The sequence below is a fragment of the Hyperolius riggenbachi genome, chromosome 10, assembly GCF_040937935.1.
Source record: "Hyperolius riggenbachi isolate aHypRig1 chromosome 10, aHypRig1.pri, whole genome shotgun sequence".
Classification (NCBI taxonomy): domain Eukaryota; kingdom Metazoa; phylum Chordata; class Amphibia; order Anura; family Hyperoliidae; genus Hyperolius; species Hyperolius riggenbachi.
Window position 1 is genome coordinate 257,211,207 of NC_090655.1, and position 72,089 is coordinate 257,283,295.

The following is a 72,089-nucleotide window of genomic DNA, read 5'->3' on the forward strand; positions in this document are numbered from 1 at the left end:
GCAGTGGGGGGATTAGTACAGACATGGGTATGGGTGAGCAGTGGGGGGATTAGTACAGACATGGGTATGGGTGAGCAGTGGGGGGATTAGTACAGACATGGGTATGGGGGAGCAGTGGGGAGATTAGTACAGACATGGGTATGGGAGAGCAGTAGGGAGATTAGTACAGACATGGGTATGGGGGAGCAGTGGGGAGATTAGTACAGACATGGGTATGGGGGAGCAGTGGGGAGATTAGTACAGACATGGGTATGGGGGAGCAGTGGGGAGATTAGTACAGACATGGGTATGGGGGAGCAGTGGGGGATTAGTACAGACATGGGTATGGTGAGCAGTGGGGAGATTAGTACAGACATGGGTATGGGGGAGCAGTGGGGAGATTAGTACAGACATGGGTATGGGGGAGCAGTGAGGGATTAGTACAGACATGGGTATGGTGAGCAGTGGGGAGATTAGTACAGACATAAGTATGGGTAACCAGTGGGAAGGTTAGTAGATGCATGGGTATGGGGGAGCAGTGGGGGGATTAGTACAGACATGGGTATGGGGGATTAGTACAGACATGGGTGTGGGGGAGCAGTGGGGGGATTAGTACAGACATGGGTATGGGGAAGCAGTGGGGGGATTAGTACAGACATGGGTATGGGGGAGCAGTGGGGGGATTAGTACAGACATGGGTATGGGGGAGCAGTGGGGGGATTAGTACAGACATGGGTATGGGGAAGCAGTGGGGGGATTAGTACAGACATGGATATGGGTGAGCAGTGGGGGGATTAGTACAGACATGGGTATGGGGGAGCAGTGGGGGGATTAATACAGACATGGATATGGGAGAGCAGTGGAAGGATTAGTACAGACATGGATATGGGAGAGCAGTGGAAGGATTAGTACAGACATGGGTATGGGGGAGCAGTGGGGAGATTAGTACAGACATGGGTATGGGGGAGCAGTGGGGGGATTAGTACAGACATGGGGTATGGGGGAGCAGTGGGGGGATTAGTACAGACATGGGTATGGGGGAGCAGTGTGGAGGTTAGTACAGACATGGGTATGGGGGAGCAGTGGGGAGATTAGTACAGACATGGGTATGGGGGAGCAGTGGGGGGATTAGTACAGACATGGGTATGGGGAAGCAGTGGGGGGATTAGTACAGACATGGGTATGGGGGTGCAGTGGGGGATTAGTACAGACATGGGGTATGGGGGAGCAGTGGGGGGATTAGTACAGACATGGGTATGGGGGAGCAGTGGGGGGATTAGTACAGACATGGGTATGGGGGAGCAGTGGGAGGATTAGTATAGACATGGGTATGGGGGAGCAGTGGGGGGATTAGTACAGACATGGGGTATGGGGGAGCAGTGGGGGGATTAGTACAGACATGGGTATGGGGGAGCAGTGGGAGGATTAGTATAGACATGGGTATGGGGGAGCAGTGGGGGGATTAGTACAGACATGGGTATGGGTGAGCAGTGGGGGGATTAGTACAGACATGGGTATGGGTGAGCAGTGGGGGGATTAGTACAGACATGGGTATGGGGGAGCAGTGGGGAGATTAGTACAGACATGGGTATGGGTGAGCAGTGGGGGGATTAGTACAGACATGGGGTATGGGGGAGCAGTGGGGAGATTAGTACAGACATGGGTATGGGGGAGCAGTGGGGGGATTAGTACAGACATGGGTATGGGGGAGCAGTGGGAGGATTAGTATAGACATGGGTATGGGGGAGCAGTGGGGGGATTAGTACAGACATGGGTATGGGGGAGCAGTGGGGGGATTAGTACAGACATGGGTATGGGGGAGCAGTGGGGGGATTAGTACAGACATGGGTATGGGGGAGCAGTGGGGAGATTAGTACAGACATGGGTATGGGGGAGCAGTGGGGGGATTAGTACAGACATGGGTATGGGGGAGCAGTGGGAGGATTAGTATAGACATGGGTATGGGGGAGCAGTGGGGGGATTAGTACAGACATGGGTATGGGTGAGCAGTGGGGGGATTAGTACAGACATGGGTATGGGTGAGCAGTGGGGGGATTAGTACAGACATGGGTATGGGGGAGCAGTGGGGAGATTAGTACAGACATGGGTATGGGAGAGCAGTAGGGAGATTAGTACAGACATGGGTATGGGGGAGCAGTGGGGAGATTAGTACAGACATGGGTATGGGGGAGCAGTGGGGAGATTAGTACAGACATGGGTATGGGGGAGCAGTGGGGGGATTAGTACAGACATGGGTATGGGAGAGCAGTGGGGAGATTAGTACAGACATGGGTATGGGGGAGCAGTGGGGGGATTAGTACAGGCATGGGTATGGGGGAGCAGTGGGGGGATTAGTACAGACATGGGTATGGGGGAGCAGTGGGGGGATTAGTACAGACATGGGTATGGGGGAGCAGTGGGGAGATTAGTACAGACATGGGTATGGGGGAGCAGTGGGGAGATTAGTACAGACATGGGTATGGGGGAGCAGTGAGGGATTAGTACAGACATGGGTATGGTGAGCAGTGGGGAGATTAGTACAGACATGGGTATGGGGGAGCAGTGGAGGGATTAGTACAGACATCGGTATGGGGGAGCAGTGGGGGGATTAGTACAGACATGGGTATGGGGGAGCAGTAGTGGGATTAGTACAGACATGGGTATTGGTGAGCAGTGGTGGGCTTAGTACAGACAAGGGTATGGAGGGAGCAGTGGGGAGATTAGTACAGACATGGGTATGGGGGAGCAGTGGGGAGATTAGTACAGACATAAGTATGGGTAACCAGTGGGAAGGTTAGTAGATGCATGGGTATGGGGGAGCAGTGGGGGGATTAGTACAGACATGGGTATGGGGGATTAGTACAGACATGGGTATGGGGGAGCAGTGAGGAGATTAGTACAGACATGGGTATGGGGGAGCAGTGGGGAGATTAGTACAGACATGGGTATGGGGAAGCAGTGGGGGGATTAGTACAGACATGGGTATGGGGGTGCAGTGGGGGATTAGTACAGACATGGGGTATGGGGGAGCAGTGGGGGGATTAGTACAGACATGGGTATGGGGGAGCAGTGGGGGGATTAGTACAGACATGGGTATGGGGGAGCAGTAGTGGGATTAGTACAGACATGGGTATTGGTGAGCAGTGGTGGGCTTAGTACAGACAAGGGTATGGAGGGAGCAGTGGGAGATCAGTCTAGACATGGGTATGGGGAGAGCAGTGGGGCGATTAGTACAGACATGGGTATGGCGGAGCAGTGGGGGGGATTAGTACAGGCATGGGTATGGGCGAGCAGTGGAGGGATTAGTACAGACATAGGTAAGGGGAGCAGTGGAGGGATTAGTACAGACATGGGCATGGGCAAGCAGTGGGGGATTAGTACAGACATGGGTATGGGAGAGCAGTGGGGGGATTAGTACAGGCATGGGTATGGGAGAGCAGTGGGGAGATTAGTACAGACATGGGTATGGGGGAGCAGTGGGGGGATTAGTATAGACATGGGTATGGGGAAGCAGTGGGGGGATTAGTACAGACATGGGTATGGGGGAGCAGTGGGGGGATTAGTACAGACATAGGTATGAGTGTGCAGCGAGGGATTAGTACAGACATGGGTATGGGGGAGCAGTGGGGGGATTAGTACAGACATGGGTATGGGAGAGCAGTGGGGGGATTAGTACAGACATGGGTATGGGGGAGTAGTGGGGAGGTTAGTGCAGATATGGGTATGGGGGAGCAGTGGGGGGATTAGTACAGACATGGGTATGGGGGAGCAGTGGGGAGATTAGTACAGACATGGGTATGGGGGAGCAGTGGTGGGATTAGTACAGACATGGGTATGGGCAAGCAGTGGGGGGATTAGTACAGACATGGGTATGGGGGAGCAGTGGGGAGATTAGTACAGACATGGGTATGGGGGAGCAGTGGGGAGATTAGTACAGACGTGGGTATGGGGGTGCAGTGGGGGATTAGTACAGACATGGGGTATGGGGGAGCAGTGGAGGGATTAGTACAGACATGGGGTATGGGGGAGCAGTGGGGGGATTAGTACAGACATGGGTATGGGGGAGCAGTGTGGAGGTTAGTACAGACATGGGTATGGGGAGCAGTGGGGGGATTAGTACAGACATGGGTATGGAGGAGCAGTGGGGAGATTAGTACAGACATGGGTATGGGGAAGCAGTGTGGAGATTAGTACAGACATAGGTGTGAGAGAGCAGTGGGGAGATTAGTACAGACATGGGTATGGGGGAGCAGTAGGAGATTAGTACAGACATGGGTATGGGGGAGCAGTGGGGGGATTAGTACAGACATGGGTATGGGGAGCAGTGGGGGATTAGTACAGCCATGGGTATGGGGGAGCAGTGGGGAGATTAGTACAGACATGGGTATTGGGGAACAGTGGGGGATTAGTACAGACATGGGTATGGGGGAGCAGTGGGGAATTAGTACAGACATAGGTATGGGGGAGCAGTGGGGAGATTAGTACAGACATGGGTATGGGGAGCAGTGGTGGGATTAGTACAGACATGGGTATGGGGGAGCAGTGGGGAGATTAGTACAGACATGGGTATGGGGAGCAGTGGGGGGATTAGTACAGACATGGGCATGGAGGAGCAGTGGGGGGATTAGTACAGACATGGGTATGGGGAGTAGTGGGGGGATTAGTACAGACATGGGTATGGGGGAGCAGTGGGGGGATTAGTACAGAGATGGGTATGGGGAGCAGTGGTGGGATTAGTACAGACATGGGTATGGGGGAGCAGTGGGGGAATTAGTACAGAGATGGGTATGGGGAGCAGTGGGGGGATTAGTACAGACATGGGTATAGGGAGCAGTGGGGAGATTAGTACAGACATGGGTATGGGGGGAGCAGTGGGGAGATTAGTACCGACATGGGTATGGGGGAGCAGTGGGGGGATTAGTACAGACATGGGTATGGGGGAGCAGTGGGGGAATTAGTACAGACATGGGTAAGGGTGAGCAGTGGGGAGATTAGTACAGACATGGGTATGGGGTAGCAGTGGGGAGATTAGTACAGACATGGGTATGGGGGAGCAGTGGGGGGATTAGTACAGACATGGGTATGGGGAAGCAGTGGGGGGATTAGTACAGACATGGGTATGGGGGAGCAGTGGGAGGATTAGTACAGACATGGGTATGGGGAGCAGTGGGGGGATTAGTACAGACATGGGTATGGGGGAGCAGTGGGGGGATTAGTACAGACATGGGTATGGGGAGCAGTGGTGGGATTAGTACAGACATGGGTATGGGGGAGCAGGGGGGGATTAGTACAGACATGGGTATGGGGAGCAGTGGAGGGATTAGTACAGACATGGGTATGGGGGAGCAGTGGGGGGATTAGTACAGACATGGGTATGGGTGAGCAGTGGGGGGATTAGTACAGACATGGGTATGGGGGAGCAGTGAGGGATTAGTACAGACATGGGTATGGGGGAGCAGTGGGGGGATTAGTACAGACATGGGTATGGGTGAGCAGTGGGGAGATTAGTACAGACATGGGTATGGGGGAGCAGTGGGGGGATTAGTATAGACATGGGTATGGGGGAGCAGTGGGGGGATTAGTACAGACATGGGTATGGGTGAGCAGTGGGGGGATTAGTACAGACATGGGTATGGGGGAGCAGTGGGGAGATTAGTACAGACATGGGTATGGGTGAGCAGTGGGGGGATTAGTACAGACATGGGGTATGGGGGAGCAGTGGGGAGATTAGTACAGACATGGGTATGGGGGAGCAGTGGAGGGATTAGTACAGACATGGGTATGGGAGAGCAGTGGAAGGATTAGTACAGACATGGGCATGGGGAAGCAGTGGGGGGATTAGTACAGACATGGGTATGGGGGTGCAGTGGGGGATTAGTACAGACATGGGGTATGGGGGAGCAGTGGGGGGATTAGTACAGACATGGGTATGGGGGAGCAGTGGGGGGATTAGTACAGACATGGGTATGGGGGAGCAGTAGTGGGATTAGTACAGACATGGGTATTGGTGAGCAGTGGTGGGCTTAGTACAGACAAGGGTATGGAGGGAGCAGTGGGAGATCAGTCTAGACATGGGTATGGGGAGAGCAGTGGGGCGATTAGTACAGACATGGGTATGGCGGAGCAGTGGGGGGGATTAGTACAGGCATGGGTATGGGCGAGCAGTGGAGGGATTAGTACAGACATAGGTAAGGGGAGCAGTGGAGGGATTAGTACAGACATGGGCATGGGCAAGCAGTGGGGGATTAGTACAGACATGGGTATGGGAGAGCAGTGGGGGGATTAGTACAGGCATGGGTATGGGAGAGCAGTGGGGAGATTAGTACAGACATGGGTATGGGGGAGCAGTGGGGGGATTAGTATAGACATGGGTATGGGGAAGCAGTGGGGGGATTAGTACAGACATGGGTATGGGGGAGCAGTGGGGGGATTAGTACAGACATAGGTATGAGTGTGCAGCGAGGGATTAGTACAGACATGGGTATGGGGGAGCAGTGGGGGGATTAGTACAGACATGGGTATGGGAGAGCAGTGGGGGGATTAGTACAGACATGGGTATGGGGGAGTAGTGGGGAGGTTAGTGCAGATATGGGTATGGGGGAGCAGTGGGGGGATTAGTACAGACATGGGTATGGGGGAGCAGTGGGGAGATTAGTACAGACATGGGTATGGGGGAGCAGTGGTGGGATTAGTACAGACATGGGTATGGGCAAGCAGTGGGGGGATTAGTACAGACATGGGTATGGGGGAGCAGTGGGGAGATTAGTACAGACATGGGTATGGGGGAGCAGTGGGGAGATTAGTACAGACGTGGGTATGGGGGTGCAGTGGGGGATTAGTACAGACATGGGGTATGGGGGAGCAGTGGAGGGATTAGTACAGACATGGGGTATGGGGGAGCAGTGGGGGGATTAGTACAGACATGGGTATGGGGGAGCAGTGTGGAGGTTAGTACAGACATGGGTATGGGGAGCAGTGGGGGGATTAGTACAGACATGGGTATGGAGGAGCAGTGGGGAGATTAGTACAGACATGGGTATGGGGAAGCAGTGTGGAGATTAGTACAGACATGGGTGTGAGAGAGCAGTGGGGAGATTAGTACAGACATGGGTATGGGGGAGCAGTAGGAGATTAGTACAGACATGGGTATGGGGGAGCAGTGGGGGGATTAGTACAGACATGGGTATGGGGAGCAGTGCGGGATTAGTACAGCCATGGGTATGGGGGAGCAGTGGGGAGATTAGTACAGACATGGGTATTGGGGAACAGTGGGGGATTAGTACAGACATGGGTATGGGGGAGCAGTGGGGAATTAGTACAGACATAGGTATGGGGGAGCAGTGGGGAGATTAGTACAGACATGGGTATGGGGAGCAGTGGTGGGATTAGTACAGACATGGGTATGGGGGAGCAGTGGGGAGATTAGTACAGACATGGGTATGGGGAGCAGTGGGGGGATTAGTACAGACATGGGCATGGAGGAGCAGTGGGGGGATTAGTACAGACATGGGTATGGGGAGTAGTGGGGGGATTAGTACAGACATGGGTATGGGGGAGCAGTGGGGGGATTAGTACAGAGATGGGTATGGGGAGCAGTGGTGGGATTAGTACAGACATGGGTATGGGGGAGCAGTGGGGGAATTAGTACAGAGATGGGTATGGGGAGCAGTGGGGGGATTAGTACAGACATGGGTATAGGGAGCAGTGGGGAGATTAGTACAGACATGGGTATGGGGGGAGCAGTGGGGAGATTAGTACCGACATGGGTATGGGGGGAGCAGTGGGGGGATTAGTACAGACATGGGTATGGGGGAGCAGTGGGGGAATTAGTACAGACATGGGTATGGGTGAGCAGTGGGGAGATTAGTACAGACATGGGTATGGGGTAGCAGTGGGGAGATTAGTACAGACATGGGTATGGGGGAGCAGTGGGGGGATTAGTACAGACATGGGTATGGGGAAGCAGTGGGGGGATTAGTACAGACATGGGTATGGGGAGCAGTGGGGGGATTAGTACAGACATGGGTATGGGGGAGCAGTGGGGGGATTAGTACAGACATGGGTATGGGGAGCAGTGGTGGGATTAGTACAGACATGGGTATGGGGGAGCAGGGGGGGATTAGTACAGACATGGGTATGGGGAGCAGTGGAGGGATTAGTACAGACATGGGTATGGGGGAGCAGTGGGGGGATTAGTACAGACATGGGTATGGGTGAGCAGTGGGGGGATTAGTACAGACATGGGTATGGGGGAGCAGTGAGGGATTAGTACAGACATGGGTATGGGGGAGCAGTGGGGGGATTAGTACAGACATGGGTATGGGTGAGCAGTGGGGAGATTAGTACAGACATGGGTATGGGGGAGCAGTGGGGGGATTAGTACAGACATGGGTATGGGTGAGCAGTGGGGGGATTAGTATAGACATGGGTATGGGGAAGCAGTGGGGGGATTAGTACAGACATGGGTATGGGGGAGCAGTGGGAGGATTAGTACAGACATGGGTATGGGGGAGCAGTGAGGAGATTAGTACAGACATGGGTATGGGGGAGCAGTGAGGAGATTAGTACAGACATGGGTATGGGGGAGCAGTGGGGAGATTAGTACAGACATGGGTATGGGGGAGCAGTGGGGGGATTAGTACAGACATGGGTATGGGTGAGCAGTGGGGGGATTAGTACAGACATGGGTATGGGGGAGCAGTGAGGGATTAGTACAGACATGGGTATGGGGGAGCAGTGGGGGGATTAGTACAGACATGGGTATGGGTGAGCAGTGGGGAGATTAGTACAGACATGGGTATGGGGGAGCAGTGGGGGGATTAGTACAGACATGGGTATGGGGGAGCAGTGGGAGGATTAGTACAGACATGGGTATGGGGAGCAGTGGGGGATTAGTACAGACATGGGTATGGAGGAGCAGTGGGGGGATTAGTACAGACATGGGTATGGGGGAGCAGTGAGGAGATTAGTACAGACATGGGTATGGGGGAGCAGTGGGGGGATTAGTACAGACATGGGTATGGGGAGCAGTGGGGGGATTAGTACAGACATAGGTATGGGGGAGCAGTGGGGGGATTAGTACAGACATGGGTATGGGCAAACGAATTCCACCTGCAGTTGACTACATCTATAGGCGTTCCTCATATTCCTATGCCATGGAGGTGTAAAATGTTTTGGTTCACTGCCAGCTTCGTACTTTACGTGAAACATGCAGATATATCTAAGATGATGCAGAATTATGTAAATGCTACTGCAAATCTATGAAGTTTGAAAATGGAAAATCAAATGCTTTCACTGCGGCACTGGGGAGCTCTGCTTTCTGTGTTCACATTTTCTATTATCTCTCATTTTTGCACTTAAGGTGAAGAACTGATAAACGTACACACAGTTATTAAAGAGGAAGAAGAAGAGACGTATGTGAGGAGTGATCAGCGGTGTATGAAGGAGGGTGACATAATGAGGACAATTAAAAAGGAGGAAGAGGAGACGTATGTGAGGGTTGATTAGTAGTACATGAAAGAGCGTGGCATGATGGGGACAGTTAAAGAGGAAGAAGTAGAGACATATGTGAGGAGTGATCCGCAGTCTATGAAGGAGGGTGACGTGATGAGGACAAGTAAAAAGGAAGAAGAAGAGACGTATGTGAGGAGTGATCAGCAGTCTATGAAGGAGGGTGACATGATGAGGACAAGTAAAGAGGAAGAAGAAGAGATGTATGTGAAGAGTGATCAGCAGTCTATGGAGGAAGGTGGCATGATGGGGACAATTAAAGAGGAAGAGGCAAATGTGAGGGGTGATCAGCAGTCTATGGAGGAGGGTGACATGATGGGGACAATTAAAGATGAAGAAGAAGAGACATATGTGATGAATGATCAGCAGTCTGTGGAGAAGGGTGACATGATAAGGACTAATACAAAGGAAGAAGAAGAGTTGTATGTGAAGAGTGATCAGCAGTCTATGGAGGAAGGTGGCATAATGGGGACAATTAAAGAGGAAGAGACAAATGCGAGGAGTGATCAGCAGTCTATGGAGGAGGGTGATATGATGAGACCATATAAGGAGGAAGACATTAGTACAGGGATGAGTATTGGTGAGTGATAAACATTATATATTTAAAAGACATATTAGGATAAGAAGTATGTCCCTGCTGGACACAGTATAGATCACATGAAGCCAGTAATTGGGGGAGGGCCTGTAAGACTATGAGAGATGTTTGGGGGAAGGGGAGACTGAAGTTAAAAAGTCCCTTTAACAAACAAACTATGCCCAGTGTGATTATGCCTTCCTAATCAGAAGTTGACTGGGTATGTATTTGGCTGTTGTTGGCTCCACCGACTTTTTCTAACCCTAACACACAATTACTCAATTAGTCAATTACTTAGTCTGTAAGCTGTGGCATCAATAATTTGCATTGAATTTAAACAAATCTGATTGTCTGTGGCTTCACCCCCCTTTCTGAATTTTAACCTCAGTCACCTAATGACCAGCTGTACCAGGTTTGAGGCTTGTGCCATAAACATTGCAAGAATGGCAGCAATGAAATATTCCCCTTGAAAATCAATAAGTTGATTTTGATTGGCTTTTGTAGGCTCCACACACTTTTCTGAATATTAATCCCAGTCACCCAGTGACCAACTGTGCAAAGTTTGAGAACCCTGCCATTAACAGTATAAGAATAGCTGCAGTTTACATTTTCCCAGTGAAATTTGTATTTGTCTCTGTCCACTTTTTGGGGTTATGGGGACAAAAAGTACCCTATATGTTATTGCAGGTAATGTACTATGTGTGTGCCAAATTTCATACAAATCCGTTCAGCCATTGTTGCGTGATCGAGTACCAAACATCCAAACTTTCACATTTATAATATTAGTAAGATTTAATACAGGTGAATGACCACAAATGACCTGCGGTTATGAATGCAACACCAGACATAAGAGGTGAGAGCATACCCTGGTAGCATGGGAAAGGGGGTAAGTGATGGCTGGACATGAGGCTATGAGAAAGTACAGAGGGGAACAGAAGTTGGCACAGTGGGATAGGAGGAGTCATAGAGGGGCACAGGAGGGGCAAATAGGTATACAGGAGGCACAGGAGAACACAGGTGGCCAAAAGTAGGATGCTGGAGGCACAGGGGCACAGTGGAGTCATGGGAGACACTGAGGCACAGGGGCACAGAGGAGGCATGGGAGACACTGAGGCACAGGGGCACAGAGGAGTCATGGGAGACACTGAGGCACGGTGGAGTCATGGAAGACGCTGGAGGCACAGGGGCACAGAGGAGACACTGGAGGCAGAGTGAGCATGCTCTCCACCCCCAAAGCCAGGACATTGATACTTTGCCACCTCCAGTGGCAAAGTATAGACACGCCCCCTGACCATGACGTTGGACAGCATTGACCTAAGCTGTCATTACAGCTGGCTTGGTGTGCAGCTGTGATTGCTCTGCTTACTCTGTATCCTGATCCTCAGCTCTACAGATCATGGCTGGGACATTTTGGGTGAGTCACAGCACAGTGCCTTCCAACCCAAGAGAGACAGTCCCAGCGAAGCTGAGATGGTTGGGAGGCATGAGTAGTAGCTCCACAGTGGGCGGGGTTACACGTCTTGTCCTGCCCTTTTTTTGCTCATCCTTCTTTTGCATTTTGGAGGGAGAATCCACTGCACAGGAAATATAAGAATGAATTCATGCGTTGCAGATTTCTAGACAATTTAACACCAAACAGCAGTTTTCTACCATGAATTATTATATATTATATATTGTGCCATGACTTATAATATTTTATAACTAAGGATTGCCTGGCAGTACCCAGACCAAAGTAATACAGTATGCTCAGGTCCTGCTTGTTGCCAGTAAATTGGTGATATATTTTTCATAGTGATCAGACATATGATTTTACTCGAAAATAAGCTAATGTGACATTTACCTTTATTTTATTATGAACAGGCGCCATCTGCTGTGGTGCCATCCTGTCTGCAAGAAAAGCCCCTCCTCCCTCCCCTCCTGCTGCTTCTCTGCACTCCCAATTACAGAGATCCATAAGCTCTCTGTAATTGAGAGTGCAGGGATGCAGCCCTTAAAGCTCTTCACTTATACTGGTTAGTTTCCTAGCTTCTGGCTTGGGGAATTACTGCAATAAACAAGGGAGGAGGCACGCAACAGGCTTTTCAACTTGAGTTTATCTAAACTTTAGCAAATACACAACGCTTATGGATTTTAGGCAGTAAATATAATAATGGGGTTCTAGGGTGTTCAACACTCAAAAAATCTGCAGTGTTCCTCGTGATCAAACCATTCATTAATGCATCTTCAATCAATAAATCAACTTTCTTCTTAATCACAAACACTGGATCATAATCACACCGCTCTTAGTGTCCCTCAGTCTGCAGTTGCTTAAAAAGACAAAAAATGAGACCGAGAGCCCAATATGGTGTAGTATATAAAATAAAGGAGGTATTGCACACAAACAATAGTGTTATACTCACAAGCATGGGTCGCCGCAAAGGCAACCACTGAAAAGGCAGGTGGGGAGAATTGTGACCTGACCCCACTCAGGCATTAAAAAGTTGCTCTCTGTAGAAAGAAGGAAACACCCCTCCACCATGGGTGGACTAGATCAATAGTAAAACGGGTATCACAAAGGTGCCAACAAGGATAAAATAATTAAAATCCGCTTAAAAATCCGCTTAAAAGGGGGAAGTGGGTGGACTCACCTCCCTCAGGTAAACAATGACCAATGAGACGATACTATAGTATCAGTAACATTTATTGAAACATCTTCAAGGGTGCAACGCATTTCACGGGTCAGTATCCCGCTTCATCAGGCAACCAATTTTGGAGAACACGAAGGGAAACGCAAGAAAAACACAATGCCAGGGGACGCTCGGTACACAACCCAATAACAAGACATTTCTGTCATTGAAACATATAAGTCTTGTTGCATACTGGACAGGTGTCATACAGGTGCAAATGCTGTGAGCAGATCAATCAATCAATCAATCAATCAATCAATAAAGAACTATATAAATACAAAGTTTTATGCAAAAGAATTGTGAACTATGGTCAGTTGATAGAAACTAACAACAATCTAGTGCGATGTAATTCATTAACCCCCTTGGCGGTATGAAAAATACTGCCAGGGGGCAGCGCAGCAGTTTTTTTTTTAATTTTTTTTTTTTAAATCATCCCCCCAGCCCCACCGATCGCCTCCGGCGATAGGCGATCAGGAAATCCCGTTCAAAGAACGGGATTTCCTGGAGGGCTTCCCCCGTCGCCATGGCAAAGTGCTAGCTGTGTCCAGCAAAAAAAAAATTATTTAAATCGGCCCAGCAGGGCCTGAGTGGCACCCTCCGGCGGCTTACCCCGTGTCACACACGGGGTTACCGCTAAGGAGGTTAAAGAGAACCCGAGGTGGGTTTGAAGAATATTATCTGCATACAGAGGCTGGATCTGCCTATACAGCCCAGCCTCTGTTGCTATCCCAAACCCCCCTAAGGTCCCCCTGCACTGTGCAATCCCTCATAAATCACAGCCACGCTGCTGACAAACAGCTTGTCACAGCTGGCTGTGTTTATCTCTGTAGTGTCAGTCTGCTGCTCTCCCCGCCTCCTTCAGAACTCCAGTCCCCGCCTGTCTCCCTTCCCTCCCTGCTGATTGGAGGGAAAGGACGGGGGCAGGGACCGAAGCTGTGCAGGAGGCGGGGGAGCAGCTGAGACTGACACTACAGATGTAAACACAGCCTCACAGCACGGCTGTGATTTATGAGGGATTGCAGAGTGCAGGGGGACCTTAGTGGGGTTTGGAATAGCATCAGAGGCTGGGCTGTATAGGCAGATCCAGCCTCTGTATGCAGATAACATTCTTCAAACCCACCTCGGGTTCTCTTCTGTATGCAGAAAAAAATTCTTTAAACACACCTCGGGTTCTCTTTAAGAACATATCCGATAGGTGTGCAGCATAATCTATAAACCCATGAAGTAAAGCTATGTCTATATAGCAACTTTGGACCACATTTCTGATGAAAAGAGTGCAACAGTTTGAGCTTCTGCTATATATGCAGTTCTATCCTGCAGTACAGTGGCACCCCCTTTATCTGCCTTCAAGATAATGATTTGCTCATTATTGCTCAAGGCTTGTAAAGCTTTCACTTCACCATTATTTCAATTATGCTTCCTCTAGCCCCCATTGTTAGACCACAGACGTTTTACTTCATTCAAGACCAGGCTCTTGCCATGTGCTCTTATTCCTCAATTGCTCTCCCTGCTGTAGTGCAACTGTATCCATAAAACACATATTACGTTGTAGGCTCCTGATAAACTTATAGAAATCTATTTCCCAGTCAAAGTATTCCAACTCAAAGGTTGGAACAAATCCCAATCCTTTGCTCAACACTGACAGCTCTTCAGCAGACAGTACATGGGAAAGACTTTTTTTTCCATATATATGGATTATTAACTTGTTTTCCCTATTGGACAATAATGGGTTAACCCTCATAGGAATATGATGTCATGGGTCAGCTTACCAAAGAGGGGGTTGTCCTTGATGGGTGTGGTGCATTAGGGTGTGGGTGTGGTGCACTGTGTTTTGGGGGGTGCATGCACACCTGATGAAGGGGGTTACCCCGAAACATGTTGTGTATTTGCTACAGTTTAGATAAACGCAAGTTGAGAAGCCTGTTGTGTGCCTTCTCTCTTGTTTATTGCATTACTTGAAGTGGATTGATGACCCACTTGAGGATCGATCACCGGCGACTCAGGATAACCTAACCTGAGCAGGTTACTGTTGGTTACATCTGTCTTGGGGAATTACTGACGTGTAATACACTGATAATGGTTACAGTACATTACTATACACAGATTGGTCACAGTAGGGGTGACTTAGTGTTTCCGGCCTGTAATAAGCTGATAATGGCCACTGTACATTACTGTACACAGATTGGTCACAGTAGGGGTGACTTAGTGTTTCCGGCCTGTAATAAGCTGATAATAGTCACTGTACATTACTATACACAGATTGGTCACAGTAGGGGTGAGTTAGTGTTACTGGCCTGCAATAAGCTGATAATGATCACTTTACATTACTGTACACAGATTGGTTACAGTAGGGGTGACTTAGTGTTACTGACCTGCAATAAGCTGATAATGGTCACTGTGCATTACTGTACACAGATTGATCACAGTAGGGGTGACTTAGTGTTACTGGCCTGTAATAAGCTGATAATGATCACTGTACATTACTGTACACAGATTGATCACAGTAGGGGTGACTTAGTGTTACTGGCCTGTAATAAGCTGATAATGGTCACTGTACATTACTGTACAGAGATTGGTCATAGTAGTGTATACATACATAGGTTTGTTGTCACAAGAGTTAAAAGGGCACTATTGCGAAAAATTTAAAATATATGCAAACATATACAAATAAGAAGTACGTTTTTTTTCCACAGTAAAATGAGCCATAAATTACTTTTCTCCTATGTCGCTGTCACTTACAGTAGGTAATAGAAATCTGACAGAAGTAACAGGTTTTTGCCTAGTCCATCTCTTCATGGGGGATTCTCAGGGATTTATTTATTTTCAAAAGCACTTAGTGAATGGCAGTTGCTCAGTCCAACTGCCAACAAACTGTGTAGCGAGCAGGACAGCTGGCCAGCATCTTTGTTTAAATCCATTTTAGGGAATATCTTTATAAAGAATAAAAGCCTTGCTGATGAAGATGAAGAGATGGATTAGTCCAAAACCTGTCACTTCTTTTAGATTTCTACTACCTAATGTAAGTGACAGCAACACGGGAGAAAAGCAATTTATGGCTCATTTTACTCTGGAAGAAAAATGTACTTCTTATTTGTCTGTTTGCGCATATTTTAAATTTTAAATTTTTTTGCCAAAGTGCCCCTTTAAACATTGCTTCCATTGTCTCATCAGGCTCTACAATTTACAGCGTTTCAATGTACGGCCAATGCTTTTGCTGCAAATACAGCAAATACCACATTTTTCAGGAAATGCATTTGATTGGCTGAGTTCCAAGCTGAATACATTTGTATAAACTTTTCACCAACTTGGAATTCTCAGCAGCTCACTGATCATCCCTAATGATAATTGTTCCTCCCCTCAGAATTCTCTAACAGGAAGTGATGATGTTTCTCTATTTGCAGCGCAGAGTCCCGGCATCAGGAATCTCTCAGAGACTTGTCTCTCTGTATCCACAGATTGCACAACGGATGATGATGTCACTGGACAAGAGTCTCCTGCAGATATCCTGGTTACCCTAAATATACCCCCGGACTCCCCTCACATGTCTAATCCTGAGGGTTCTCATACCCAGCACAGCTCTGCCCCTGCTGGAGGGTCATATTCTTGTTCCATGTGTGGGAAATGTTTTGTTCAGAATTCACATCTTGTCAGACATAAGAGATCTCACACTGGTGAGAAGCCGTATTCATGTGCTGAGTGTGGGAAATGTTTCGGAAGAAAATCAGACCTAGCCGGACATGAGAGGTCTCACACTGGTGAGAAGCCTTATTCATGTGCTGAGTGTGGGAAATGTTTTGGGTTTAAATCATATCTTGTCAGACATGAGAGAACTCACACTGGTGAAAAACCATATTCATGTGCAGAGTGTGGGAAATGTTTTGCATCTAAAGCTGGCTTTATATATCATGAGAGATCTCACACTGGTGAGAAGCCCTATTCATGTGCTGAGTGTGGGAAATGTTTTGCACGGAAGTCGCATCTGGTCAGACATAAGAGATATCACACTGGTGAGGAACCCTATTCATGTGCAGAGTGTGGGAAATGTTTTACATCTAAAGCTGGCCTTATATATCATGAAAGATCTCACACTGGTGAGAAGCCCTATTCATGTGCTGAGTGTGGGAAAAAATTTGGGCTTAAATCAAGTCTTGTCATACATAAAAGGTTTCACACCGGTGAGAAACCCTATTCATGTGCTGAGTGTGGGAAATGTTTTAGCTTTAAATTAAGTCTTGTCAGACATAAGATGTTTCACACTGGTGAGAAGCCCTATTTATGTCTTGAGTGTGGGAAATGTTTTATACAGAAATCACTGCTTATTCGTCATGAAAGATTTCACACTGGTGAGAAACCCTATTCATGTGCTGAGTGTGGGAAATGTTTTGGACAGAAAGGAGACCTTGCCAAGCATGAAAAAATTCATACTGATGAAAAGCCTTATGCTTGTCCTGAGTGTGGGAAATGTTTCACACGTAAAACACATCTGGTCATACATGAGAGATATCACACTGGTGAGAAGCCCTATTCATGTCCTGAGTGTGGGAAATGTTTTTCATCTAAAGCTGGCCTTCTATATCATGAGAGTTCTCACACTGATGAGAAGCCCTATTCATGTGCTGAGTGTGGGAAATGTTTTGTTATAAAATCACATCTTGCCAGACATGAGAGATCTCACACAGGTGAGAAACCCTTTTTATGTGTTGACTGTGGGAAATGTTTTGGAGCTCAAGAAAGTCTTGTTAAACATAAGAGATCTCACACTGGTGAGAAGCCATATTCGTGTGCAGAGTGTGGGAAATGTTTTGCTCAGAAACCACACCTTGTCAAACATAAGAGATCTCACACTGGTGAGAAGCCATATTCGTGTGCAGAGTGTGGGAAATGTTTTAATAAGAAATCAGATCTTGCCAGACATGAGAGAACTCACACTAGTGAGAAGCCCTATTCATGTACCAAGTGCGGGAAATGTTTTGGAGATCAAGGAAGCCTTGTTAAACATAAGAGATCTCACACTGGTCGAAAAAAGCTCAATTCATGAGCAGAGTGTGGGAAATGTTTTGTTCAGAAATCAAATCTTTTCACACATGAGAGATCTCACACAGGTGAAAAGACCAGTTGATGATTTCACTATAGAAAATGTTTTCGGAATAAATTACTGCATATCTTTATTTCTGTTTGTTTTTTTTATCATGATAAATGTCTGATACTTTAATCTCTATGAGTAGTTATGAGTTGAAGTAAAGTCGAAGTATCTTATAATGTGCATACTGCAAACAGGAAAGAAAATATTGCAGTTATTTTAACCAGATGGTAAAACACAATGCAGACATTTAAAGTCAGGCCACAGTAACTTACATTTTGAGTGTAGGTAGTGTAGTATTGAACCTTCAAACATCCATCATTATACTGTATCTCATATAGAGAATTATTAGATTAGAGAAATTGTTGTTGACCACAGGCTTACCTAAAAAAATGATAAGAAGAGTGATAGAGGGAGAAAAAGAAAAATATATAAGGATGTATGTATATGAAGAGCAGAAAGGGGAGCAGAGAAATGAAAGGAGAGAGCAGAGAGGAGGTCTCAAATGGAATCAGACTTTAAAGGATACCCGAACTGAAATGTGACATGATGAGATAGACGTGTATGTACAGTGCCTAGCACAGAAACAACTATGCTGTGTTCCTTTTTTTCTTTCTCTGAGTTAAATATCTAGTTAAAAGAGTTAAATATCTTGTATGTAAGTGGCTGACTCAGTCCTGACTCAGACAGGAAGTGACTACAGTGTGACCCTCACTGATAAGAAATTCCCCTTTTTTACCTCTTTCTTGCTCTCATAAGCCATTTTCTGCTAGGAAAGTGTGTTATAGTTGGAATTTCTTATCAGTGAGGGTCACACTGTAGTTACTTCCTGTCTGAGTCAGGACTGAGTCAGCCACTTACATACCTGATATTTAACTCTTTCAGACAGAGAAAGAAAAAAAGGAACACAGTATAGTTATTTGTGTGCTTGGCACTGTACATACACATGTCTATCTCATCATGTTACATGTCAGCTCGGGTATCCTTTAACTAAGCTCTAGATCTAACGTATTGTGTGTGCTATGAATGAGCTCCTCATTTTCTCCACCCGCATTAGCCATTGTTTCAGGTATAGGGAATCGGTGGTTTTCCACCCATAGTGCACTGGCTGCGCCCAGTAGTCGTGGAAGAATTGACTTGCTATATGCTTCGTCCATGCAGGAGCATACATTGATATTACCAGCAATATCGGTAAATAACAAAATGTCTGATTTGGAGGAATTGCCACAGTGGAATTGGTTGGGGGGCTGTTAGTTTCTTAACTACTTAAGCCTTTTGGATGTAGCTGCTATGTCCAAAATGCTGCCGCTTACCGCCGTGGGTGATTGCATGCATTCCCGCACACGCTTTAGTGCGCGTTCTTGCCGCTGCCCGTTAGACCAGAGATAAGTGACTGGTAACACAGTCCCATTCCCCTAAGTCCCCGCTAGAATGATCGCTGGCTTCTATGAGAAGCCGCAATGATTCTAAGTTACACGTCCAAGCTTCACTTCCTGTAAGCGTAAATAGTACGTTTACTGGACATCTAGAAAAAAAATGATTGAGGCCATCTTGTGGACTGATAGTAAAATTACGCCTGCATACATTTTTTTTTAATAAACAGACCCACACTTGCATCTAAAATTTACTCCTAACTTCCCACTCTCTCCCAAAAATACCCAATTAAAACTTTTAATATCAAAAATAAAAAAAAGCTTGTAAATAGGGATGGACGCAGAACTGAAAAAATGCACCTTTATTTCCAAATAAAATATTGGCGCCATACATTGTGATAGGGACATAATTTAAATGGTGTAATAATTGGAACAAATGGGCAAATAAAATATGTGGGTTTTAATTACGGTAGCCTGTATTATTTTAAAACCATAATGGTTTAAAAATGGGAGAGCCAACGTAATGCATAAGGGCCAATGGCTCCCTTTGCCATTGGCTCTTATACAATGGGCACTGTTATTGGCCTGAGGAAGCTAGCTCAGACCCACAAAATGCATTTATACACATCATGGCGCCTCTTTCCCTTATAACGTGATATTGAGGAACAGTTAAAATATACATCAGGGATGATGGGGGCCGCCCTGTCTCTTTCCATTTGACAAAGTAAAGCTATTTGATATTAGGTAGTTGGCCTTCATTCTAGCAGAAGGGTTTGCGTAAAGGAGATTAATCCAGTTCTACGTTTGGGAGCCTAGTCCCATGTCCTGAAGAGTAGCTCTTATATAACTCCAGGATACCCTGTCAAAGGCCTTCTTGGCGTCCGTAGAGAGAAAAAGCCCCTCTGTGGAAGGCCAATGTACCAATGTCCACCTCTTTTGCTGTATTGTCTCTCCCCTCTCTGCCCGGTACAAAGCCTACCTGGTCTGAGTGAATTAGGGAGGGCAGTAAAGTGGATATTGTACTTGCTATAATGAATAAGCGTAATGGGGTTGTAGCTAGCACAGTTGGCAGGATCCTTGCCTTCTTTGTGTATGATAGTAACATGGGCCTCTAATAACTGGCAGTGTAGAAGGGTGCTACTACCGACTGAGTTAAAGTAATCCTGTACCGTGTCATTTTAGTACCTGTTAAAAAAAATCCCCGTGAGACCACAGCCAGGGGTACGCAGCGCCAGGCCTGTGACTTCCGGCGGGGGGACTAAGTGACCACCCGGGTGGCGGAGGGAGGGGGGGTCAGGCATAGTTTAACAACTTACCTTCTGGCATCTACCGCAGCCTCTTTCTACTTCCTCTCCCAGGCGTTCCTCGCGTTGGTAACAGCACCCCCTATGATGAAGTAACTGCATGTCATCACAGGGGGCGCTGGTACTAACATGAGGGACACCGGGGAGAGGAAGTAGGAAGAGGCTGCGGTGGATCCCAGAAAGTGAGTTGCTAAACCATGCCCGATTCCCCCGCTGCTGTGCCTATCCCTCTGGCTACCTATACTGATTGCACCTGCCTTACTAACCTATACTGGGTGGCTACCTATACTGGAGGCACCTACCTAGCTAACCTATACTGGGGGCACCTACCTATCTAACCTATACTGCGGCACCTACCTAGCTAACGTATACTGGGGGCAACTATACTGGATACCTATACTCAAATAATGGTTGCATGTTTAAATTTTGTCAAAGTATATTAATCTGAATTCAGGGGGTACTTGACTGGAACTGAAGTGTGATAGGGGGTACTTGGGTCGAAAAAGTTGAGAAACGCTGCTCTAAATACATACAGGGTGCGTTTCTCTAAGAAAATGTTCAGCAGTAATTGGGGCAACTAGGGTGTCTTATCTGGTTTAATAGGTTGGAACTCATAGTTCTCAAGGAATAGTTTAATATTACTGTCTTTATGTTTAGAGACGTTACTGTTCTGTCTAGTTCCTTCTATGTTATAAAGACCCTCGTAAAAATGTAGAAAGACTTTTAGTATTTGCCCCTCGAGGCAGCATGCTTGTTTCCTTTATTGTCTGTTATGCTGTTTATTTGCTGTTGTGCTGTGATTTTTTTGAGTCTACAAGCCAGGTTCTTCTTTATTCCATTCATAATATATTTTTTCTGTGTGTAAGATTTGTTTTTTGCTGTGGAATAGAATAGCTCTTGTACCACTTTTCTGGGTCTTTTTAGTTCTATTTCTACAGTTTTTGTTCTTTGTTTTTTGCATTTGTTTTCTAGGAGAGTTATCTTTTGTATGAGAGCATTTAGTTTTCTCTTTCTCTCTTCCTAGCTGCTCACGATCTATAAATTCACTTTTGATGACTGGTTTGTGAGCTTCCCATACCATTAGAGGAGATACCTGTTGAGTGTTATTGTTCTTAAAGGACACCCGAGGAGAAAATAAACTAATGAAATAAGCAATTGTATCTATCTTCCTTCTCCTAAAAATGACTTTTAAGATATTCCACAGTTTTATTTAAATCTATTTTTTAGTTTTTACTGTTTTATGGTTTTTGCTCAATTACACATTCATTGAAGTATGACAGAGCTAAAATCTAAAAACTATTGACTTTAAAGGACTTCCGCAGCCAAATAACAAATCTATTTTTTACTTACCTGGGGCTTCTTCCAGCCCCTTGCAGCCCACTCAGTCCCTCACCGCTGCCCAAGTCCTCTTCCGTGTCCCCACTGACCGGCCGCAATGATTGCCTGCAGGGTCGGTTCAATTTTGGGCACCCGGAATTGGAGTCCGAGTCATTGATTTCAGAAACTGAGGAGTCGGGAGTCGGATGATTTTTGTACAAAATCTACAGCCCTGTTAAGTATTAGACTAAGGAGTTGGAGTCGAGGAGTCCGAGTCAGAGCTATTTTGGGCACCCGGAGTCGGAGTTGGAGTCGGAGTCGTGGTATCATAAACTGAGATGTCGGAGTCAGAGTTGGAGTCGTAACATTTTTGTACCAACTCCACAGCCCTGTGCCCGCGTGTCCACATCATTTGGCACAGTAGACGCTCCAGGTGAGTAAAAAATAGATTTGTTATTTGGGCTTGGAAGTCCTTAAAGTAGTCTCCCGCTCACAGTTAGGATCTTCTAGTAGTTCTGGGTTTTTGCTTCCAATTAAACTGTGATTGTCGTTTTCTATGAACAAAAGGGTTAACGTATACTGGGGCGTGGTCAGAAAGCAATATAATACACACCCTCCTTTCTCCTACCATTTCCACATCTGCTTGAGTGATTAGTAAATGATCAATTCTAGAGTATTTTTGGTGGGGACCAGAGAATGTATTCTTTATCCTGTGGTTGTTGGAATCTCCAAACATCTTTTAGCCTAAGATTGTTTAAGTGAATTTTTTTTTTTATTTGGCCATATGAAAGATTTGATTTACCATTTGATGTGTCTTGGGGAAGTTTGGCGGTACATTTAAATCTCCACCCCAGATGATGATTTCTTTTGCAAAATCTAGTCATTTGTTTGTTGATTGCTCTATGGAAGCTTCTTGCCTCTCATTTGGGGTATACATCGTGGCTATAGTCACTCCCCTATTTCTTACTCGGCCTCATAGGAAAAGATATCTGCTCTTAAAGAAAACCTGAACTGAAAAGTAAAAGTCAAAATAAACATACAGAAGTCATACTTACCTCCTATGCAGTCTACTCCTCAATCCCTTTCTCCTCTCTTGCATCCTATTTGTCCACTGTGATCAAGGGAATTCTCCGTCCTCCGTTTTGAAAATTGCCATTACCCCATAACCGCTTCCTGGTTAGCACACAGTTAAACTGTAACATCGCCCACTTGAGCCATAGGGAAACATGGACATTACCTGGCACATCAGTTGTCCTCTCAGCTATAACTGACAGCAACTGATATTTTACTGACAGCAACTGATAAGTTTCAGTTATGACAAAATGTTGTCAGAACTGGAAGGGATTATTGACAGAAGAAAATGGTGAGCTTCTGAGAGGAACTGATGGGAAGGTAACTATGTAATGTTCATTTGAAGTGGCTGAATGGAGTAAAAGTGGCTGAATGGAGTAATGGTTAAGGGCTCTGCCTCTGACACGGGAGACCAGGGTTCAAATCTCGGCTCTGCCTGTTCAGTAAGCCAGCACCTATTCAGTAGGAGAACCTTTGGCAAGTCTCCCTAACACTGCTACTGCCTATAGAGCGCTCCTAGTGGCTGCAGCTCTGGCGCTTTGAGTCCGCCAGGAGAAAAGCGCGATATAAGTGTTCTGTGTTTGTTGTTGTTTGTTGTTGTTGATTTGAAGTTACCTCATGTGTTTATTTTAAATAATTTTACTCAGTTCAGGTTCCCATTAAGGTCAGTTAATTGCTTTGTTATTTCTAGTTCGCAATCTTTGTGTAATAAAATAATACACCCCTTTAGCTTTCCCAGCTGGTGAGGGAGTGGGAAAACTGCGAGTGTTGGCTCTGTTAGCAAGGTGAGGTATCGAGCTTGCCCAGAAGTACGTCTCCTGCAATAATGCAATAGCTACCTTGTCTCTTTGGTGAATGCGAAGTAGAGAGCTTTCATTTTTTTGTTGTGCCCATTAACGTTCCAAGATTGTATGTTCCAGGTTGAGTCTGTTTTAGGTGAAGCCTGTGCTTTCTGGATCTCTGAGTGAATCTGCATCTTGTGGGGGGGTGGGAGAGGTGAAGGTTATAGAAGAAGAGAAGAGAGAGGATCCTGTTTAGAGGAAAGCCTGTGGTCTAAGGTTTATTCCACTTGTTGTGGCTGTGTATTGGGAGATCGCCAAATGCCCCCTCACGCTGCACAACAGACTGAGTTAGTGGGAGGGTTAGTGCGATAAAATTTACACTTTTGGGGGAAAGTGAAAAGTAGCCAACCAGTATGGCTTATCAGCTGTCTCTAGATGTAGGTCTCAACAACACAGGCGGATAACAGCTATCTAAAAAAAAGTATATTTAGTGGGTAAATGGAATATGGTTTTGTGGCCAACAGTCCCGCTTTAAGGGGTAAGGGCTGGGGCAGTGTAGAGCCCGGGGGGAGTTTGATATGTCATAAGATTCAGGGTCTCTGGATTTTAGGATATGGGGGGAGGGGAAGGGAAGCAAGGAGGGCCGAGGGTCTGTCCATTGAGCTACTGGTAGTAGTAGTTTGTGTGACTTCTCCCAGACATAGAACATCTGCTTTAGGGTTATAGATAAAGATCTAAAGTTGGAAATACCACCTATTCCCTTGAGTAAATTACATAGTGGATCTATGTGTGAGAAGAGGAGATCAGCGAAAAGAAGGCCTTGTAGTAAGGGTTTATCTTCACGCAAGCCAAAGTACATATGTGATAGTTGTGCAGCTAAATAGTACAAATAGCAGTTAGGTAAAGCTATACCACTAGTGTCTTTAGGACATTGTAGAGCTAACAACGCCAAACGATTACTTATTTTGGCCCATAAAAATTGAGCAAGGGGGGAGTTAAGTTTAACCACTTGAGGACCGCGGTCTTATACCCCCCTAAAGATCAATTTTCATAAATTGGGCCACTGCAGCTTTAAGGGCTCACTGCAGGGTCGCACCACTCAGCACACAAGTGATCCCCCCCCCCTTTCTCCCCACCAACAGAGCTCTCTGTTAGTGGGGTCCGATCGCACCCACAATGTTTATTTATTTTTTTTACAAATATTTTTATTTTATTTTTTAATATAAAAATGCCTATTTTTTTTAAATAATTTTCCCTCCCTCCCCCAGTCAGCCTATCACTGCGATCGGCTGTGATAGGCTTCAGCCTATCAATCAGCGTGGAGCGGTCCTGGGGCTGCTGTTCACGCCAATTGGCGTGGAGCAGTCGGCAAGAAGTTACTAAAGGTAGATGGGAAAAGGAAAATGGGAGAATGCAAAGTCACAGAGACTTTTAGGGAGTATCATCATTTTGAACAGGTTAGCTCTACCAACCTCAGTCAAGGGAAGCTTCTCCCAAGCCCTCAGCTTGCCACAAACCGCATGGAGTAAGGGGTCAAGATTAAGTTCAGCAAAATCCTTGCGAGATCTAGAAATTATGATACTAAATGAACTAACCCATTGTAGAGGAAATTTCAGGTTCTTGTGATGGAAGGAATAAATCTAAGGGCATTAGGAAGGACTTGGTCCAATTGATCTTGAGACTCGCAAAATGACCAAAGTTTGTGATAGTAGAGAGAGTATTTTCCAATGAAAGACCAGGGTCTGATAAATATAATATCATATTGTCAGCATACATACTTATTTTCTCATTAATATCATCTTTTTCCCATCTTCGAATCCCAGAGTGTAGTCTGATTAGAGTAGCTAGGGGTTCTAGTGCTAGGTCAAAAAGAAGGGGTGAAAGGGGACACCCCTGACGGGTGCCTCTGTCAGATTCTTATATTAATGCAGAGAAATAATCCCCATCTTGCTTTAAGATAATTATTTCAGTGAATTTCAAGATTTGTGAGTATGAGCAGAATCAGAATTAGATTGTTATAATTTTCAGTATTATTTTTGGAAGCGAGCTGTCTATTCCTACAAGGTTGACATTTAGAAGAAATGTTCATAGGCTATACAGTATTTGTTGTGTTAGTAAGTTTAACCATTTAAGGTCAAGCTATACCCTGCTGAAACTAAAGCCTGCTTTATACGCTAAATGTTAATCACATAGTGTTCACACATATCTAATAAGCTGATCAATAATATACATTTTATTTCAGATTGTATTAAAACAGTTGTTCTATTGTAAGGCCAGAAGCCTTGTGGCGGCCATTACCACTTATAACCACAGGGGGCATCTAGACATCCCTATCTAATTATTAAAGTGAAGTCATGTACATGTATTTTTAGAAATGTTATAAAAAGAACATCATTTGAGTCATAATGTACTAATTTAAAAATAGGTTTGAGTTTTATAACTTCATGTAAAATCCCCTACCCTGACGCCATATTGGAAAAATTACAATAAAAAGGCCTTGCAGGCTAGCACATTTAAGCATCAAGCCTGAAACTCTACTGAGATTGATTGAGGCCTAGCAAGAGACTACCTTCCATTGTGATTCTAGAACCCAAGAGAGGTAATATGCATTATTCTCGGTGAATTCATTGACAATCTATATATATAAAATCGGATGTGTGTGTGTGTGTGTGTGTGTGTATGTGCCGCGATCACGCGAAAACGGCTTGACCGATTTGAACGAAACTTGGTATACAGATCCCTTACTACCTGGGATGATATGTTCTGGGGGTCTCGCGGCCCCCCTGCACACGTGGGCGGAGCTACAAACAGCCAATCAGATTTCACCCATTCAAGTCAATGGAAAAAATGTAAAAGGCTGTCATTCTCACAGTAAACAAGCCAGAGTCCCCACACTTGGCACAGTTGGTCACTTGGTGATCGAGGTTACAAATCCAGGAAAAGTGGGCGGAGCATAAAACAGCCAATCAAATTTCAGCCATTCATTTTAAATGGGAAAATGTAAACTTCAGCCATTCATAGACTGTTAATCGCAGGGTTCTCAAACTTGACACAGTTGGTCACTGGGTGAATGCGATTAAGATTCAAGAAAGTGGGTGGAGCCTACAACAGCCAATCAAAATTCACCTATTGATTACCAAGGGGAATATTTAAACTGCTGCCATTCTTACAACTGTTAATGGCAGAGGCTTCAAACTTGCTACAGTCGGTCTTTGGGTGACTGGGGTCAAAATTCACAAAAGGGGCGGGGCCACAAACAGCCAATCAGATTTCCTTGGTGGATAAACTGCTTCCATTCACACATTTTTGATGTCAGGAACCTGAAAGCTCACAAACTTGGTCATTGAGTGACTGTGTGTCCAGGTTACAAAAAGTGGGCGGAGCCAAAAACAAATTTTACTGGGAAAATATAAACTGTAGCAATTCTTACACCGTTAATGGCAGTGTTCTCAAACTTTGCACAGTTGGCCACTGGGTGAATGAGATTAAGAATTTGGAAGGTAGGTGGAGCCTACAACAGCCAATAAAAATTCACCTTTCGGTTTTCAAAGGGAATATTTAAGCTGCTACCATTCTTATACTGTTAATAGCAGATGCCTCAAACCTGGTACAATTGGCCACTGGGTGATTAGGGTTCAAATTCAGAAAGGGGGCGGAGCCACAAACAGCCAATCAGATTTGTTTATTTTTCAATGGGAATATACAAAGTATTGATACCAAGGACCCCAAAGCTGATAAACTTGATAATTGAGTGACTGTATGTCAAGGTTAGAAAAAGTGTGCGGCGCCAACAACTTAATTTTTTACATGGCAGGGTTCCCAAACTTGACACAATTGGCCACTGGGTGACTGGGATTAATATTCAGAAATGTGGGTGTAGCCTAAAAACAGCCAATCAAAATTTACCTATTGATTTTCAAGGGGAATATTTACATTGCTCCTATTCATACACTCTTAAAGGCAGAGGCCTCAAATCTGGTACAGTCAGTCACTGGGAGACTTGGGTTTAAATTCTGAAAAGGGAGTGTGCCAAAACAGCCAATCAGATTTGTTTAATTTCAATGGTAAAATGCAACTTATTGATGCCAAAGACCCCACAGCTCATAAACTTGGTCATTGAGTGACTGTATGTCAAGGTTAGAAATAGTGGGCAGAGCCAAAAACAACTAACTTTTTACATGGGAAAATATAAATTGCAGCTATTCTTACACTGTTAATGGCAGGGTTCTCAAACTTGACACAGTTGGTAACTGGGGGACTAGGATTAATATTCGGAAAAGTAGGTGGAGCCTACAAGAGCCAATCAAAATTCACCTATTGATTTTCAAGGGGAATATTGAAACTGCTGTCATTCTTACACTGTTAATGGCAGAGGCCTCAAACCTGCTACAGTCCGTCATCAAGTGACTGGGGTTCAAATTCACTAAAGAGGTGGAGCCACAAACAGCCAATCAGATTTGCTTTTTTTTGGATAAACTGCTTCCATTCACACAATTTTGATGCCAGGAACCCAAAAGCTCACAAAATTGGTCATTGAGTAGTGACTGTGTGTCAAGGTTACAAAAGGTGGGTGGAGTCAAAAAGATTTTTCTGGGAAATTGTAAACTGCAGCCCTTCTTCGCTGTTAATGGCAGGGTTCTCAAACTTTGCACAGCTGGTTACTGGGTGACTGGGATTAATATTCAGAAAAGTGGGTGGAGCCTAAAAAAGCCAATCAAAATCACCTGTTGATTTTCAAGGGGAATATTAAAAATGCTACCATTCATTGCACTGTTAATGGCACAAGCCTCAAACCTGGTACAGTTAGTCATTGGGGTTCAAATTTAGAAAAGGGGACAGAGCCACAAACAGTTTCATTTCTTGGGAAAATACAAATTATTGATGCCAAGGACCCCAAGGCTCACAAACTTGGTCATTGAGTGACTGTATGTCCAGGTTACAAAAAGTAGGCGGAGCAAAAACCAAATTTCACTGGGAAAATGTAGACTGCGGGCCTTCTTACACTGTTAATGGCAGGGTTCACAAACTTTGCCCAGATGGTCACTGGGTGACTGAGATTAATATTCAGGGAAGTGGGTGGAGCCTATAATAGCCAATCAAAATTCACCTGTTGATTTTCAAGGGGAATATTTAAATTGCTGCCATTTTTATACTGGTAATAGCAGATGCCTCAAACCTGCTACAGTTGGTCATTGGGTAACTGGAGTTCAAATGCTGGAGAGGGGCAGAGCCACAAACAGCCAATCTGATTTGTTTAATTTCTATGGGAATATACAAATAATTGATGCTAAAGACACCAAAGCTCACAAACTTGGGCATTGAGTGTTTGTGCGTTAGGGTTAGAAGAAGTGGGCGGAACCAACACAAGTCATATACATACCCGGGCAACGCTGGGCAATCAGTGGGTGAAGACAATTACAAATTTCACTGGGAAAATTTAAACTGCAGCCATTCTTACACTGGTAATGGGAGGGTTCTTAAACTTTGCACAGTTGGTCACTCAGTGAATGGGATTAATATTCAAAAAAGTGGGTGGAGCCTACAAAAGTGTATTAAGCTTCACCTATTGCTTTTCAAGGGAATATTTAATTGCTACCATTCTTGCACTCTTAATGGCACAGGCCTCAAACCTGGTACAGTTGGTCATTGGGTGACTGGGGTTCAATTCAGAAAAGGGGGTGGAGCCACAAACAGCCAATCAGATTTTTTCATTTCAATGCAAGTTATTGATGCCAAAGACTACAAAGCTCACAAACTTGGTCATTGAGTAATTGTGTGTTAGGGTTAGAAAAAGTGGTTGGAGCCGACACCAGCCAAATACATTCCCGGGCAACGCCGGGCAATCAGCTAGTTAGTCTATATAAAGGTTAAAGACTTGTCTTTTCACACTTCAGGAGTTTTTTAAGTTTTTTTGGATAACTTTTTTTTATGCTATACTTCATGTACAATCAGGAAGCATTACTATTTAAATGCAATAGCAAGCTTTGGGACAACTACCAAGCTTTGATTGATTAAGATATATCTACTTTAAGTTCTTCATACAAGAATAGAACTATATATATATATATCATTTTTTAAGGATAAAGCTATATTGTGTGTACCATACACTGTACAATCTGGAGACAACAATTATCGATGAAGGATAAAATCTACAGCAGAAGAATTGCTATATTGATATGGACTTGTTTCACTAAAGGAACTTTGAAAATGTATTTTTGGATGATGGACAACAACTGGAGAGATGTATATTCCTGTATATATATATGCTTTATCCATTTTTATAACAATATAATTTTATAAAATTCAGCAGCTGAGTGTTGCGTATTTTTTCCAGAGGTAAACCTGTTAACCTATAAATATTCTGTTTATAGTGAGCAACGCACCCACTACTGACTAATATTGATTGTGACGACTTTTAGGCTGGTCCTTTTAAGTAGTTGGTAATCATTTAAAGCAGATATCGATCAGATATTTGACACCTCTTTGCAGTTCAAAGGTTGATGATCGCCAACCGTTTACTTTAACTCTGGCTACAGATTTAGTATATAATAATTGAACCCATTTTATGTAAGACGGGCCGAAGCCCAGGCGTCTCAATACAGCAAGCAGGTTGTCCCACTCTATGGTATCCAATGCCTTTTCGGCATTGAGATATTATGATCCGGGTACCAATATTAGAGTGGGACGCCTGGAGGTTTAAAAAGAGGTGCCTGAGGTTCGATTGGGAAAAAAAAACCTGATTGGTCATGGGGTACTAAGGATTGGAGAACCGTGCTTCACCTGCGGGCAAGAGTTTTGGCTCGTATTTTGGTATCATTTTGAATCAGGGAGATAGGGTGATATGATCCATATTCCTTAGGGGCGTTACCTGGTTTTAGAATGAGTGAGATTATAGCTTCTCTCATAGTATATGGAAGTTCACCTTGATCCAGAGCAGAACGGAATAAGCGTAGAAGGTAAGGTGCCATATCATTGGCATACATTTTATATAGCTCTATGGGGAGGCCATTAGACCCGGGGGATTTGGAGGATGGGAAAGCCGATCTAGCTTCATAAATCTCATCTATTGTAAATGGCTCATCTAGTTTCTTAGTCTGCAAGTCTGAGAGAACCGGCAAGGGTACATCAGCTAAATAAGCATCTCATTCACCATTAGTTTTAGAGGTCAGCATAAAAACCTAAGAACCTGGATAGAATATCATGAGTAGGGATGGTCGGAAAATTCCGCGGAATTATTAATTCCGTGATTCCGGCCGGAATTAGCTAATTCCGATTCCGGTGGTCGGAACGGAATTCATATACCTCTTAAACGGAATTCCGCAGAAATTGTATAATTCCGACAGAATTTTCCGGAATAACACCCAAAAAATCTCTCTCTCTCTCTCTCTCTCTCTCTCTCTCTCTCTCTCTCTCTCTCTCTCTCTCTCACTCTCTCTCTCTCTTCCTCCTCCTCTCTCCTCCTCTGCCTCCTCCTCCTCCCTACTTGATGATATAAGAGGATGGATAGGAGGAGGAGGAGAGAGAGAGAGAGAGCGAGAAAGAGATTTTAAAATTTTTCCGTCGGAATTCCGCGGAAAAGCTCCGGAATACTGTCGGAATGAAACGGTAGCGGAATTTCGGTATGACGGTATGCGGAATTGTCCCGGAAACGGAAATGGGCTCTTCCGACCATGCCTGATCATGAGGATTACCAAATTTTTTACCATCTGGGCCCAACACCATAGTGATAACCTGTTTCACGCTGCCTAGGAATGTTAGCTAGGAGTGCTGATCACCCATCTCATACCATGTTTGTCGCACATATAACATTTTCCGATATGCTTTTTCAGTTAGTAATTTTTCATATTCACACAATTTAGTTTTATATTCCAGTTCTGTGTCAGAACTAGGAGATTGCGGATAGCGCAGCTCCGCAGCCTTGAATTTCTTAGCAGCCCACTGTTCCACAGAGGCAGCATATTAGTTTTTATACGGTTAATTTCCCGTCGAAAGAGATAACAATAACAATAACAATAATATTTATATAGCGCTTTTCTCCCTGGGGACTCAAAGCGCTGTGACCCTGCATTATGCAGTCTCAAAGGCTAGGGAAAAGAGGTGAGTTTTTAGCCTTTTTTTAAAGCTGTCCAGAGAAGGAGCCTCTCGTACTGATTGTGGAAGTGAGTTCCATAGAGTAGGGGCTGCATAGGAAAAGGCCCGAGCACCAAATGTTAAGTGTATCCTGGGAATAACCAGCTTCATCTTGTTGGCAGAGCGGAGGGTGCGTGGAGGGGCATAAAGTTCCAATAGATCCGCTATGTATTTGGGTCCCATGTGGTGTAGAGCCTTGAATGTCAGCAGGCAGATCTTAAAATTGATTCTCCATTTTACTGGCAACCAGTGAAGAGTTTGCAGTACTGGGGTGATGTGTGAGCTGCGGGGGGCATTGGCTAGGAGTCTGGCTGCAGCATTCTGTACTAGCTGTAAGGGGCGCAGAACCTTATCTGTAGATCCGATTAACAGGGCGTTGCAGTAGTCTAGGCGGGAGGATACAAATGCGTGAACCAGGGCAGGTAGGTCTTCAGCTGGGATTAGGTGTTTTATTTTCGCTATATTTCTTAGATGGAAGAAGGAAGACTTGACGACAGCTGATACCTGCTGTCTGAGTTTTAGATTTCCATCCAGGATCACCCCAAGGTTTCGCACAGAGTCTTTATACTGTACAGTATCTCCCCCAATTGCTAGTTTGAGGTGGTGAGCGTTTTGAACTTTAGCCATCATGTGTGGACCACCTACCACCAACACCTCTGTTTTGTCAGAGTTCAGCCTCAGCCAGCTGGTGTTCATCCAATTTTGTAAATCCACTAGACACGCATTTATGGATGCTGATGGGTCTTGGGTGCCAGGCTTGAAGGACAGATACAGTTGTGTGTCATCTGCATAACAATGGTATCCTAAACCATAGTTCTGGATTATTTTGCCCAGTGGGAGCATGTAGACTGCAAAGAGTAATGGTGATAGTACAGAACCCTGTGGAACTCCATAGGCAAGTGGCACTGGATTAGAGTAGTGTGTGCCCAGACATACTTGCTGTGTCCTGCCAGATAGGAAGGTCTGAAACCAGCTAAGAACAGTACCCCTTAGGCCACAGTAATTCTTCAGTCGCTGGATTAGTATTTCATGGTCCACAGTATCAAATGCTGCTGACAAGTCAAGAAGAATCAGAATTGAGCAATCACCCTTGTCCCTTGCAGTAAGTAGATCATTCATTACTCGGACTAATGCTGTTTCAGTGCTGTGCCTTTTCCTGAATCCTGACTGAAAAGTATCAAAGATGTTGTTATCTGTAAGCCTGGCTTCTAGCTGGTTGGCGACTGCTTTCTCGATAACTTTTGATAGGAATGGTAAGTTCGCCACAGGTCTGTAGTTGGTTACAGAATCAGGATCTAGTGATGGTTTCTTCAGGAGGGGTTTTATGATTGCTTTCTTTAGTTCTTCTGGGAAAAGTCCACTGTGCAAGGAGCACTGAGTGATTTTGTGAAGTGCTGGCCTGAACAGCGCTGGGCACTGCATTAAGGATCCAGTTGGGCCAGGATCCAGGTCGCAGGTAGTGGGGCGGAGACTTTGAATGAGAATTCCAAAATCTTCTACACTCAGAGTGTCAAAGACTTGCCATGGTGGTACGGTAGTAGGCATATGCAACGTCCAGTGGTCAATTGATGTTGTTGGTGTAATGCTGGCACGGATGGTAGACACCTTGTTTGTGAAGAAGGCAGAGAATTCTTCACACCTTTCCCTGGAGTATGTGGTTGGGGCTTTTAGGCAGGAAGGATTGCAGAGTGATTCCACTGTGTGGAAGAGTTGAGCAGCTCTGTTGTTGGCTGTAGATATTTTGTGCGAGATAAAGTCTGATTTTTTCTTGGTTATTGCTTGTTGGTATTGTCTGAGGTGTTGAACTAGGCTAGATTTGTGCTCCCCAGTCCCTGATTTACGCCACTGTCTTTCTAGTCTGCGCCCTTTCTTTTTTAGATCCATGATGGTTTTGTCAAACCAATTAGCTTTCTGCTTTTTGGTTGCTGATTTGGTGCGCCATGGGGCAATACTGTCAAGTGTTTCATATATCGTGTTGTTGTACTGGGTTACTAGAGAGTTTGGGTCCATTTGACTGTGGAGCAGATTTGTAAAATCCAGGTTGGCAGTTATCCTCTCCGGTGTTAATTTACTCAGGGGACGGGTTTTGATTGTTTCTTTAGGGAGCTGCTTGATAGGGTGATGTTCAATAGTAAACTGTATTATGTGATCTTTAAGGAACATCTTGGTCGCACTCCACGTGGATGTGAACAGTGCGGAGTCATGCTGACTAGCTATAAATGTTTGGAAGGATTGTAATACATGGGCTTCATCAGAAATATTGGTTAACCAGTATGGGCCGAGTTTCTAGAGATCAGATTTAGGTGGGAATGACCAAGTTAAAGTTGCCCTACATGATATTCAATCTCGGTACAGTTGAGGAGTAGAACATCACTGCTAAGAATATAGTCTATCCTGGATCTGGTGTGATGTGTAGCAGAGTAACAGGAGTACATAGGTATAGTGGGGTGTTTACTATGCCACACATCAGCAATTGACACCAGATGGAGCATACGAAGAAGTTTGCTTTGTGACTTGGGTTGCTGACCAACAGGAGATTTATCTAAATGAGGAAAAAGCATACAGTTGATGTCACCTAGCCAAATAGAGGGTAGATGTGGAGAGGCCACTACAAAATCCAGGGATTTGTGAAATATTTCATATTTAAAAGGTGGCGGAATATATAATGCAATTATCAAAATGGGAGTGTAAAATAATAGACAATGTAAAAAAACAAAGCGCCCTTCAGGGCCCATTCACACTAGAAGCGCTTTTCTGAGCGTTTTGCGATTGATTAGCATTTTTTAAAATTGCTCCCATTCACTTTCATTAAAATCACGGAAAAAAATTGTGGAAAAATCGATGCGATTTTGCATACGCAATTGCGAAATTGCAGCGATTTTTCAGAGATTTTTACTGTGATTTGGATGAAAGTGAATGGGAGCGATTTTAAAAGCCGCTAATCAATCGCAAAATATCGCTCAGAAAATCGCTTCTAGGGTGAATGGGCCCTCAGAGTCAATAATGCTCTGAAAATGCACTAGCCTAGATATGAGAGCAACACCACGGGATTGAGAGTTGAAGATAGATTGAAACCACCATCCAATCCATGGCCAATGTATGGACCACTGGGGAATTTCATCGATATGAGTTTCTTGTAATGTAAAAATATCCACATCTAACCTCTTAAGTTGATTCAATGCAACCGTTCTCTTAATTGCCCCTGACATTCCAAGTTAGGAAAGAAACGTTTTGAGTAGCCATCACGGAGGGAATCTAGGGCACTGATGTTGGCGAAGGATCTGAAGGACATACAGAATTTTAAGGAGCAAAGCAGAAAACAACAGAGCTACAACTTTAAAGAAACAGTAAATACCCAGTTCCTTGCCTTTAGAACTAGGCCGGAACATTTTCCCAATAGCATATTTGGTACCTGCAGCGGGCGTAGACCAGACACAGAAAATAAATTCCTCCACAGTGTGCAGTCTCATGGAATAACAGCGCGCGCTCAGGTCACAGAGGGGGTAAAGTACGCACCATTTTGAGCACGAGAGCAGAGGGAAGTGAACGCCTGCCATGGCGGTGACTAAAATTTCAGCAATTTAAACATTGCATAACTTCACAGTGTATATAACATTAATACAAACAAACAACAAACACAGAACACTTATATCGCGCTTTTCTCCTGGCGGACTCAAAGCGCCAGAGCTGCAGCCACTAGGACGCGCTCTCTATAGGCAGTAGCAGTGTTAGGGAGACTGGCCAAAGGTCTCCTACTGAATAGGTGCTGGCTTACTGAACAGGCAGAGCCAAGATTCGAACCCAGGTCTCCTGTGTCAGAGGCAGAGCCCTTAACCATTACTCCATTCAGCCACTGCTGAATGGAGATAATTTGTCATTATCTAGTGATGAGTCCCGAAACAACCTGCAAGAGAAGACAAGTAAAGATTATATATGCTCATTCACACCATATTAATTAAAGAGATCATCATGATTATTCAGTACAATATATTTTGTGGAAATGGGTGTGTCTGGAAGCTGTTGGATCTTAGGGATTAGTAATCAGTAGGGATGGCCCCGCCTAGGAGAACTCATGGAGAAGCATGTGATCAGTTTGGTCAGCTGATAGATTTGTAAGGATCTGATTTGCTGTGATGACTTCCTGGTTTAACACCTGATCATGAGCAGCAAATCAGAGCCTTGCAAATCTATCAGCTGACCAAACTGATCACATGCTTCTCCAATCCATGAGTTCTCCTAAACAGGGCCATCGCTAGTAATCAGCATAGTAAACCAAGGTGTTGAAGTGTCTTCAATAGCTAGTATGCAGGAGTGGTGGTGGAAGACAAGTGAACTTTTATCCGCAGGTAGTAGGTAAACGTCCATAGACAAGCTGCGATCGAGTGGTGTTCAGGGTGAGAGGAGTCAGTGACCATAAGTAGAACAGTAAATGTAAAAACAACATAGGAGAAAAGATAAAAAGACAGCAGAACCTGTAGACGGATCATATCAGTAGATCAGTGGTAGGTCTTGGAGCTGGATGATCTAGAGTCCAGCCATGAAGTGACTTCGGAGGGGGTAGAGAAGAAGTGTGTTTTGTCATCCGCAACCACACGCAATCGAGCAGGAAATAACATGGCGTACTGCAGACTGAGGCCTTTGAACCTACGCTCAGAGGGGTAGCAATAGGGGTTGCAGATGTTGTAACCGCATCAAGGCCCTTGGGCCAGAGGGGCCCCCGAAAGGCCCTCCCTCAACTACAGTATTAGCTCTCTATTGGTCCTGTGCGCATAATAATCACTTCTATAGATACTTTGAATAGTGGTAATCATTGCCAAACTGTTCCCCATCCCCTTCTTGCACCTCTGACACTGTAGTTGCCATTGGCAGGTTTTGGTGCGCCGTATCAGTTGTTCGGTATAGAGTGCTTCATGGTGCCCAATGTAAAACTTGCATCGGGGCCCACAGCTCCTTAGCTACGCCACTGCTTACGCTTCACCTCTTGGAAGCTGACACCTTGCGTTTGTGTCTCTATTAAAGTCAGGGAGTATGGAGATCGAAACGTTATCGTTTTGTATATTGTCTTTTTCTCTTGCTAAGCGTAGAGCAGTGTCATGATCTTTGAAGTGCAACAAATGTGCAATAAAAGTGCGTGGAAGTGTCCCAGGTAGGTTGGTAAGAGCTGGTAAACGATGGGCTCGCTCCACAGAGAAAGTGTTAGTAAAGGCTTCTCTGCCATAGTTATCGATAAGCAACTTTTCCAAGAAAAGTTCAGGTTGGTCCCCCTCCGCACGCTCAGGTAGGCCCACTAACGTTATATTATTGCAGCGTAGGCGATTTTCTGTGTCCTCCTGGCATGTCACAACTGAGCAGATCTGCAGTTGCATGGAGTGCAGCTCACGCGGTGTATGTTTGGTGTTGTCCTCAAGTTGTGATATGCGTTGTTCGGCTGCTGTGACACACTGCCCAAGGTTCTACATGTCAGCGCGAAGTAGCTGTATGTCCGCACAGACTTCGTCGACCTTAGCGGTGAAAGAATCAGTAAGAGAAGTTTGGAGCGTGGATAGGACCTCCAGTATACATGCCGTCTCGGGGTTAGCGGCATCAGGATTGACCAGCGGATCGTCATCCTCTTGTCAGGCGCCATCTAGGGGGCCATCTTGGGTTGCCAGATGGAATTTGTCAATCGGGCCTACGGTCTTGTCTTTATATTTCCCCTTGTTTTTGGGCGGCATCCTCCCAGCGATAGAAATGGCAGAGTTCGGACAATCAGATAAGGTAAGTTATAGCCATGAAGCCTTGTTAAATGAGCAGGATAGTAGAGGCCAAAGCAGGAGCTCAGCTAGGACACGTCTGCTCACATGCTCGGCTAGCTAGTATGCAGGAGTGGTGGTGGAAGACAGGTAAACTTTTTTTTGTCAAATAGACAGAGGGCCAAAATGAAAAACATCCAGTAAAACCAGACCTTTATTCAAAAATCCATTAAAATGCAATACATGCAGACACAGTAGTAGTCAGCCAGGAGAGAGGGGACAAGCATGGTAAAGATGGTCTACAGCTGTTTCGCACTCGACTCAGGAGCGCTTCCTCAGGACAGTCCTGAGGAAGCGCTCCTGAGTCGAGTGCGAAACAGCTGTAGATTGCATTTTAATGGACTTTTGAATAAAGGTCTGGTTTTACTGGATGTGCCCAGCCGCTTGGACCTCTACAGTTTTTTGACTTGTTGCTACTGCATTGGGCTTGGAGCACTCCGGAGTGACCCTGTCTGGCAGTCCTGTGCACCTCTCTTCCTACCTATTGTGCCAAAATGAAAAACTTAGACCAGGTCGAGGGCCAACAGCCATATTTATTCCCTCCCCCCCCCCCCCCCCATTTTGAATTATTGCACAGCACCCGACAATTTGCACCGCATGCTATAGCCGTAGTGGGACAAAAAAGCACCCTCAGTATAGGTAGGTAGCCAGGTATAGGTGACCCCAGTATAGGATGGTTAGGCATAGGTGCACCCAGTGTAGGTTAGCCAGGTAGGTGCCCCAGTATAGGTTAGTCAGGCATGGGTGCACCTAGTATAGGTTAGCTAGCTAGGTGCCCCAGCATAGGTAGGCAGGCATCGGTGCACCCAGTATAGCTTAGTCAGGCATTGGTGCCCCTAGTACAGGTTAGTTACGCATAGGTGCACCCAATATAGCTTAGTCAGGCATAGGTGAACCCAGTATAGGTAAGCTAGGTAGGTGCCCCCAGTACAGGTTAGTTAGGCATAGGTGCACCCAGTATAGGTTAGTCAGACATAAGTGCACCCAGTATAGGTTAACCAGGTAGGTGCCCCAGTATAGGTTAGTCAGGCATAGGTGAACCCAGTATCGGTTAGCTAGGTAGATGCCCCCAGTATAGGTTAGTCAGGCATAGGTGAACCCAGTATAGGTAAGCTAGGTAGGTGCCCCCAGTACAGGTTAGTTAGGCATAGGTGCACCCAGTATAGGTTAGTCAGGCATAATTGCACCCAGTATAGGTTAACCAGGTAGGTGCCCCAGTATAGGTTAGTCAGGCATAGGTGAACCCAGTATCGGTTAGCTAGGTAGGTGCCCCCAGTATAGGTTAGTCAGGCATAAGTGCACCCAGTATAGGTTAGTCAGGCATAAGTGCACCCAGTATAGGTTAGTCAGGCATAGGTGAACCCAGTATCGGTTAGCTAGGTAGGTGCCCCCAGTATAGGTTAGTCAGGCATAAGTGCACCCAGTATAGGTTAGTCAGGCATAAGTGCACCCAGTATAGGTTAGTCAGGCATAGGTGCACCCAGTATAGGTTAACCAGGTAGGTGCCCCAGTATAGGTTAGTCAGGCATAAGTGCACCCAGCATAGGTTAGTCAGGCATAGGTGCACCCAGCATAGGTTAGTCAGGCTCATGGGCCCCCAGTAGGTGGCCAGCCTGCCCCCTCCTCCAGCCGATGCTGCTTTACTTCCTGGAGTCAGTGGTCTGTCCTGCACTTCAGTCCGCTCCCCTGATCCTCTTTGCTGCATTCCCGGCAGTGTGGCATACAGCACAGGCATCGGTGGTGACATGAAGTCAAGGGAGGAGGAAAGACCTGGAGATGAGGCCCATGGAGGTCAGAAAGCCCCTCTAGCAGATGGAGGGATGTTAGCCAAGTGCAGGGGGAGGGGAAGTAACATTTTCCTAACTCCTCCTTGAACATGGTGGCTCCTACAGCTGCCTAAAAGTACAGGAAAATGCAGATAAAGGAATCCAGGTCATGTCTGCAGACTTCCATTGAAATGCACTGAGTGAGGCATTGATTCCACACCTCACCAGCGGCTGGGTGTGTCTTTGTGAAGTGCACAAGCACAGAACGTTCCTGGCATGCCTGCATATGCACAGAGGCCTGCTAGCCAGCTTGGGTTGGTGATCACTACAGCCTGGAGAAGAGCGGAGTTCCAGTGCTGGAGCAGAAAGACTTCTAGGGGCTGGAAGAAGCTCCAGGTAAGTAAAGCTTAAAGGACAACTGAAGTGAGAGGGATATGGAAGCTGCCATATTTATTTCCATCTAAGCAATGCCAGTTGCCAGGCCTTCCTGCCGATCCTCTGCCTCTAATACTATTAGCCATAGCCCCTGAACAAGCATGCAGCAGATCAGGTGTTTCTGACATTGTCAGATCTGACAAGACTAGCTGCATGCTTGTTTCTGGTGTGATTCAGATACTACTGCAGAGAAATAGACCAGCAGGGCTGCCAAGCAACTGCTATTGATTAAAAGGAAATAAATATGGCAGCCTCCGTATACCTCTTACTTCAGTTCCCCTTTACTTTTTCATTTTACCTCAGATATCCATTAAGTGCAAACATTCATTAACCCTTTTGTACTCAAAACACACACAGCAAGCTGGAATTCCTGTAACTATGGAGCCACATCCTTATGGCAGCTCTACATCTCCAGCAACTGTCTGGGGGCTAATAATAATTATACAGCAGTCTCAGTTATCCGGAACTGACTGGGATCAGCTCATGCCAGGTAAGTGAGCTTCCTGCTTGCTTGAGGCTCAATGTTAAAAATAGGCCTATAGCTAATACAGTACTATACCCCACTCTATATACTGTACATTCCATGACTTCTGTATGAAATGCTATAATTCAGTGCTTGAAAGTATATTAACCTTGGAGGAGCTGTAGAACCCAGTCTTTAAAGGGAATCTGAAATGAAAATAATCTTATGATATAATGATTTGTATGTGTAGTACAGCTAAGAAATATAATATGACTAGCACAGATATGAGTCTCGTATTGTTTCCAGTACAGGAAGAGATAAGAAATGTCAGTTATTATCTCTGAGCTCTCCGACCAAACTTGGTGGGCTACAGTGCTGTTTTCTGAAGCACTTATCTCAACCCTGTCTCTCCCTGAAAAAAAAAAATATGGAACTCTTTTCTTTGCTACTAACATTCTATGAAGTATTCGTACTACACATACAATTCATTATATCATAAGTTTTTTTTTTCACTGTAGTGTCACTTTCAGCCCAGCAGAGCCCAGAAAACAGCTTAAAGGGACACTTAAGTCAAACAAAAAAAAACGAGTTTTACTCACCTAGGGCTCCCAATAGCCCCTGCAGCTGTCCGGTGCCCTCGCCGTCTCCCTCCGATCCTCCCGGCCCCGCCGGCAGCCACTTCCTGTTTCGGTGACAGGAGTTGACAGGCTGGGGTCGCGAGTGATTCTTCGCGTTCCTAGCCACAATAGCGCCATCTATGCTGCTATAGCATATATCATATACCATATAGCAGCATAGAGGGTGCTAATGTGTCTGGGAACGCGAAGAATCACTCACGTCCCCAGCCTGTCACCTCCTGTCACCGAAACAGGAAGTGGCTGCCGGCGAGGCCAGGAGGATCGGAGGGAGACGGCGAGGGCACCGGGCAGCTGCAGGGGCTATTGGAAGCCCCAGGTGAGTAAAACTCATTTTTTTTTTACTTAAGTGTCCCTTTAAGAAGTTGGCCTTCACCATTGTAAGGGCTTGTTCACACCTAGGGCAATTTGCTTTGGTTTTTTAAGCGTCTGCAATTTTTCTAAATTGCCCTAAAAGCGCTTGTGCAATGATTCCCTATGAGAGTGTTCACATCTGAGCGGTTCATTTCCGATCCGCTCAGCAAAGCGCCGCCTGTACCATTTTTAGGGCGATTTGCTACACTGAAAGGTATAGGAAAAGCGCAAAACGCTCAAAAAAACGCTTTTTGCCATGATTGCATTTGCGCTTTGATGAATAAATACATTGTATTTAGTCTTTTCCGGGTCAAAGAGTTCACTTCCTGACTTGCTCTTTACTAAAAAAAAACTCAGCGCGCAGGTAAGCACTGGCAGGGGAAAAAATTCACTCACAAAATCGAAAATCGCTGGCGTCAGCTATTTTGATTTCAGATGTGAACAAAGCCTAAGTGCTACCGGCGATTTGTGCTGGTTGGTTGAGACTGCTGGTTACTTGAGTTTCAGATAACTGTAATAATAATAATAACAGAATGTGATGTGTCTGTAGATGAGGATGCTGTGCAGCAACAGAGAACATTATATTATTATTACTACTATTATAACTTGTTATAAAACTTGGCTGATTGAACAAACAGAGACTGCAATTAGCCTATGTGCCACAGGATGGCGACATAACATCTTCCGGATGGAACGCAAAGACAGGAAGAAATTGAGCCAAAGACAGGAAATATGACATAGAGAGGAAGTGATGTAAAGCAGCGAGAAGTTGGAGGAAGTGCAATGAATACATTGTTGGATGAGGTAATTGTGTCATTCTTGTCATATACTACCAAATATATGCCTGTTGGGCATTACACAGGTTGTAGGATAGACTGCAGTGGGGGTTTAGTACAGATATGGGTATGGGAGAGCAGTGGGGGGATTAGTACAGACATGGGTATGGGGGAGCAGTGGGGGGATTAGTACAGACATGGGTATGGGGGAGCAGTGGGGGGATTAGTACATACATGGGTATGGGGGAGCAGTGGGGGATTAGTACAGACATGGGTATGGGGGAGCAGTGGGGGATTAGTACAGACATGGGTATGGGGGAGCATTGTGGGGATTAGTACAGACATGGGTATGGGGGAGCAGTGGGGGGAGATTAGTACAGACATGGGTATGGGGGAGCAGTGGGGGGAGATTAGTACAGACATGGGTATAGGGGAGCAGTGGGGAGATTAGTACAGACATGGGTATGGGGGAGCAGTGGGGGGATTAGTACAGACATGGGTATGGGGGAGCAGTGGGGGATTAGTACAGACATGGGTATGGGAGAGCAGTGGGGGGATTAGTACAGACATGGGTATGGGGGAGCAGTGGGGGGATTAGTACAGACATGGGTATGGGGGAGCAGTGGGGGGATTAGTACAGACATGGGTATGGGAGAGCAGTGGGGAGATTAGTACAGACATGGGTATGGGGGAGCAGTGGGGGATTAGTACAGACATGGGTATGGGGGAGCAGTGGGGGATTAGTACAGACATGGGTATGGGGGAGCAGTGGGGGGATTAGTACAGACATGGGTATGGGGGAGCAGTGGGGAGATTAGTACAGACATGGGTATGGGGGAGCAGTGGGGAGATTAGTACAGACATGGGTATGGGGGAGCAGTGGGGGATTAGTACAGATATGGGTATGGGTGAGCAGTGGGGAGATTAGTACAGACATGGGTATGGGGGAGCAGTGGGGAGATTAGTACAGACATGGGTATGGGGGAGCAGTGGGGGATTAGTACAGATATGGGTATGGGTGAGCAGTGGGGGGATTAGTACAGACATGGGTATGGGAGAGCAGTGGGGAGATTAGTACAGACATGGGTATGGGGGAGCAGTGGGGGGATTAGTACAGACATGGGTATGGGGGAGCAGTGGGGAGATTAGTACAGACATGGGTATGGGGGAGCAGTGGAGGGATTAGTACAGACATGGGTATGGGGGAGCAGTGGGGGGATTAGTACAGACATGGGTATGGGGGAGCAGTGGGAGGATTAGTACAGACATGGGTATGGGGGAGCAGTGGGGGATTAGTACAGACATGGGTATGGGAGAGTAGTGGGGGGATTAGTACAGACATGGGTATGGGGGAGCAGTGGGGGGATTAGTACAGACATGGGTATGGGGGAGCAGTGGGGGGATTAGTACAGACATGGGTATGGGGGAGCAGTGGGGGAATTAGTACAGACATGGGTATGGGGGAGCAGTGGGAGGATTAGTGCAGACATGGGTATGGGAGAGCAGTGGGGGGATTAGTACAGACATGGGTATGGGGGAGCAGTGGGGGGATTAGTACAGACATGGGTATGGGTGAGCAGTGGGGAGATTAGTACAGACATGGGTATGGGGGAGCAGTGGGGGGATTAGTACAGATATGGGTATGGGGGAGCAGTGGGGAGATTAGTACAGACATTGGTATGGGGGAGCAGTGGAGGATTAGTACAGACATGGGTATGGGGGAGCAGTGGGGGGATTAGTACAGACATGGGTATGGGGAAGCAGTGGGGGATTAGTACAGACATGGGTATGGGAGAGCAGTGGGGAGATTAGTACAGACATGGGTATGGGAGAGCAGTGGGGGGATTAGTACAGACCTGGGTATGGGAGAGCAGTGGGGGATTAGTACAGACCTGGGTATGGGAGAGCAGTGGGGAGATTAGTACGGACCTGGGTATGGGGGATCAGTGGGGGGATTAGTACAGACATGGGTATGGGGGAGCAGTGGAGGGATTAGTACAGACATGGGTATGGGGGAGCAGTGGGGGGAGATTAGTACAGACATCGGTATGGGGGATCAGTGGGGGGATTAGTACAGACATGGGTATGGGAGAGCAGTGGGAGATTAATACAGACATGGGTATGGGGGAGCAGTGGGGGGATTAGTACAGACATGGGTATGGGGGAGCAGTGGGGAGATTAGTACAGACATGAGTATGGGGGAGCAGTGGGGGGATTAGTACAGACATGGGTATGGGGGAGCAGTGGGGGGATTAGTACAGACATTGGTATGGGGGAGCAGTGGAGGATTAGTACAGACATGGGTATGGGGGAGCAGTGGGGAGATTAGTACAGACATGGGTATGGGGAAGCAGTGGGGGATTAGTACAGACCTGGGTATGGGAGAGCAGTGGGGAGATTAGTACGGACCTGGGTATGGGAGAGCACCCACAAGTTACAAGTCACTGTATTCTCTATCAAAAGGTAGCAACATCCTGTACAAGACCACTGAGGATGGATGAGGACCAGAGTCACATGACCGAGAGAATATTTAGCCTGATCCTGGAGATCATCTGTCTGCTGACTGGAGAGGTGAGGTGGATTCTGGGTGGTCACATGACATAACTCTTATCTCTATTAATAAAACACACACCTGACTGGAGAGGTGAGGAGTATTCTGGGAGGTCACGTGACATTATTGTTGGTCTTTCCGTACAGAGTTTTCCTCCAGTGAAGTCTGGTGATCATGTGACCATCACGGTGCCCCCACCTCACTCCTTGATATCTGAGGGACACAACAAGCAGAAGATGCTGGCAGTCACCAGGAAGATGATGGAGCTGCTGACAGGAGAGGTGAGCAGTGCTGGAAATTATGGGACATTATCCAGTAACAGCAAGAGGTGTGTCTGGGTGGTGACTGTATCATTGTGTGTGTCCGGTTCCAATAAGTTGTCAAGATATCACTGTCTGTTTCTCCGTGGAGGAGTGGCAGCATATAGAAGGACAGAAGGACCTCTACAAGGTTACAATGATAGTTACATAGTTATGTGTTAAAAAAAGACATATGCTCATCGGCTTCAACCAGAAAATAAATACAACACTAGCCTGCACCCTCACATATCCCTGTTGATCCAGAGGAAGATGAAAAACCCTTACAAAGCGTAGTCCAATTGGCTCCAAAAGGGGAAAAAAACCCTTCTTCCCAACTCCAGGTGGCAATCAAATAAAATCCCTGGATCAACACCACAGAAAATTTCCTAGTAATTATAGCCATGGATGTCTTTCAACACAAGAAAACATCTAAGGCCCCCTTAAATGCAGATATAGAGTTTGCCATAACGACTTCCTGTGGCAATACTTTCAACTCTTATTGTAAAGAACCCTTTCCTAAATAAATGGCTAAAATGTTTTTCCTCCATGCGCAGATCAAGTCCTCTAGTCCTTTGTGAAAGCCTAGGGACAAAAAGCTCATCTGCCAAGCTTTTATATTGCCCTCTAATGTATTTATACATGTTAATTAGATCCCCTGTGAGGCATCTTTTCTCTATACTAAATAAACCCAGTTTATCTAACCTTTCTTGGTAAGTGAGACTTTCCATCCCACATATCAATTTTGTTGCTCGTCTCTGCACCTGCTCTAAAACTGCAATATCTTCCTGTAATATGGTGCCCAGAACTGAATTCCATATTCCAGATTTGTGCCTTACTAGAGAGTTAAATGGGGCAATATTATACTAGCATCTCGAGTTTTTATTTCCCTTTTAATGCATCCCAAAATTGTATTAGCTTTAGCTGCAGCAGCTTGGCATTGAATATGATTATTTAACTTGTTGCTGATGAGTACTCCTAAGTCCTTCTCTAAGTTTGATGTCCCCATCTGTATCCCATTTATTTTGTATGGTGCGAGACCATTGATACGACCAAAATGCATGACTTTACATTTTTCAACATTAAAGAGGAACTTCAGCCTAAACAAGCATACTGTCATTAAGTTACATTAGTTAAGTTAATTAAAATAGATAGGTAATATAATCTCTTACCCACCCTGTTTTCCAAGAACAGGCAAATGTTTGATTTCATGATGGCAGCCATCTTTTTGCTTGAAAGGAGGTGACAGGGAGCATGATACACAGTTTCAACTGCCCTGTGTCTTGAGCACCTCTCCCAGTTGCTAGGCAACGTGAATAACAACATAGGAAATCCCACCATGCTCTGCACAGCATCAGGGAAAAAAAGCCTGGGCTTTTTTTCTTTGATGGGTGGAGCTTAGGTAAAAATGCAGCTAAAAATGATACTTTGGTAAGAAAAACAAAGTTCTGATGCTGTGAAACTGTTAAAGAAACACCAAGCCTTTTCAGTTCTGCTGAGTAGATTTTTAGTCCGGAGGTTCACTTTAAATTTCATCTGCCATTTATGTTCCTATATAGCCATCCTATCCAGATCATGTTGCAATAGGTCACTATCTTCCTGAAAGTTGATAATTCTGCAAAATTGTGTATCCTCTGCAAAAATAGCAACATTGCTTTCTACTTCATCTACTAGGTCATTGTAGAGGACTGGATCCAGTACTGACCCCTGTAGAACCCCACTGCTAACAGTCACCCATTTTGAATATGATCCATTGACCACAACTTTTAGCCAGTTCCCTATCCATGCACACAGACTCTTCCCCAGTCCTTGCATCCTCAACTTTTGCACCAGACTGTTGTGGGGAACAGTATCAAAGGTCTTTGCAAAGTCCAAGTATATCACATCTACAGCATTCCCAATATCCACACTAGTGTTCACCATGAGGGATCTTAGAGACCCTAAACTTTGTTTCATGTTTTCCTTTGCATATGTTCTTACCTGTGGTACCATTATAAAGTATCTTTTATTTTGTGCACTTAGGGTGGAAAACAGGTAAACACTGTGATTAAATGGAGAGAAGAAGAGACATATGTGAGGAGTGATCAGCAGTCTGTGGAGGAGAGTGACATAAGGACAATAAAAGAAGAGACATGTATGAGGGGTGATCAGCAGTCTGTGGATGGAGAGATGATGAGGACAATAAAAGAGGAAGAAGAGACGTATGTGAGGAGTGATCAGCAGTCTATGGAGGAGGGTGACATAATGAGGACAAGTAAAGAGGAAGAAGAGACATATGTGAGGAGTGATCAGCTGTCTATGGAGGAGGGTGACATGATGAGGACAAGTAAAGAGGAAGAAGAGACATATGTGAGGAGTGATCAGCAGTCTATGGAGGAGGGTGACATGATGAGGACAAGTAAAGAGGAAGAAGAAGAGACATATGTGAGGAGTGATCAGCAGTCTATGGAGGAGGGTTACATGATAAGGACAATTAAAGAGGAAGAAGAAGAGACATATGTGAGGAGTGATCAGCAGTCTATGGAGGAGGGTGAAATGATGAGGACAAGTAAAGAGGAAGAAGAAGAGACATATGTGAGGAGTGATCAGCAGTCTATGGAGGAGGGTGAAATGATGAGGACAAGTAAGGAGGAAGAAGAAGAGACGTATGTGAGGAGTGATCAGCAGTCTATGGAGGAGGGTGATATGATGAGGACATATAAGAAGGAAGACATTATTACAGGGATGAGCACAGGTGAGTGATAAACATTAGAGAATGAAAATACACATTAAGCTTAATAAGAAACCTGTCCCTGCTGGGCACAGTATAGATCACATGATGCCAGTAGGTGGGGAGGGGCTGTAAGAATGTGAGTGATATTTGGTGGGAGGGGAGATTGAGGTAAAAAAGTCCCTCTATTAAAACAACGATGCCAAGCTGGGCTGTTTTTGACCAATGGCATTCCAGGCCATTGCCTAGCGTGCCATTGGTTCTTGGGGGAGTTCCAATACCTGAATTTAGCCCCACCCCCTAATCAAATCCACACCCCAATGAAGCCACAACCCAGGGTATTCGATCCCCATATTCTGCTGTGTGTGTTCAGAAGCAGGAAGTCTGTTGTCCTGTGGTGAAGCAGCAACGCCATTTAGCTCTTTAGCTGTGGTGATGCTGTGCAGTCACATTGCACACACCACACCCCTATTACGTCTCACATTCCATGTGTACATAGTGTGTTTATACCTCATTACAGGCACACTGTGCAGTCACATTACACACATCACACCCCTATTACTTCTCACATTCCCTGTGTACATAGTGCGTTTATACCTCATTACAGACACACTGTGCAGTCACATTACACATCACACCCCTATTACTTCTCACATTCCCTGTGTACATAGTGTGTTTATACCTCATTACAGACACACTGTGCAGTCACATTACACATCACACCCCTATTGCTTCTCACATTCCCTGTGTACATAGTGTGTTTATACCTCATTACAGGCACACTGTGCAGTCACATTACACACATCACACCCCTATTACTTCTCCCATTCCCTGTGTACATAGTGTGTTTATACCTCATTACAGTCACACTGTGCAGTCACATTACACATCACACCCCTATTACTTCTCACATTCCCTGTGTACATAGTGTGTATATTCCTCATTACAGGCATACTATGCAGTCACATTACACATCACACCCCTATTACTTCTCACATTCCCTGTGTACATAGTGTGTTTATACCTCATTACAGGCACACTGTGCAGTCACATTACACATCACACCCCTATTACTTCTCACATTCCCTGTGTACATAGTGTGTTTATACCTCACTACAGGCACACTGTGCAGTCACATTACACACATCACACCCCTATTACTTCTCACATTCCATGTGTACAAAGTGTGTTTATACCTCATTACAGGCACACTGTGCAGTCACATTACACATCACACCCCTATTACTTCTTACATTCCCTGTGTACATAGTGTGTTTATACCTCATCACAGGCACACTGTGCAGTCACATTACACATCACACCCCTGTTACTTCTCACATTCCCTGTGTACATAGTGTGTTTATACCTCATTACAGACACACTGTGCAGTCACATTACACATCACACTGCTATTACCTCTCACATTCCCTGTGTACATAGTGGGTTTATACCTCATTACAGGCACACTGTGCAGTCACATTACACACATCACACCCCTATTACTTCTCACATTCCATGTGTACATAGTGTGTTTATACCTCATTACAGGCACACTGTGCAGTCACATTACACACATCACACCCCTATTACTTCTCACATTCTCTGTGTACATAGTGTGTTAATACCTCATTACAGGCACACTGTGCAGTCACATTACACATCACACCCCTATTACTTCTCACAATCCCTGTGTACATAGTGTGTTTATACCTCATTACAGGCACACTGTGCAGTCACATTACACATCACACCCCTATTACTTCTCTCATTCCCTCTGTACATAGTGTGTTTATACTTCATTACAGGCACACTGTGCTGTCACATTACACACATCACACCCTTATTACTTCTCACATTCCCTGTGTACATAGTGTGTTTATACCTCATTACAGGCACACTGTGCAGTCACATTACACACATCACACCCATATTACTTCTCACATTCCCTGTGTACATAGTGTGTTTATACCTCATTACAGGCACACTGTGCAGTCACATTACACATATCACACCCCTATTACTTCTCACATTCCCTGTGTACATAATGTGTTTATACCTCATTACAGGCACACTGTGCAGTCACATTACACACCACACCCCTATTACGTCTCACATTCCATGTGTACAAAGTGTGTTTATACCTCATTACAGGCACACTGTGCAGTCACATTACACACATCACACCCCTATTACTTCTCACATTCCCTGTGTACATAGTGTGTTTATACCTCATTACAGGCACACTGTGCAGTCACATTAAACACATTACACCCCTATTACTTCTCACATTCCCTGTGTACATAGTGTGTTTATACCTCATTACAGGCACACTGTGCAGCCACATTACACATCACACCCCTATTACTCCTCACATTCCCTGTGTACATAGTGTGGTTATACCTCATTACAGGCATACTATGCAGTGACATTGCACATCACACCCCTATTACTTCTCACATTCCCTGTGTACATGGTGTGTTTATTCCTCATTACAGGCACACTGTGCAGTCACATTACACACATCACACCCCTATTACTTCTCACATTCCCTGTGTACACAGTGTGTTTATACCTCATTACAGGCACACTGTGCAGTCACATTACACATATCCACACCCTTATTACTTCTCACATTCCCTGTGTACATGGTGTGTTTATACCTCATTACAGGCTTACTGTGCAGTCACATTACACACATCACACCCCTATTACTTCTCACATTCCCTGCGTACATAGTGTGTTTATACCTCATTACAGGCACACTGTGCAGTCACATTACACATCACACTCCTATTACTTCTCACATTCCCTGTGTACATGGTGTGTTTATACCTCATTACAGGCACACTGTGCAGTCACATTACACATCACACTCCTATTACTTCTCACATTCCCTGTGTACATGGTGTGTTTATACCTCATTACAGGCACACTGTGCAGTCACCTTAAACATCACACTCCTATTACTTCTCACATTCCCTGTGTACATGGTGTGTTTATACCTCAATACAGGCACACTGTGCAGTCACATTACACATCACACTCCTATTACTTCTCACATTCCCTGTGTACATAGTGTGTTTATACCTCAATACAGGCACACTGTGCAGTCACATTACACATCACACTCCTATTACTTCTCACATTCCCTGTGTACATGGTGTGTTTATACCTCATTAAAGGCACACTGTGCAGTCACATTACACATCACACTCCTATTACTTCTCACATTCCCTGTGTACATAGTGTGTTTATACCTCATTACAGGCACACTGTGCAGTCACATTACACATCACACTCCTATTACTTCTCACATTCCCTGTGTACATAGTGTGTTTATACCTCAATACAGGCACACTGTGCAGTCACATTAAACACATTACACCCCTATTACTTCTCACATTCCCTGTGTACATAGTGTGTTTATACCTCATTACAGGCACACTGTGCAGCCACATTACACATCACACCCCTATTACTCCTCACATTCCCTGTGTACATAGTGTGGTTATACCTCATTACAGGCATACTATGCAGTCACATTGCACATCACACCCCTATTACTTCTCACATTCCCTGTGTACATGGTGTGTTTATTCCTCATTACAGGCACACTGTGCAGTCACATTACACACATCACACCCCTATTACTTCTCACATTCCCTGTGTACACAGTGTGTTTATACCTCATTACAGGCACACTGTGCAGTCACATTACACATATCCACACCCTTATTACTTCTCACATTCCCTGTGTACATGGTGTGTTTATACCTCATTACAGGCTTACTGTGCAGTCACATTACACACATCACACCCCTATTACTTCTCACATTCCCTGCGTACATAGTGTGTTTATACCTCATTACAGGCACACTGTGCAGTCACATTACACATCACACTCCTATTACTTCTCACATTCCCTGTGTACATGGTGTGTTTATACCTCATTACAGGCACACTGTGCAGTCACATTACACATCACACTCCTATTACTTCTCACATTCCCTGTGTACATGGTGTGTTTATACCTCAATACAGGCACACTGTGCAGTCACATTACACATCACACTCCTATTACTTCTCACATTCCCTGTGTACATAGTGTGTTTATACCTCAATACAGGCACACTGTGCAGTCACATTACACATCACACTCCTATTACTTCTCACATTCCCTGTGTACATGGTGTGTTTATACCTCATTAAAGGCACACTGTGCAGTCACATTACACATCACACTCCTATTACTTCTCACATTCCCTGTGTACATAGTGTGTTTATACCTCATTACAGGCACACTGTGCAGTCACATTACACATCACACTCCTATTACTTCTCACATTCCCTGTGTACATAGTGTGTTTATACCTCAATACAGGCACACTGTGCAGTCACATTACACATCACACTCCTATTGCTTCTCACATTCCCTGTGTACATGGTGTGTTTATACCTCATTACAGTCACACTGTGCAGTCACATTACACATCACACCCCTATTACTTCTCACATTCCCTGTGTACATAGTGTGTTTATACCTCATTACAGGCACACAGTGCAGTCACATTACACATCACACCCCTATTACTTCTCACATTCCCCTGTGTACATAGTGTGTTTATACCTCATTACAGGCACACTGTGCAGTCACATTACACACATCACACCCCGATTACTTCTCACATTCCCTGTGTACATAGTGTGTTTATACCTCATTACAGGCACACTCTGCAGTCACATTACACACATCACACTCCTATTACTTCTCACATTCCCTGTGTACATAGTGTGTTTATACCTCATTACAGGCATACTATGCAGTCACATTACACACATCACACCCCTATTACTTCTCACATTCCCTGGGTACATAGTGTGTTTATACCTCATTACAGGCACACTGTGCAGTCACATTACACATCACACCCCTATTACATCTCACATTCCCTGTGTACATAGTGTGTTTATACCTCATTACAGGCACACTGTGCAGTCACATTACACATCATATCCCTATTACCATATGTTTGGGACCCTAAGATGCACTTTTTCTCCTCCAAAAGTGGGGGGGAAAGTCATTGCGTCTTATGGTCCGCATGCTACATATTCGGCCCAGTGCCACTGACTCTACCATCCATAGCATGGCGGAGCCTGAGTGTGGCAGAGAGAACAGTGTGAGCTACATCTGTGGGCCAGTTTACCTTCTTATGTGTGGGTTGCGACTTAGCGGGGGCTGCGGTGCTGGACCTGGGGACTTGTTCCCTGGTGGAAGAGGAGGCAGCCAGTACAGGAGGTACTGTTCTGTCTGGTGCACGGAGGGGCTGCTGAGCTCCGGGCTGTCATGCCGCTGCTCCCTCCCACACACAGACAGGATGGATGCAATGGTCTGGAGGGCGGGCCAAGGCTCCCTCCCTTGACCCTATCACTTCCTGTCATAGCACAGCAGGGGCCGTAATTGGCAGCACCCCCAGCCAACTGATGAGTTCTATCACATGTTTAGAGGAACCCAAGCACAAGAGGAAGCGAGAGGATGACCCAGGCACAAGAGGAAGGGGGAGGAAGATCCAGGCACACTTGGAAGGGAGAGGAAGGCCCAAGCACAAGAGGAAGGGAGAGGAAGACCCAGGCACAAGGGGAAGGGAGAGGAAGACCCAGGCACAAGAGGAAGGGAGAGGAAGGCCCAGGCACAAGAGGAAGGGAGAGGAAGAACCAAGCACAAGAGGAAGGGAGAGGAAGACCCAGACTCAAGAGGAAGGGAGAGGAAGACCCAGGCTCAAGAGGAAGGGAGAGGAAGGCCCAAACACAAGAGGAAGGGAGAGGAAGACCCAGGCACAAGAGGAAGGGAAAGGAAGACCCAGGCACAAGAGGAAGGGAGAGGAAGACCAAGGCACAAGAAGAAGGGAGAGGAAGACCCAGGCACAAGAAGAAGGGAGAGGAAGACCCAGGCACAAGAAGAAGGGAGAGCTAGACCCAGGCTCAACAGGAAGGGAGAGGGAGACCCAGGCACAAGAGGAAGGGAGAGGAAGACCCAGGCACAAGAAGAAGGGAGAGCTAGACCCAGGCTCAAGAAGAAGGGAGAGCTAGACCCAGGCTCAAGAGGAAGGGAGAGGGAGACCCAGGCACAAGAGGAAGGGAGAGGAAGACCCAGGCACAAATGGAAGACCAAGGCACAAGAGGAGCAGGAGTGTGTCGGGAGGGCATTTCGGCCGGCTGGATGCAATCAGGTACGGAATCCCTGTCCTGCGCTGGCGAGTCCCACCACAATTCCAGGACACCAGATGAAGTATTTGGCTGCAGGGGAACGGTAACTGTTGGTAAAGGCTCTTTTAGCGGCAGTTTAGGCAGTTGGGAGGCCGTTTAATCACAGCCAGGCAGCAGAGCTCCAGTCCATACAGCCGATTAGTTCACCATCTTAGCCACCCTCCAACCTCTACAATTTACTGCTTTTCCATGGATGGCCAATGCTTTATGTGTAGGGAGGTCAATGAGATGCAAATAACTCTCATAACTTTTATGTAAATGTAATGCAAATTGTATGCAGCTAATTACAATTGTCAGGAAATACATTTGTTTATCTGAATTCCAAGCTGCATACATTTGCATAAACTTTGCATCAACTTGGAATTCTCAGCAGCTCACTGACCATCCCTAATGATAATTGCACCTCCCCTCAGAATTCTCTAACAGGAAGTGATGATGTTTCTCTATTTGCAGGGTGGAGTCCCGGCATCAGGAACCTCTCAGAGACTCGTCTCTCTGTATCCACAGACTGTACCACGGATGATGATGTCACTGGACAAGAGTCTCCTGCAGATATCCTGGTTACCCCAAATATTCCCTCAGACTCCCCTCACCTGTCTAACCCTGAGGGGCCTCCTTCCCAGCACAGCTCCCCCCCTGCTGGAGGGTCTTATTCTTGTTCCATGTGTGGGAAATGTTTTGTTCGGAAATCACATCTGTTAAGGCATGAGAGATCTCACACTGGTGAGAAGCCCTATTCATGTGCTGAGTGCCGGAAATGTTTTGGGTTTAAATCACATCTTGCCAGACATGAGAGAACTCACACCGGTGAAAAACCATATTCCTGTGCCGAGTGTGGGAAATGTTTTGCACGGAAGTCAAAACTTGTCTTACATGAGAGATCACACACTGGTGAGAAGCCACATTCATGTACTGAGTGTGGGAAATGCTTTGCACTGAAATCGCATCTGGTCAGACATGAGAGATTTCACACTGGTGAGAAGCCCTATTCGTGTCCTGAGTGTGGGAAATGTTTCATACAGAAATCACATCTGGTTACACATGAAAGTTCTCACACTGGTGAGAAGCCCAATTCATGTGCTGAGTGTGGGAAATGTTTTGTTAGGAAATCAGATCTTGCCAGACATGAGAGATCTCACACTGGTGAAAAACCCAATTCATGTCCTGAGTGTGGAAAATGTTTTGTCCGGAAATCAGATCTTGCCCAACATGAGCGATCTCACACTTGTGAGAAGCTGTATTCATGTACTAAGTGTGAAAAATGTTTTGTGCTTAAATCACAACTTGTCTTACATGAGAGAGCTCACACTGGTGAGAAGCCCAATTCATGTGCTGAGTGTGGGAAATGTTTTGTTCAGAAATCAGATCTTGCCAGACATGAGCAATCTCACACTGGTGAGAAGCTGTATTCCTGTACGGAGTGTGAAAAATCGTTTGTGCTTAAATCAGAACTTGTCTTACATGAGAGTGCTCACACTGGTGAGAAGCCCAATTCATGTGCTGAGTGTGGGAAATGTTTTGTTTGGAAATCAGATCTTGCCAGACATAAGCGATCTCACACTGGTGAGAAGCCGTATTCATGTACTGAGTGTGGGAAATGTTTTGTGATTAAATCACAACTTGTCTTACATGAGAGAGCTCACACTGGTGAGAAGCCCTATTCATGTTCTGAGTGTGGGAAATGTTTTGCACGAAAGTCAAATTTGGCCTTACATAAGAGATCTCACACTGGTGAGAAGCCACATTCATGTGCTGAGTGTGGGAAATGTTTCTTACGGAAATAAAATCTCGTCAGACATGAGAGATTTCACACTGGTGAGAAGCCCTATTCATGTCTTGAGTGTGGGAAATGTTTCATTCAGAAATCACATCTGGTTAGCCATGAGAGATCTCACACTGGTGAGAAGCCTTAGTCAGTTACTGAGTGTGATAAATGTGTTGGAATTCAAGGAAGCCTTATTCATTATAAAAGATCTCACATGGGTGAAAAGCCTAATTCATGTGCTAAGTGTGGGAAATGTTTTAGATACAAAAGAAGCATTGTTACATAGTTACATAGTTATTTGGGTTGAAAAAAAAAACATATATCCATTGAGTTCAACCAGAAGCGTAAGAGAGCTCACACTGGTGAGAAGCTAGTTCTAAGACTAGATAGAACTTGCATGTGTTTCCTTTTATTTTTTTCCATTGTAAGGGTTAATAAACCAGGTGCTATAGCTATGCAAATGAGGCAGGATCTGCAGTCCCATGCAGCCAAGGCTCTCCTAAAGAATAAGTAAAAGTCAAAACACTTTTATCTAGCTGAATAAACACTCCCGATAACAACAGAAATCTGAAAAGAGTTATTTGTTTTTGTTGAGTGCTTAATGACCAACATTTTATATCTCACTAATATAACTGATGTGCACAGTTCAGTCAGAATTTAACCTCTTAAAGTGAATAAATTATGGTTAGGGTAGGATGTACCCTAGATGGTAATGCAATCTGGTGATGTAGTATGTACTGAGCAGATCAGGTTATCCACTGCAAACAGAAGAAAAACAAGAGAGAGAGCGCTCAAAGTATGTGTACTGTAACAGGACATGGCCTAGTTGGACAGGTCTCACCTCTACAAGGCTGATTGGTAAGGACAGCCATGTAGAGCGTTTGTCCCACTTAGATCCGGGGACCAGGCAGCACAGGCACAAGCCTTCAGGATGGGGAGGGGAGAGTGATGGTGCAGCACAGGCACAAGCCCTCAGGATGGGGAGGGGAGAGTGATGATGCAGCACAAGCCCTCAGGATGGGGAGGGTAGAGTGACGATGCAGCACAAGCCCTCAGGATGGGGAGGGGAGAGTGACGATGCAGCACAAGCCCTCAGGATGGGGAGGGGAGAGTGAGGATGCAGCACAGGCACAAGCCCTCAGGATGGGGAGGGGAGAGTGACGATGCAGCACAAGCCCTCAGGATGGGGAGGGGAGAGTGAGGATGCAGCACAGGCACAGGCCCTCAGGATGGGGAGGGGAGAGTGACGATGCAGCACAGGCCCTCAGGATGGGGAGGGGAGAGTGAGGATGCAGCACAGGCCTTCAGGATGGGGAGGGGAGAGTGACGATGCAGCACAGGCCCTCAGGATGGGGAGGGGAGAGTGAGGATGCAGCACAGGCACAGGCCCTCAGGATGGGGAGGGGAGAGTGACGATGCAGCACAAGCCCTCAGGATGGGGAGGGGAGAGTGACGATGCAGCACAAGCCCTCAGGATGGGGAGGGGAGAGTGACGATGCAGCACAGGCCCTCAGGATGGGGAGGGGAGAGTGAGGATGCAGCACAAGCCCTCAGGATGGGGAGGGGAGAGTGACGATGCAGCACAGGCCCTCAGGATGGGGAGGGGAGAGTGAGGATGCAGCACAGGCACAGGCCCTCAGAATGGGGAGGGGAGAGTGACGATGCAGCACAAGCCCTCAGGATGGGGAGGGGAGAGTGACGATGCAGCACAGGCCCTCAGGATGGGGAGGGGAGAGTGAGGATGCAGCACAGGCACAGGCCCTCAGGATGGGGAGGGGAGAGTGACGATGCAGCACAAGCCCTCAGGATGGGGAGGGGAGAGTGACGATGCAGCACAGGCCCTCAGGATGGGGAGGGGAGAGTGAGGATGCAGCACAGGCACAGGCCCTCAGGATGGGGAGGGGAGAGTGACGATGCAGCACAAGCCCTCAGGATGGGGAGGGGAGAGTGACGATGCAGCACAGGCATTGCAGCAGTGCACTGGACCTATTTGAAAAACTAGTTATTAAGGAGACCACTAAGAGGTTGACCACTACAAGTAAAAAACAACAGAATCTGACAAGGCAGGAACATGAGGCCCTGAACAAGCTTAAAAGGGACAAATCCATCATTGTAAAAAAGGCTGACATAGGGGGAGCAATCGTAATTCAAGATCGTAATGATTACATTGCAGAGATAAAACGCCAGCTTGGCGACACTTCGATGTACAGACAACTGCCTGGTGATCCCACTATGAAGTTCAAATCAGAAATTGATATGATATTAGAGGAGGCAGCAGATATGGGTGTCATCAGTAGAGAACTTATGTCAGCACTAAAAAAGGATTCACCTAGGGTACCTGTGTTTTATACGCTGCCCAAGGTGCATAAAGATCTTAGACACCCACCAGGAAGGCCCATCGTGTCTGCTGTGGATTCATTATTGGAACCTTTGGGTGTTCTGATAGACACTTGGTTACAGCCCATTGTAAGATCTGACGAAAGGTGTCTAAGGGATACAACTCAGTTTCTCACCACGTTAAGCCAAATTAATGCCAGAGATACAAGTCTGCTAGTGTCTATGGATGTGATCAATTTGTATAACAACATCATACATAGTGAGGCATTAATATCGGTCCAGGAACGACTGGAAAAAGATAGTAGGATCAATAATGAGTTGTTGTCATTTATTATGACTTTGTTGGAATTCAGTTTGTCTCATGCTTATTTCAGATTTGGTGATGATTTTTATCTGCAGGTCCTCGGGGTGCCAATGGGGGCCCCGTATGCCCCCACGGTAGCTAACATTGTGATGTCTGATTTTGAAATGCAGTATATTTTGGGTGGGGGGGGGGGGCACTGGCATCCTGGGATACTGTAGATTCATAGATGATCTATTTTTTGGTTGGACAGGAAGTGAGATAGAGTTGCGCGTGTTTTTTGATGCCTTAAATCAGAAACATAGTACCTTAAAATTTAAAATGGACTATGGTGACAGCAGCTTACACTTCCTTGACGTTGAGATCAGGAAGGGAGAACATGGTTTTGAAACCGATCTATACAGAAAAGAGACTGATAAGAATGGCTTTCTTTTGTCCAGCAGCTGTCACCCTAGGCCATTGGTGAATGGGCTCCCTAAGAGCCAATATATTAGGGCAAGGAGGATTACCTCCACTGATAATTTATATCATAAACAGGCGCAACTCCTCACTGAGGATTTTGTGAGTAGGGGGTATAACAGAAAGCGATGTGAGGAGTTAGCATTGGAGGTGTCAGGGATGACCAGAGAAATGTTGAGACAATATAAAACTGTTGAATGTGATCAAGTAGACGAAGTAAATTTTGTCACCACATATTGCAGAGAATCTGCAATATTGAGAGACGTAATGTTGAAATTCTGGCCGGTGATTGAGATGGATCCACAAATTGCTCCAATCTGTAGAGCTCCACCTAGATTTGTGTATAGAAAAGCAAAGTCACTGAGAGACCATTTGGTAAGGGCTGACATTGGTAGGACAGGGGGTGTAGTCCAGAGATTTCTGGGCACCCCTAAGACAGGGACATTCCCGTGCCTCCACTGCCAGCATTGTAACAACATCATTAAGGGCCCTGAGGTACATCACCCCCGCACAGGAGCAGCTGTCACACTTAGAGATTTTGCCACATGCGACACAAAGGGGGTGGTTTATTACATCAAGTGCCCCTGCGGCCTGGGGTACGTGGGTCAGTCCACAAGGGAAATCAAGATTAGGCTCAACGAACACAAAAGTAACATCCAGGTCCTGAAAAAAGCCAGGGATAGGGGAGAGGACATAAACACAGTGTCCCCCCTGGCACGACATTTTGTCGAGTCAAGACATAGCGTGAGCCAATTAAGATGGCAGATATTGGAAGTTGTATCCTCTCAGGAGGGCAAGCCCCACAGAAACACGCTCCTTAGACGTGAGGCCTACTGGATGGAGTGTTTGGGGACTCAATCACCTGGTGGCTTGAATGAAGACTTTAGTCTCAGATGTTTTCTTTAACAGGTAGCAGCTCTTTACCCTGGAAAGGGTTAACTAGTAACTAAGCATGTGCCCGCCCCCCAATTGTTGGGTGTGGTGTGTTAAGGTGTGTCTATATATGTTGCACTGTCATATCAGAAGTTTGAGCACTTGATAAAGGGCCGATGCTCGAAACGTCGTGCTGTTTTATTGTACTGTATACATTTCTGCTATAATGGAATAAACACCAGTGATTTATATCACATCCGTCTGTGGGTTGAGTCCTGGATGGGAATTTCTATGATTGTGGACTTTGAAATTGAGAGGTGTGATGGACCCCTCATCCCAATAGGACTCCCCGTGATCTGCATGATAATATCCTGAGGCTGGTGAACTATCTTGCATTGTTGATGCAGCACAGGCCCTCAGGATGGGGAGGGGAGAGTGACGATGCAGCACAGGCCCTCAGGATGGGGAGGGGAGAGTGACGATGCAGCACAGGCCCTCAGTATGGGGAGGGGAGAGTGATGATGCAGCACAAGTCCTCAGGATGGGGAGGGGAAAGTGATGATGCAGCACAGGCCCTCAGGATGAGGAGGGGAGAGTTACGATGCAGCACAGGCACATGCCCTCAGAATGGGGAGGGGAGAGTGATGATGCAGCACAAGCCCTCAGGATGTGGAGGGGAAAGTGACAATGCCGCACAGGCCCTCAGGATGGGGAGAGGAGAGTGACGATGCAGCACAGGCACATGCCCTCAGAATGGGGAGGGGAGAGTGACGATGCAGCACAGGCACATGCCCTCAGGATGGGGAAGGGAGAGTGATGATGCAGCACAAGCCCTCAGGATGTGGAGGGGACAGTGACGATGCCGCACAGGCCCTCAGGATGGGGAGGGGAGAGTGACGATGCAGCACAGGCACAGGCTCTCAGGATGGGGAGGGGAGAGTGACGATGCAGCACAGGCCCTCAGGATGGGGAGGGGAGAGTGACGATGCAGCACAGGCACAGGCTCTCAGGATGGGGAGGGGAGAGTGACGATGCAGCACAGGCTCTCAGAATGGGGAGGGGAGAGTGATGATGCAGCACAAGCCCTCAGTATGGGGAGGGGAGAGTGATGATGCAGCACAGGCCCTCAGGATGGGGAGGGGAGAGTGACGATGCAGCACAGGCACAGGCTCTCAGGATGGGGAGGCTGTGACACTGTGCACACTGGGAATCCAGATGAGATCTGTCCAACTTGGCCACTTCCTGTTACCTTACACACACTTCGAGCGCTCTCTCTCGTTTTAAAGTTAAAATAAGAATTTGATGCTCCAGGGAAGTACAGTGGGAGACATGGCAGCACTTTCAAACAAACCCCATACATGAATGTTTTATCTACAATGGTGAGCAGTGCTCCAGAAACTAGACTATATTACACACCCAGCATACACTGCAGGCAAAGAGGGGGAGGGGGAGTTAGTGATTTATCTGCACCGGTGGGCAGAGCTCCAGAAACTGGACTATATTACACACCCTGCATCACTATAGACCAAGGTGGGGTGTTAGCTTCAGTGATAATTAGTGCACAAATTATGACCTAATAGACTTCCCCACGGCGGCGACGTACTCCCTTGGGGAAGACCTACCTCTAACCTAGCAATAAAAACATAATTCCTCGTGCTGCTATTCATAAATGGTATACACATTTCATAAAACAATCAAACAAACAAATGATAAGCGCTCAAGGATGCACCTGAATTGTGAGCCATCAGCGGCAATGCAGAGCCCCCTAGGGCTGAATACATGCCTTGAATGTAAAACAGATGCAAATTATGTGTGGAGTGGCGGTGATTGTAAAGTGCACGCAGGTAGCAAAGTGCTAGCTGCGTGTACCAAAAAAAATAAATTATGCAGATCGGACCACTAGGGCCTGAGAAATCCTCCGCAGTGGCATAGCCCGAACTCAGTTTGGGCTTGCCGCCAGGGACATTAAACAAGGTGTATATTGAGATCAGCAGATATCAGAGACTATGAATTCATTTTGCAGGAACGGATCTTTTGCAGGAACAGATCTTTTGCAGATAATGATCTGTTGAATGTGTGCAGCATCTTTGTGTGCAGCATCTTGCAAAGAGTTTTATCTGATGTGGAGTTCAGCTCCATAGAAAAGACTGTGTAGAGTATGGCTCTCATACTACATGGAAGGGGGTAAAATTTGTCTGTGATCTTGCCTTTTCCACAGACATTTATCTCACGTGTGTATATAGCATAAGAAAAGAAGGGTCTCTAACCAATCTCAGAGAGGAAAGTCCAATTTTGTTGCTTCTGGCCAATAAGCAGTGGCGCCAGTATCCCAGTGGGAGGGAGAGCTTCCCACTACCACCAAACATGGCATGTATACTTGTGAAAGATATGTTTTATCGTAATATACGCCATTAAATAAACCACACTGTCAAATCAATTATATCTAGGGGGCTATGTATGCTAAACACTCATTTTTAGGAAGTTGTCTGTGCCATCAATGATGTATATGAGGTATACAATGAAACCAAATGCAACACAATGTGCCAATGCTGATTAAAAAAAATAAAAAACAATAAATATTAAATATACCACTTATTGTTTTTATTCAACAACACTTGATTGTTCAATTCTATGTTATTTAACACACAACAAATAAAGTTTCATACTTCTTGAATGTAAACATTCAATTTATTAGGTCGAGTGATTTTCACTCAACCCAACACACACCTTTCAATTTTCCGGCCCCCCCCCCCCCCCCCCCAAAATCTGATTTTTCAGACTTTTCTGATCAAATTTAATTAAAAAAAAAACCAGCAGTTTCAATCAAGTTTATCGATCAACATTTTTTAAATTTTGTTTCCCATACATTGATCAATAATCGAATTGGGGTAAATCAAACATAAATTTAGATGGTGTGTGGCCACCATGAGGATATGCTGGGTCTGTTTGTGGAAAATATAGTGAAAAATGGGCCTCTAAGGGAACCCTGGCAAGATGGATAAGACAGGCTATTCCTTCTGCTTAATAAACCAAAGGAAAAGCGTTGTCATCTACATTAAAGGCACATTCAACAAGAAGTGTCTCTACATTGTGGGCAGATAAGGCTAATGCTTCACTTGAACAGACTTGGAAGGTGGCAACCTGGTCCAGTCTTAACACCATTATAAAGCATTACAGGCTTGATGTGTTAGCCAGTGCTGAATTATGCTTTAAAGGAAGTCGTTTTATATTCCATTATTGTTACACATACAATTCATTTCATCTTTTGAGTTTATGTGATAAGATGTGGTAATATTAGAAGCTCCCATTCATTCAGACTGAACTGAGGAAAGGAGAGTTATTTCTCTCTGTGTCTTTATTATTTATCCAGAATTCATGAAGAGTCTCCTGCAGAGTGCACAGGAATAGAATCTGAAGAAGGCTTATTAACCGATAGCGTACTCTTTTTCTTTCAAGTTAACCAACAAATGGTAACATTCTGATTTGAAAAATCCTGCTTTTATTGAAAACTAACTCCGATATTAATCCAGGCAAAAGGGCACCCAATCTGTTTGCCAGAACTTTGCAAAAAGTTAAATATTGCAATTTAAAGAGAATCTGTATTGTTAAAATCGCACAAAAGTAAACATACCAGTGTGTTAGGGGACATCTCCTATTACCCTCTGTCACAATTTCGCCGCTCCTCGCTGCATTAAAAGTGGTTAAAAACAGTTTTAAAAAGTTTGTTTATAAACAAACAAAATGGCCACCAAAACAGGAATAGGTTGATGTACAGTATGTCCACACATAGAAAATACATTCATACACAAGCAGGCTGTATACAGCATTCCTTTTGAATCTCAAGAGATCATTTGTGTGTTTCTTTCCCCCTTCTGCTCTCATGCACTGAAGTTTCAGGCTGCTCTTTTCTTCCTGCAAACAGCTTTGCCCTTGTCTGTAATTCCTCACTATGTGAAAGCCCAGCCAGCTCAGAGGAAGATTTATCCAGCTTGTAAAAGATAAGAGAGAAGCTGCTCTAATCTAAATAACACACAGGCAGTGTGCATAGAGGGGACAGAAAGGGTGAGTTCATAGCAGAACCACAACACTGAAGAACTTGGCAGCCTTCCAGACACAGGCCGACAAGTCTGACAGGGAAAGATACATTGATTTATTACAGAGACTGTGATAGCAGAAAGTGCTGCAGTCAGCCAGAACACATTAGAATAGCTTTTGGAACTTGTAGGATGATAAAAAACAGGATGCAATTTGTGTTACGGAGTCTCTTTAAAAGCAAAATTGGCCTATAGCTCTAACACAGCTGAGGGGTCCTTACCCTCCTTATGATCACTGAGGAATTAGCATGTAGGGCCTCCGATATAATTGGGAAGATAATGATATAGCATTACAGTAAGTCACTAGATGTGTGGCCAGCGTGGTTTTGAAGACTTTATAATAAATACTAGGGAGCCCATCTTGGTCTGTTGTTATTCCTGTAGCGGTAATTTTAATAGCTTTTTCTAGAGTGAATTCCTCCTCCAGTCCTGGATGCCTCCAACTATGTCAGAGCAGGCAATTTAACAGGCTGGAAAAACCTCTCAATCTTCTGTCTCTTTAGTCTCAGTGATTCCACCCCCTCTGCCTGACACAAATTATAAAATCCCTCACAATACCTCTGAAACTCCTTCGCGATTTTACTGGTCAGTAGTCATGTAGGGAACATCAAATTTTCGGAATGCGAATTTATCACAAATGTTGGTGAACCGGCCTTTCGCGGCGGGCTCCATAGACTTTAATGGCAGGCGCACGGCCACTGGCTTTAGCAGTTAATAGCAAAGCCCTTGTATGTGCTAGAAACACCATTTGCAGGGTATGTCAAGGAGAAGAGTTGGAACAAAAGGGCGCTGTGGGTGCTTCAGGATGACGGTGGGAGCTGTAGGTGCGGTAGGCGGGGAGGAGAGCGGAAAGCCACGCAGGAGTGAACACAGGGTGGCTCTAGCTATACTAACTATAGCTAGAGCCAAAATCATCTTTAAATTTTGTTCCAAGGCTCCCCATTGGTCTAATAACAGACCAATGGGGATCAGGAGGATCTCCATTCATCTGTTATTAGACAACCGGGATTCTTGGAGCCAAAATGTAAAGGTGCTTTTGGCTCTAGCTATACTTAGTATAGCTAGAGCTGGCGGGAGCTGCAGTGTGTGGCAGCGGGTGTGCGGGGGAGATCTTTAATCAAGATTGCGATTTAAAGGATATTGGCATGGGAACTTTTTTTTAAAGGTACAGGTAAGTATTTCTGTTTGTTTTTGTGTCATTTAACTCTTTCTAAAAATCGATTAGGTGTACTCTGTACCCCTATACTCATTTTTCCTGAGGGAGGGAAAGCATCTGGGGGTTGCCTTCTTTAAGGGGACTCCCAGATTCCACCGTGAAACCCCCCAGGACGTCGTCTCCCCCACCTCCTCCTGGGGCACCGGAAGTGGGGAAGAGCCCCTTGTCCATGGATTGGACAAGGGCTTTGGGGGAGAGAGGGAGGCTTGGCCGTCCCTTTCTCCGGAGCCCCCCCCCCCCCTATACCATGGAGCATGCGGGCTGGTATAGCTCAGGGTGCGAAGCCCCACATGGCTGGAGCTCCGCATTCTTACTATCCCAGCCTGCATGGGGGACAAGAGGCTCAGGAGGGGAACCACACGTCATTTTTTTACTTTCCCACACTCTGAACAGATGAACAAAAATAAATACATTTATATACATGTGAATACATTATCTGTCATTTTACCGCAGTGCTACTTTTTTCTCTAACTTTAAGGCCCCATTCACACTAGAGTGCTTTTAGGCGATTTCAGCATCACTGGAAATCGCTAGCATTTTGAAAAGCGCTTGTGCAATGTTAGTCTGTGGCTGTTCTCATTTAAGTGTTTCGGGATTTGCAGCTGAAATGCAATCGTGTAGCTGCAGCATTTTTTTGGCAATTCTAGAGCGATTGCATTTGCATATATAGAACAGCTAATTGCGATCGCTCCAAAAATGCTAATTTGTTCAGTGATTATTTTTTTGTGTGGAAAATAACCCGCGGAAAACGCTAACGCAAATCGTGAGCATTTAGCGATTTTAGGTGTGAATGGGCCTAACATTGATTTGGGCGAATAATCCATGGATTTTTGGAGATGGAGACAGGTGGCTCACTTTGTAGCTTCTTTGTCTAAACCCGTAAGAAGAACAAATCAAAGACACAAGTTTGAAATGTTAAGTAATAGTAAAATTAAAACCAAACATGGCATCTTTGTATTGTATAGAATGCTGATAAACTCTGTGTCTAAATATCCCTAAATATATGGCAGATTGGGGGGAGAGAAATTGGGGTAACCAGCTACAGAGGCCCAGAAGATTGCATCCATGGGTTTAGGTCATACCATAGATCTCTATTCAGGAACAAATTTTAAATTGTTGACTTGTTGGTATGTGGCCCAGATATAGTACATAAGATATATACGGAAACTTCCGATGGTTATTGGAGAAGATGCGGTGGTATTGGCGCCCACATTCACATATGGTGGTCCTGCCCGAAAGTTGTGGGTTTCTGAAATTCTATCTTAGAGGTGATGGACTTAATGGTGGGGGAGAATATCCGGAGAGATCCTTGGTGCCTCTTATTTCACGGCATTTAATCAAATGTGAAGATGTATAGGAAGTACATTATTCCACCGTTGTTGAATGTGGCCAAGAGCCTAATCCTAAATATTGGAGATCACCACTGTGAGTGAATGGTGTGAGACAGGTGATATGGTAATAAAATATGATGAATTACATTTTTTGAAATTAGATAAAGTGGGTAAAAGTTTTATGAAGTAAAGAAAGTGGATAGAGTTCCAGAAAACTGGAAAATATGTTAACTACAAAATAGTTATTTTCATAACATAAAATAATAAGAGTAATCCATCTGATTTCTTGACTTTTTAGTTAATAAATCCCGCTAGCCATTCCCTGGTATCTGAAAATCAAGAGATAACTGGTAACCTATGGATTGTTATATAAGTTCCATGCACACCGTCTCAGGGCTGAGACACACCAGAAAAGCTCCCCAAACGCTAGAGGTTTCAAAAGCTCTTCCCAATGTAATACTATGAGTTTTTTTTTACAAAACCTCATCGCTCCAGTGTGCACCAGACACATAGGATAACATTAGCAGGAGGTTTCAAAAACTCAAACGCTCAGAAAAACTCCTCTGGTGTGCACCAGGCCTCAGAGATGATCAGAGACAATACTTTATAGATGGTAGAGTATTGTGTTTGCTTAACCTCTTGCCGACCGCTTCACGCCGACGGACGTGGCCGCGGCGGCAGCCCCAGGGCCGCCTTACGCCAATTGGCGTAAAGTCTGGGGCTCTGTGTTTGCAGGAGATGCGCGCGCAGGCTGCGCGCGCATCTCCTGCTTGGGGGGCGAAGCTCCGCCCCGCCTTCAGTCTCCGAGTGGCTATTGCCACTCGGGAGACTGTTAGACGGCGTGATCACCGTTTATTTACATGGTGCAGCGCTGCGATCAGCAGCAGCGCTGCACTGGGGACAGCCGTGTGGGGACAGCCTGGGGGACAAGAGAGCGATCGGCTCTCATAGGCAGAAGCCTATGACAGCCGATCGCCATAATTGTGGCTGTGGGGAGGGAGGGAGGGTTGGTATTTAAAGAAACAGGGTTTTTTTTATTAGAAATAGAAACAACAATATTTATTAAAATAAAATAAACATGGGGGGAGCGATCAGACCTCACCAACAGAGAGCTCTGTTGGTGGGGAGAAAAGGGGGGGGGGGGGAATCACTTGTGTGCTGTGTTGTGCGGCCCTGCAGCTTAACCTTAAAGCTGCAGTGGCCTATTTTACTAAAAATTGCCTGGTCACTAGGGGGGTTTAGCACTGCAGTCCTCAAGAGTTTAATGGAATATAGAATGGAAAAAGGAGATAGGGAAAAAGGAGAGAACCATTGAAAATCAGTTTTGTAAGATAGAAAATAGGCTGATTGGCTGATTGTATATTTGATGTTGATATTTAAATAGGCTATGTTAAGCCACTGTATTAGGAAATTGTTGATATTTATAAATAACTATGTGGTTTTTGTAATACTGAAGACCAAATAATAATAATAATAAAAATAACTAGCTCAGTACAATACTATATTAATTGCTCTAAATAATTTTAGGGAGAACATTCCAGATCTATATTGTTACACTGTCACAGAGGAATACTGTTTTAACGAATAATGATATACTGTAGCAACAATAGATATGGTATTAGAAGTCAGATGTATTCCCAGGTCATATTATACTCCAGCACAAATAATACAGATACACCCCAATGCCTCAGGGCTGCACCCCACATGTAAATTAGAAAGGGAATGGAGAGATGTGTTGATCATACTGTATATTGTTTCCTCAATGTGAGGTGTTTTCTTCCTCTGCATGTAATGATAAGCTGTACTATTAATTGCATCAAAAATGTATTAAAAAAAAGTTTCCATTGAGAAAATTGATTATTTTCCTCGGCTGTACATAATGAAGTGTTAAAATATGTATGGATATGCTTGTCCCGAAAGGGTTTTCATGATACTTCTGTAATGGTGGACATAATATAAGGGACAATACTCCAATTCTATGTTAACCTTACTGGGAACAAGGCATAATGTTTGTAAATTGATTAACTAAAATACTGCTGTAATGGCTATGCGGACATTTTGTATTTGTGTGAATTTTAATTTATTGTAATAAACTGATGTTTTAATTAATTATTGAATGATTTGAATCTATATTCACCTATTGAGGTTTGTGGACAAGGTTTTCTATTAAAATCTATCCCCTTTAAAATGGGTCCGAGATAAACTTTTACTCATTGCATAATTGTGTTTCTTTCATATAGTGTATAGCCAAATTCTTTTTTGTTTTGTTTTAATACTCTAATTCCCTATAAACTAAACAAGCCTCGCCCACAGCTTTTTCAGAGAGCCTTAGCACTGTAGCAAGGGCTTATGGGAGATCAGTCTGGGCAGGAGGAGGAGGTGGTTACTAGCCAGAGATTTCAGAGGCAGAGGGGAGGAGGGAGGAGGAGAGCAGAGTGAATTTGTCACAGGCTGAGGGCTTGAGATGCTATCAGCTTTGCCTGTGTGTAATGTTTACAAACAACATGGCTGCTGTCATTGTATCACAGGAAGAAATAATCATATTCGGTTGAAGCTGTTTGCAGCTAGATTTGCTGTGTAAACTATCAAAACTTTAGATAAGATGTATAGACAAGTTACTTGTTATAGTTAGTTTTTCATCTTGGATCCGCTTTAACCACCCTGGCTTTATGTTAATATTGCCAGGGTGGTGTGCGGACAGTTTTTTTTTCTATTTTGTTTTTTCTGAATCATTGTAGCTAACTTTCAGTTAGCTACATGATTCACTACTAGAGAGCACATCTGCCCATCTAGTCCCGATCGCCGCCGGCTTTTACAGCAAGCAGAAAATCCCGTTGTAAATGGGATTTCTGGTTGGCTTCCCTCGTCGCCATGGCAACGATCGGGATGACGTCATCGACGTCATCCATGTCATGGCGTCGGGGGGGGGGGGGGGGGGGGAGGGGGTGTTCCGATCTAGCCCCATAGCGCAGCCTGGCACTGATTGGACAGGCTGTGCAAGGGGTCTGGGCGGGGGGGGGGCTCCCTTACGAATCGCAGCGGAGTGGCAGCAATCGGACCCCACACGCAGCTAGCAAAGTGCTAGTTGCGTGTATAAAATAAAAAATTAATCGGCCCATAGGGGCCAGAGATATCCACTGCAGTGGTAATGGACGCGCTGAGCTCGTCATTACCGCTAAGGTGGTTAAGGGCCTTGATTGCTCATAAAAGATTAGCATTTTATAAAGGGACACATAAGGGGATTGTTTTACATAGTTAGATATGTGAAATTGACAGACCATTTGGTCATTCAAAATTTGGGGCATTTTGTTTCAAGAAAGTTTGCATTGTTATAATCAGCGAGGCAATTCTAAGCTCAATGATTGGAGTTACAGCAGTTTGTAAATTGTGAGTCTGTAATCTGTTACCTATGGTATGTATAGGCATAAGCTGGAGCACACGCCGCCACCCTGGAGGTGCCCCTCATCTCATTCAATAATTCAATGAAAGTAGGCGGATCTACTTATTGGATAGCATGGCACCCAGGTGAATGAGTAATGATCTTAACTATGCCCCCTTTCTGTAGCCCTCTGTTTACATGGAAGAGGAGGAGAGTGTAACGTATACAATCTGAAGCAATGAAGATTGCAAATAATGATTCACTCTAGTGAAATATCATCATCTGGAATTGCCACGGGTTGAGATCCCCATTAAGTTGTATCCAAGTGAATATAGTGAGACAGAATAAAAGCATAGAACTTTACAAACTAAAAACTTGTATGATGATAGCAATATACACACATAATTCTAACATGATGCCTGTGGTAATATATTAAGTATGGCTATGTAAGTGGAACTGTATCATGTATCTGAGCTCAGGGATGGTACAACACTACAAAGTAGCTGTAGAAGACAGCATAGCCCTAGGTGGATGCAACGTGAGTCTTGTCCTGGTAACGCGCAATATGCGGAATATGCGCATGTAACCACGGGGACCGCTCACCTATGGGCAGCAAGGAAATAAAGGACAGACCAACCAATCCCATGCCACGCACACCCTGACAAAGTCTGCATGGAGGCGGATGTAAGGCGTAGGTGGGTGGGGTTCTGTCCCGCAGCCCTGCTGGTAATTGGCTGATCTAAGTGGTAGTACTATGTTATGTGGCTGTGTGTTTTTGCTCCCCTGCGGGCCAGCAGCCACAACGGTAGAGCTGCATGCTGACTACAAAGGTTGGTGTACACCGAAGACACGGATCGGCAGTGAGATCTGTGATACAGAGCTGGTGATAGGCACGGCATCCTTAACCTGCTGATCCCGATGGGACAACGATTGGGGAGACCTCTCTGACTTAAGCCGGGTCTACACGGCATGATGTGTCTTTTCAATTGAGCCGCTGATGCGGCTCGATTGATAAGATCCGACATGTACGATCTCGCCGCGGCCTGTTTTCCGCGAGCGAACAATAGCGGGGAATCGAGCGCAAGATAAACGGCGCCGGCGGGGACGAGGGGGGATTGAATCTGACGCACGCGGGGACGTGGCGGGTACGCGCGGGGATGCGGCAGAGTCGATTCGGCGGCTAACTGCACAGCAAACCTTATGGTGCCCATACATGCCACAATAAAAATGTTAGATTTTCCTGTTTAATCCACCAAAACAATTGAATCGAGTTTTGCTATGTTATTTACTCTTAAAAAAGACAAAAATCAATAAAAACTATCGATAAACAAATCGAATGAAAGTCAAAAATAATTTATATATTGTTATAATATTATTATTATTATTATTATTATTATTTATGTTTTGTTTTTGTTTTTTTAATTGTAATTTTATTTTAGGCAAAAGTTTTATTTGGGTATTTATTGGAGAGTGTGGGAGCTAAGTGGTTAATTTTAAAGGATGTGTAGATCTCTTTATTAAAATAAATGGATGTAGGTGTAATTTTACTATTTGGCCACAAGATGTCAGTCATTAGCTTACTGTGCGTGCTTTTAGTACGCGGGAACAGGAAAAAATGTAAATAAGTGTAACTTACAGTGTTTACAAATATCTGCAGGCATCTCATTGATGCCACGATCATTGACATGGGGACCTAGAACTATGAATGGATACTGCATTCCCATTCATTAATCTACTGACTAACGTGCAGTGGAGAGAACGAGTGTGTGAACGCGTGTACGAGGGAGCGCGCACAGCGGCAATCATGGCAGAGTGCGAATATCTACTCCACTGAGGTTTAAGGGAAATTTTTAGGGGAGTAGATATACTGTACTGAAAACATTAAGCAGTTAAAATCCAAAAATGGGAAGTGGTACTAGCTCATTATTTAGACTTTGTAGATAAAATGAGTCTTCTGGCATCTTATAGATCAAACAAGCAAGATTTACCATACCAGAATGCTACAATACACTTGTTGAATGACTATTCTGCTGAAGTTTCATGAAAATGGAAAGCATTTAGCACTGTATGCAACTCAGTGGTCGCAAAGGGTATAAAATTTACATTGGCCCATCCTGCCATTTTGGGAGTGAAGGCTTTGCAGATATCTGAGCAAGCAGAAAGATTGTTCCCTTCTCTCCAATTCTCTTTTCCCTATGCAAGATCGAGGGGAGGGGGGGATATTTAGTATAATATATTTATAATGGGTGGAAAGGGTGTTTTCTGATATTGGAGCTGAGAAAGATCAAAGCCATGGGGGAAAAAAGAGAAGTTAAATTCTAAAGAAGAAACTAGAACTAAGATGAGTCATGATAGATATTCATATTCTCATCAATATATTTCTAGTAAGAGGGAGTTTCCTTTTTGGGGTGGGGGAGGGGCTAAAATGTCACGTGCTTTGGGATCCAGTTTTTTTTTCTTGGTGGTATGGAGGAGAATTTTTTTTTTTTGATGAAGATGCCTTCTA

General features: G+C 45.2%; 2 protein-coding genes and 1 pseudogene across 2 annotated transcripts; all 3 read left to right on the plus strand.

Moving 5' to 3' along the window:
* LOC137535840 (uncharacterized) overlaps nucleotides 1–17,936 on the plus strand; it is a 117,369-nt pseudogene extending 99,433 nt beyond the window's left edge.
* A 24,040-nt stretch (nucleotides 17,937–41,976) lies between these two features.
* LOC137535841 (trichohyalin-like) lies at nucleotides 41,977–47,392 on the plus strand (the record flags this gene model as incomplete). The annotated part of the gene is made up of 4 exons (XM_068257727.1): nucleotides 41,977–42,035; nucleotides 44,471–44,578; nucleotides 44,705–44,839; nucleotides 46,877–47,392. Coding segments are annotated over exons 1-4 (780 nt in total), but the record flags the coding sequence as incomplete, so codon positions are not given.
* A 5-nt stretch (nucleotides 47,393–47,397) lies between these two features.
* Nucleotides 47,398–56,197, plus strand: LOC137535318 (zinc finger protein 84-like). The gene is made up of 2 exons (XM_068257148.1): nucleotides 47,398–47,588; nucleotides 54,282–56,197. Exons 1-2 carry the CDS (start codon nucleotides 47,450–47,452, stop codon nucleotides 55,610–55,612), a joined length of 1,470 nt encoding a protein of 489 aa, XP_068113249.1. The 5' UTR covers nucleotides 47,398–47,449; the 3' UTR covers nucleotides 55,613–56,197.
* The last annotated feature ends 15,892 nt before the right edge of the window (nucleotides 56,198–72,089 follow it).

Excerpts from the sequence above, each read along its gene's own strand:
- LOC137535318 (XM_068257148.1), top strand. The coding sequence starts at position 47,450 with ATGGAGGAGGGTGAAATGATGAGGACAAGTAAGGAGGAAGAAGAAGAG. Across the intron at positions 47,589-54,281 it reads TATTACAGGGATGAGCACAG|GGTGGAGTCCCGGCATCAGG; the intron begins GTGAGTGATAAA and ends CTCTATTTGCAG.